This window comes from Eumetopias jubatus, unplaced genomic scaffold (genome assembly GCF_037043125.1).
Source record: "Eumetopias jubatus isolate StellerSeaLion01/CBP00866 unplaced genomic scaffold, mEumJub1_p1.0 scaffold_99, whole genome shotgun sequence".
Taxonomy (NCBI): domain Eukaryota; kingdom Metazoa; phylum Chordata; class Mammalia; order Carnivora; family Otariidae; genus Eumetopias; species Eumetopias jubatus.
The window spans coordinates 6,535-78,623 of NW_028274905.1; the positions used below are offsets into that span (position 1 = coordinate 6,535).

The following is a 72,089-nucleotide window of genomic DNA, read 5'->3' on the forward strand; positions in this document are numbered from 1 at the left end:
AGGAGGAGGGGCAGGGCCAGATGCAAGAGCAGGGACAGGGGCCGGATGCACAGTAGGAGCTGGGTCATGGGCAAGTACAGGAGCACAGGCAGGGCCAAGGGAAGGGCCCGCGGCCCTGGAAAGCAGGGGAAGGGGCATCGGCAGGAACAGGGACCCAGGCAGGGGAAGGGGCATCGGCTCTGGCAGGGGCAGGGGCAGGAGCAGGGACCCAGGCAGGGGAAAGGGCATTGGCTCTGGCAGGGGCACGGACAGGGACACAGGTAGAGGAACGGACAGGTGCAGGGGCAGGAGGTGGGTCATGGGCAGGAATGGGTGCACATGCAGGGGCAGGGAAACGGGTAGGGAAAGGGGAAGGAGCTGGGTCAGAGGCAAGCACCGGAGCAGAGGGAGGGGCAGGGCAATGGACAGTTGCAGGGGCAGAAGCCGGGACAGGGGCAAGAACAGGAATAGAGCCAGGGGCAGGGGAAGGGGCAGGATCCAGGCCAGGGGCTGGGTCAGGATCCGGAGCAGGGGCAAGAACAGGTGCACAGGCAGGTGCTGGGGAAGTGGCAGCTGCAGGGGCACGGGCAGGGGCAGGGACATGAGTGGGAGCAAGATTTGGGTCAGAGGCGAAAACAGGGACACAGGCATGGGCAGGGGAAGGGGCAGGACTTGGGTCAGGGGCCAGAACAGGAGCACAAGCAGGGGAAGGGGAAGGGGCAGGTGCAAGGGGAGGGACAGGGTCTGCAGCAATGGCACATAGAGGAACCAAGGCAGTATCTGGGTCAGGGGCAGGGACAGGGGCACTGGCAGGGGTAGGGACGGGTCAGGATCCAGGGCAGGAGCGGGGTCTGGGCAAGGAGCAGGGCCACAGTTCGGGGCAGGCACAGGGGCCCTGGCTCCGGCAGGATCAGTGGCAGGAACAGGGGCAGGCTCTCCGGGCACAGGTTCTCGAGCAGGCCCTTCCTGGTCGGTGTCAGGCTCTCCGTGGGCAGGTGCTGGGTCAACTGCCGGCTCCTGGGCTCCTGCTGAAGTCTCTGCAGGCACCACCCCTCCCTGCAGAGCTGCTGATGGAGTTGGAGCCGGCTCTAGCTCCTTAGGTCGTGGAACATCTGTGAGAGGAGGAAAGCTCACCCCCGTGCCTGCTCTCCGTGGGTATTTGCAAGACAGAGCCCAGCCCAGAGCCTCCCAGAGAAGCCGCAGCCAGGAAGGTGCCCTCCCCGGGACGTCTCCCCGACTGCAGTCCACCCGCTGGGTGCTCTGCACACAGTCTTTGCTCCTGGCCCCACACCAGCCTCTCGGGGCTCCTCCCTGTGGGGCCGGCCCCGACCCGTGCCCACACACCCACAGGCACCCCGCCCCAGGCTTCTCAGCCTCGAGCTCGGTCTCCGTGGGCTCCATTCCTGGAGCACAATCCAGTCAATGACCACCAGGGACAGTGGTCTGGGTGGTGTCGGAGGCCTTCCCCCGCAATCCCCAGCACCTGCTCCTGGGGACCCCTGTGGGGTCACGCCCCAGGTCGCGGAAACGTCACGGCTGTCCACCAGCCTCCTCCCGATTTCATCCGTGGTCTGCAAAGACAGGGACGGGTAGCCGGCCCAGAGGCATCACAGCCCTGCCCAGCCAGCCTCCCTGTCCCCCTGCCCTGTCCCCCTCCTGCTCCCAGATCAGACACACCTGTGCGTGCCCAGCCCTGCACGCGGTACAGTGACCCCCGCTCCAGGGCAATTGGGATAAACCCAGGGCAGAAGCTCGCATCCGCACACAGCCCATCCCACCCAGCCACACTTGACCTTGAACAAGACCTGCCCACTGGGTATCTGACCCCTCATCAGCCTGCTCTTGAATGGGGTTGGCCCACCCTACATGACCCCTCTTCACACACACACACACACACACACACACACACACACACACACACACACACACACACACACGGGTGGGGACCTGGGGCTGCACAGGTGGATTAGACCCTGTGGGGCTGGGTGGCCGGCTCTGGGGCTCCTGGTGTCACCTTGTGGTCTTTCCGACCAAACGGCCAGAGGCGGTGGGGAGCCCTGAAAGGACATCTTGAGACAGCATTTGCTGGGCGCGCTTTCTTCCGTCGGCAACCTCCGGATCTGGGAACACAGCACGCGAACATGTTGGTTTGACTATCTCTAAAGTAATGAGCTGGGCCGGGGGCTGTCTCTGGAATGTGGGTTCCTGGTTACCTGGGTTCCAAATTCTGATGGGCTCTGTTGTCAGGGAAGTGAGGTCACCATGGCCGGGGTCCCCTCACCCAACTTCCTCCTCAGGCAAGAGCCCCAGCCGCGAGGGCCCCTCCCCCAGCTGTTCAATGCTGACCCCCCCCATGACCCATCTATACAGTGACACCCTCCCACCCCACCCCACCCACACCCCACGCAAGGCCTGGGTGCAGCCCTTGTGTGAGGACACAGAGCTGGGTGCAGCCTGGGCTCCTGCGCGTGCCCAGGGCTGTGACCCTCGACAGACCCTGTGCAGGCCCTTCTGCACTTGGGGTTCGGCCCCTTGACATGCTTCACTTAGCCGCTGAGGCAGAAATGCAGTCCTGTGCTGAGCCCTTCCTCCCAGCCTGCTGTGTCCTCGCCTGCTGTGGCCTCGGCGTGGCCGTGAGACGAGCAGGACGTGGCCGCCCTCGGTGGGAGGGGGACAATGGCAGCAGAGCCGGCGCGAACCAGTCACGGACAGCCACCCCCCAAGGCGGGCGCAAGCTGCGGAGACCCCCGCCGCCCAGCAGGGCCGGCCTGCGCCACCTGACCCCACGCCGCCCAGACGGGAAAGCTAAGTACATTCGTGTCGGTTCATAGCACAGAGATCCTGTGGGTGGTCCTTACGTGGCAGTAGCTGACTGATGCCATTCTACTGGGTTCTCCTCAGGTGGCCCTAACCGCACCAGCGAATTGCATCGCCAACTACATACTGGTGACTCCACGAGTCCGGCTCCCACATCTCTCTGTCCTCTGAACTCCAGCCCCCCACGTGGCATCTCCGTTTGGGGGTCCTGGGCTCCAAGCTCAGGCCCCGAGCCTGCCCGGGGCTCCCTGTCCTCGGACTGAACCTCCCTCCACGGCCTGTGCTCTCCCCCCCTCACCCTTCCCTCTGCTTCCAGCACTCTGGGGTTTTTCACAAGTGGTCTCCTCTTCCGCGGAAGCCCACCCAACTTCCCTAACTACCTCTGTGCTTCAGCTCTCTTCCGAATGTCCCTTCCTCCGAGAAGCCCTCCCTGACCCCTCCTGCTCCACCCGGCGTGAGTCAGACCTGCCGTCGTTTTGCACTCTCTCCAGACACTCTTCCCCGATCTTGTGTGTTGTGTTCTGGGATCTCTCACCTGCTCAGGAAGGGCCAGACGGGCACACAGGGAGGATGGCCTGCAGAGATGGGGGCAGTTTTGGGGGACGCACCAGCCCTCGAGGAGCACCCATGGCCACCAGCAAACCCCCAGGTGCTGGGGCAGAGGAAGCGGCAGTCTCCATCCCAGCCTCAGAAGAACCAGCCCTGGCTCGTGAGCCTTCGGGTGGACGGGAGCGGCACTCCTGTGGCCGCCTCCGGCAGCCACTGGGCACCGCTGTTCAGCTCAGCACAATTCTGATGAAAACTCCATTGTTTATTCCTCGTGCAATGAGACTTTGGGGCCTTTTTTTCCAGGTCTGGGATCACTCTTGGGTGTCGTCCAGATATTTTAGCGTCTCGTCTAGGATCCCTCATTGTAGTGGACTCTTCTTAAATCCTCGTCGGAGACACGGGTGCGGAATGCCCTTTAATTCCCTCTGAGGTGTCCACGCTGAGCGAGCTCTTCAGCAGTCTTCTCGAGCCTGGGCTGGTGTGTGCAAGGCGGCCATCCGTCTTGGAGCACAGTGTCCTCAGCTTCTGCTTGCCACCACACCCTGCAGATGACCAGCGACCCTGTCCCACTGTGTCTGAGTCATGTTGGTGTCCCAGCTTCCCCCGTGAGCCAGCGCTGGAGGGCTGCATTTGTATTTCCCCTTCTCACCTCGGAGCCTGGGAAGGTGGGGTGGGGCTGAGGACACAGCGCAGATCAGCTGAGGCTGTGTGCAGGTGTCTCTACAGAATCTGAGCGCTTTAGTGATGTGCCACCCTGAGGTCAGCGGGGCCAAAGCCAGGGGAAATGTCATCATCTGCCTGGAGACGGGAAGGGGTGAGGGGCTGATGGAGGACCCTAAGAGTGAGCAAGAGGAGCATCGAGCCGAGGATACTGGGCTTCTGGGGGACACTGCTCCCTGATGGAGCGGAGGGGAGGTGACATTCTGAGCGGAAAGAACCTGGGTGAACTGAGTGGGGGGGGGGGGGGAGTAAGGAATAGGAATTCCAGGACTGAGCGAGGCAGGAGGGCAGGTGAGTCCACCCTCAGGGGTGCTTCCCTCCCTGAGTCTCAGCTTCCTCACCCGTGGAAGGAGGAGCACCCTAGCACCTACCGCAGGTGCCCTGCTGACTAGAAAGAAACCTCTGCAACGTGGCCGGCCATGTACTAGCTGGAGAGGAGGGGGCTATCGCGGGCATCCCGCCGGCCCTCAGAATGTCCCTTCCAGCCGCCCTGGCGGGGACGCAGTGTGGCGGCCCAGCCATCCTAGGGCACAGCCCTGGTGGCACCAAGGAGCGCTCAGCCAGCTTCCAGCAGGGGGCGAAGGGACCCCGGGGCCAAGGCGGTGAATGAGGTGTTCCACCTTGGGCGGGATGGCCAGGCTGCCAGGGCCTCCTGCTGCTCCGGGCGGGGCGCGCGGATCTGTCCGGGCCCGGGTTCCGTCCGGACGTTGGGCTGGCCGAGCAGGGGACCCGGCTTGGGGCGCAGGACTGGGGACCCAGGCTGGTGCTCACAGGCAGGTCCTGGAAACCCCGTCTCTCCACCCGGCGGGGTCCTCAGGCACCCAGAGATTTCCTCTCTGGACCCTACATCATTCTGGGCCCTGCTGGCAAATACTATCACGGGACACCGGAAACGGTGTCTGGCCCGACTGCCCACGCCTGGCCCCCCGCCTGTTGCTGGGCACAAGTCTGCTTGGTGAGGTAGGAACAGCTATGTGCAGTGTGCCAATTTCTGCTCCCCAATTTTCCCTTTAAAGATACAAGTTTCATTTAAGTTAATAAAATCATACTATTAGCTGAACTATAAATTCAAGACAGCAAAATGTTACATATTAGATTGCCAACCAGTAAGATCTAATGGTGCAGAATTCTCATTTTGCTGTGAGCAACGCCATGCAATCAGCTCTGGCATCTAGGAGAGTGCCGTCCACACGCGCTGGGCCAGGTCCGCCCACGAGGGCATCTGCACAGACACCCCCAGTCAGGGGGTGTTCCCACGGTCTCACTGAAGGGAAAATTCTGACATTGGGCCTTTTCTGCTGTGTCCACCTTGACCTTCTGTGTGCCTGGAGCAGCCTGGACACTACCAGGTGTCCTTAGATAGGAGGTACCTGCCTAGTACCCAAAACCACTGACCAGAGACAATGTGCTCAAAAGGCTGGAAGACTGAGTTTAAAGAGCTAAGGCAAAACTCGAAACAAGAATAAGCCCAAAGCCCTGAATCTGTACAATATTCGGGATGGTCAGACCATGTCTGACATGCTGGATTTCCTCTGCTGCATTTCGGGAGCCCGCTGTTCTAGGAACACCCAGCACCTTACCTTTATAAATGTGAAGCCCCACTCTCAATGTGTAATTGATGCCTCTCCCCTATTTCTGGGAAATAAAGGAAATGAGCAAACTTTTACTTTTATCTATTTTAATTAACTGTTTCAGTAAGATCTCTGTTCTCCTTTTTCCATTAGATAAATTAGACAACTAGTAACAACTTGAATGTTTATGTTTGTCAAATACTGTGAGAAACTGCTGTCTAGAAATGTTTTGCCGGAAAACAGTGAAGGCCCAAAGCTGCCTCAGATGGGGTCACAGAGTCAGGAGAGCACGCTGTGACCCCTGACCTCTGCCGGGGAGCGAATGCAAGGTCAGAACGCTCCCCTGCGTAGGGGTGACTGCCTGACTCTATGGCCTGCTGGGCCTGTGTTTCTGGGGGTGACCTCCACGCCGCGGGAACGAGCCCTGGGAACGGGGGGCCAGCTACACGTGGTCGGCACCATCCTTGTGCTTTATGGAGGGGCGCCAGTCTCGTGGTGTCCCCTTGACCTGCAGGGGCTGGAAACGAAGGTCAGCCATGTGGGGGTCACCCGCACCTACACGAATGACCCCCAGTGAAAACCCTGGACGCCAAGGCTCAGGTGGGCTTCCTGGGTGGGCAGCGCTCCGTGCATGGTGTCACGCATCGTTGCTTTGATGAGTGAGCGCTGTCCACAGGAGCCCCGGGGAGGGACCCCCGGCCTGGGCACCCCTTACACTGCTCCCACTCGTCCTCTTCTGGTCACCGCCAGGAAGTGAGTCTGACGGCTGCGCAGTCCTGCTGGGGAACCCAGGCCGGCAGAAGGTCTCGCGGACCCCAAACTGCAGCGCGTGTCTGACCACAAGCAGAATACGTGTGTACCGAGCACCAGCGACGCGCCCCCCCCACCCCCCCGCCAGCTGAGCCTCCCCAGGACCACCCGACCGGGTCAGGAGAGGGAACTCCCAGGTTGGGCAGAGAACTGAAAAGCCGCATGGAGATGCCAGGATTTTTCACTGCTTTTTAAAATTAAGGAAAGCCATCCAGAAAGGCAACATCTCTGGTCCTAGAAAGGATCTGCGTGTCTGAATCGGGGTGACCAGGGCCACAAGTGGAGACTGTGCGTTAGATGTGGCAGAACTGAAGGCAGGCAGGTCTTCCCACGGCAGTGAGGACGTAGGGGCCTGAGTGTTCACATGTTCTCAGGTCCCCACTCAGCACCAGACGATGGGACAGCCCCGCAGGGGTGGACACGCCCCCCGCAGGCTGCTGAGCGAAGGGTGGTCTCCGTGGCTGACTGTACTGCCTGGGGTGGGGCATCCGTGGCGGCCTCCCAGGGTGCACACGCTCCGCAGGCTGGGTGAGCCCCCGACTCCAGACCCACGCACCAGGAGTGCTCTCAAGTGGCTCTTTTCTACTCCTCCCCACCGGCCACCCCCCAGGATCCATGCTGGGTGGTTGGTTTGCAGGAACAGTAACACGTGGGGGCTGTCTTGCTCCTGAGCTGAGCGGCTGGGTCAGATATGAGTCCAGCATCCCTAGTCCAGCCTGGGGGGGCTCCTGTCCTGGCCCCCTCCCACTCTCCCCTTCATCCACCTGTTCCCTCCGCTGTGGCACTCACTACAACACACACACGTCGACGGGTCTGCTTGCGTGTCACCTTCCACACCCAAACCCGCAGTGGTTTGAGGACCTCCATGCCTGAGGCCCCCGAGCTCTACCGGGCTCACTCTCCCCCAGCTCACTGGTCGGGGCCAGCACAAACATTCCTTCAATAAGAGAGAACTAACAACCTCTTATCTGGAATGGAGGGCTGACGGGCGCCTATGACACACGCCTAAGCGTAAACGGGACAGTCCTGAGCACCTGCTCGTGAGCGGCATGCCCCCGGGTGCCCAGTGTCACTGGCCTGGGGTCTAAGCAATGTCTCTCTTCCCCTCAAGTTGCCAGTCTACCTTTCAGCCAATTCTTGCCCACAAAACGCCAGTCACTTGACAGATGCACGAAGCCTCACTATTCCTATGGTTTTATATGGTCAATATCTCTTTTTGGCGGTGCCGTTCGATCTCTTGCCAACGCTTGAATTGTGTGGGGGGAGTTCTCTCATTAGCGGGTTCTGAGAAGTCTTCATGTATCTTGGTTTCCACTCATTGATCAGGTATGTATTTCACAAACATATTCTGCAGATCTGTGGCTTGTCCTTGTCTTAATGGTGTCTCTGAACAATGTGATGTTTACCATCAAGTCCAATTCATCAACTTCTTTTACAAACTGTGCTGTTTGTGTCCCGTGAAATCACTGTCTGACTCAAGCCTATAGACTTTTTTTCGAGAAATTTTATACTTTTAGGTTTTTCATATGTCTGTGACCAATTTGAGTTAATTCTTTTAAAGATTTTATTTGAGAGAGAGTGACAGAGAGAGTGAGCACGAGCGGGAGGAGAGGGAGAAGCAGGCTCCCCTCTGAGCAGGGAGCCTGACTCGGGGTTCGATCCCAGGACCCCAGGATGATGACCTGAGCCGAAGGCAGACGCTCAACTGACTGCGCCAGCCAGGTGCCCCTTGACTTAATTTTTGTACATGGGGAGAGATACTAGTTGAGGCTTTGCGTATGACAGTCCCGTTGTTCTGGGCACCACTTCTTCAAGCATCACCCCCTCTGCACTGCACCTCCTTGGCAGGAAATCAGTCGGCACCTCGGCAACAGGTCTTCCGGTCCGTGAGCACGATGCGCCCTCACACACAGGCCCTCTTCAACTCTCCACTGTCTCGGTGCTGACAGTACACAGATCTATGCATGTTTGGTTAGATCCATCCTTAAGTATTTCATGTGCTTTTGGTGCATTTTAAATGGTACATTAAAAAAATCTCAATTTGTAATTGCTCACTGCTAGTATATAAAAATACAAGTAATTTTTGTATATGGGCGTTATGATGTGCTATCTTGGTAAATTCACTTCTTAAACATTACTATTTTTTTTTTTTAGTAGAGCCTTTGGGATTTTCTATGAAGATACTCATATCCTCCACCAAAAAAGACAGTTTTATTTCTTCTTCTCCAGCTTGTATGCCTTTTATTTCTCTTTTCTTGTGTTAGTGCCCTGGCTAGTTCTGCGTGGAAAGAGAGGACACCTCCTCTGCCTGCTCCAAACATTAGAAGGAACTTACTCATTGTTTCCTATGAAGTATCATGTTAACAGCAGGATTTTTCAAAGATGTCCTTACTAGGCTGCACAAACTCTTTTACTCCTAGTTTACTGAGAGATTTTATCAGAAACAGACGCTGGATTTTTGCCAAGTGTTTTTCCCCATGAAGCTCCTGCAATGATCATAGGGATTTCCCCCTATAGTCTGCAGGAAATTACATCGATCGATTTACAACTGTCAAACCAACCTTCCATTCCTGGGGTAAGCGTCACTTAATCGGGATGTGTTATCTTTTTCACCTCCTGTTGGGCTTTACCTGCCCCCACTCTGTGGGATTTCTGCACCTATGCTCATAGTGATTTGGTTTGTAGCTCTCCCGTGATGCCTTTGTCTGATACTGGTGTCAGTTTAGCACAGACAAGTGTTTCTTCCCTACTGTATTTGGGAAGAGTTTCTATAGAATTGGTATTATTTCCCCTTAAATGTTTGGTTGAATTCACCTGAAGCCACTTGGGCCTGGATGTGGGAAGGTATGCAATTGCAATCACATTCAATTAGATATAAGGCCCGAGACTGCTTTGGGTATTCCAGTAACTGTGAGGGAGCTGGGGGGAGGGAGAGGTGGGGTATCACCGGTACAGGCATAAATAGACAGCCCTGCTCTCCTTTGATGGGTAACGGAGGCCTAACAGGGGTGAGGGGTTTCTAGGACTCAAGACTACAGACTCCCGGCACAGTGCTTTTCACAGGAGGTTCTTCCATGCTGGTAAAACGTAGATTTGCGGAACAGTCTAATATGAACATGTGTACCTACTTAACTAATTAAGCAACGTACACCGCAACCCTCACATTTACTGAAATTAACTGTTTTTAAAACACATCAATCAGGAATAATATAAGGAACTGCTGAAGAATGTTTCATTCTGCAGATTTAGTTTCAGTAGGTTTGGAAGAAATCTAGACATTGGAGGGTTTAAAACTCCTCAGGTGTTTCTGAACGGGAGCCAGGGCTGACAATTACCTGAACAATCAATGAGGACACCTCTTTCAGAATCTGTTAGAAGACTGATGTAGGTAAAGCATTAATAACAGTGCTTTGAAGCACAGCTTTAAAATTAGCTGGTTTTTTTTCCCCATAGGACGTATTTCTACTTAAGTTCATGATTAAATATTTTTATTGTTGTAGCTTTGTGAATGGGCCATCATCTTCAATGCAGCAGGTGGTTGTTGATATATAAGAAACTATGAGTTTGTGTATTTTTATTGGGGTCTCCTGAATGATGATTCTTCGGTTGCCTAGATATACAGTCATGTCATGTCTAAGCGGTAATTTTATTTCCTTGTAATAACGATAATGATTTTTTTCTGACACACTGTCTGGATAGAACATCCGGGACAGTATGAAATGGTACTGCAGTTAGCAGACATCCTTGTTTTATTCTTCACTTGGGACGGTTGTAGAGTTTATCTGGTGTGATGGTGAGTATTGATTTAAGACTGGTATCATGAATCATGCTAGGAAAGGACCTCTCTATTTTGCATTGACTATTACTAGATGTGGAGAGGGGCCTAGTTTGTTTGTTTTGATCCAGGAATGGGTACTGAATTTTAACTTAAATGCCTTTTTTAAGGCACTCACTAATGGAAGTGAGATTATCAAGTGATTTCTGACTCCGACAGAGCCATGCTAATGTATGTCCTGTATCATTCTCATATTCCTAGGAAAAATGCTCCTGGGTCATGGTCTTTCAACATACTGTAGGTTTGTGGGTACTACAGGATTTCTGTCTCTATGGTCATAAGATTCATCTGTAAATCTCTTTCTTACTGTGTGTATATTTATGTTATCTTGATCAGATTTTAGAATTTAGAATTAAGTTGGCTTCATGAAATGATTTCGAAACCTTTGGAATATCCTTCCTTGTTCCAGAAAAGTTTTGTGTTGGGTTAATTTTGCACTTAGTTTGCACTCACTGGTTTGTATTAGTTTTGTTTTGATTTTTGCCAACAATTTCTGAATTTATTGGCTTCTCAATCATGACTTTTTGTTCTCCTTACCTTTTCTTTCTCCTACTTTCCTCTGGTTTTGTTTTATCCTTCTGAATGTTTTAGTTGATGCGACTTCACTTACTGTTCTTCTTATTGGGGAGCATTCTCGTCTGGTCTGCAAGGTGCTCCCGGGTACGTCCTCCAAGGGGAACGCAGGTCCGTCTGCCGTGCCCCCCACCATGCTGCTGGCCGTGCCCTGGGAGCTGGAGCGCGAGCGGGAGTTGTTCAGTGTTTGCACGGACGTCGCTTTGGATCTCTGGCCTCTCCTGACCAGGGCTTCTCTTTGGTTGTCTTCTCTGTACTAACAGGACATACATACAAAGCTGCTGAGGGCTGGGTAGAAACGGTCAGGTCTTTGGCTCAGAATTATCTCAGGAGCAGGGAACACACAGCCACCTGCCTTCTCCATCAGTGAGGCCCTCTAACTCAGGCAGAGGGCAGAGGTGGGGTGCACGTCTTTTCTTGCTCCCGGGGGATGCTCTCTGTGATGGTGGGCCATCTAGCACCCCTCGCCCTGTATCCGTGGCCCACAGAACACAAAATTGTCCTGGTGCTCAGGTATGGGTTCTTTAGTAAGGAAGTTTCCAGTGCTACTGCTTGATTTGATCTGTTTTGGCAGTTTTGTCAGTACTGGAATAAAACGTGGGGAAAGTGGTTTATCAAATCCTCCTTGTGTGCTGCCATGTTCCTCCGGAAGCTGCTGCCTGACGTTCTAACAGCATGTAATGCTGAGAGATCATTCTCTGAAATGTAAAGATAACTCTAAACTTAAAGGCTTAATACATTTCAAAATGACTATTTCCATGACTACTGAGCTTTTAGAAATTTCTAACAATGTAACTACTGACAATAACACAGAGGTAAAATTAGTTAAAATGTGAATATGAAAAATATATGTAAGAGGGAGCCTGGGCTAAATCTCATCCACAGGCCACTTAGTAACACACAATCTTTGTCACAGGCAACTTATGTACACATCACACTTTTCCACGCTAAGTAACCAGTATAGGAAGGTGTTCCCAAGGGTCCTTCCGTAGGAGAGAAAATATGAGGCAAGATCTTAACGTTAGTCTTTCTCTACAATTCCATTATTCAGAAGCTTCTGTGCCATTACTGAAAAGCTTGGGAGAACTTTCTTTGATCATATTAGCAATGACATACACATACCTGCCAGGTATAAGCCAGGGATGCCTGTCTCACCAGGCATTTGATAGATCATAACCTGATCACAGACTTGTCTTCATTCTTGAGTGTGGTATTACCATCATTGTTATAACTTGGCAGATTATGAACATGAAATGCAGTCTGATCACCTGGAAAACTTTCCGATCAGCAGTCACGGTCGGCTGTGCACACACTGTCCGCTGCTCCTGGGAGGGGGCATCCGTCAGCCGGGGGCCCGCCCCCACATGCACTAATGCAACACCACAGTTAGCCCCACGCCACTGAGTGTGCACAATACAGCGAGTATACAACGGGACACACCCCACGCACGACAGCTTGCTTTGGGAAACCCCAAAGCAAGGCCATTAAGGACGGTATAGACTTCCATACTTAAATAATCCACTTGCGGTTTGGCATAAATTTTAGCTGATTCTTGCAAATAAATGTCCAAGTGAGGAGCTGATATCTATACCTGAAAATAACATGTAAACACAGAATGTTCTTGCCACAGTGCGGAGAAGAATATTACCAGTAAACAGCTAGTTTTCAGAAGGAAGCGGTCATTAAAAATCATGGCCAATCAGTCTTTTTGGGCCCAAAGAGGCCAGAGGCCTTTAGGGTTTGTGTCACCGTGTGCCCTGATCCCTGGAGCTAGGGACTGTGAGCACCAAGGCTCTGCCCACGGAGCGCATATCCGCTCTGACGGCTCACAACATTCGGGGTCTCGCACGGGACACACCACAACTGAAGGAGGATGGGTCTTAATTCTGTCTAGGAATTTCCAGGGAACATCTAATGTTTACTAAGCTGCAGTTTGCTATGCTCAGGCTCTAGAGATAAAGCGACAGGCAAGTGAAACTTTCTACTCTCTCAGAGAAAATGAAATATTGATCACTTATCATAAGAAACAGGGACAGGGCATCAGTGGGCTCCACGTGGTGAATACAAGATGAGTTACTGACACTCGACTATTACCACCGCTTGCTACACCTTAAAGTATCACCGCTGTTCCCCGATGACACGTCCCAGCAAGTATTTCATGACTGTACCTCACAGAGCCTTTAAGGATTTAACATTAACTCCCCCAGAATTTCATTATTTGTATAAAACATTCCTTTGTGCACATCTGTAGGTAAGGTAAGAGATCCTTTCTGTTTTCAGGAAAATGAAAATGAAGGCCACTTATGTTGTGAAGAATTGCAACTGTGATACCAGGGACTCAGAAACAAGAACATTCTACTTAAATTACATTCTTTCTAAAGACGAAGAGAACACAAGAGCCATAAACACGTAGGGATTGTAAGAGCAGAGTGTTGATGCAGAATGGACAAAACCAGTGACATCTCTGAAATGATAATGTTGCTTATTAACCATCCATGTTGTGATAGGTCAAAGCTGAGGTCAAACAGAAAACATCAACTGAGCCATTTCCCTGAATAAAGCTCCAGGGTGCAATATTCTAAGCACTTTATTCAATAAAAAATGCTTTTAAAACGGTGCTTTGGTGATGGGGAAGCATTGCCATCATCCGTCAACCTAACTGCAGCAAAGTTCAATAAGCTAAATAATGAACCATTTAGATTATTTTCCTTGGGCCTTAGGGATTTGCAAACGTTGCATCAATAGAGCTCTTTAAAAATTATGATGAACTCTATTTTCTTCATTTTCAGATTTAGACTATGTGTTAGGGATTTTTTTTAAGGTTATTTAAAAGGGCTGCTACTTTTAATCATTGTCCAATCTCCAAAGTAGAAAGAATTTTTAAACAAGGAACAAATTCAATTATAAGATTGGCAGTTTCTATTTGATTCCGGTAATCTTGGAATTGATGAGACCCCTCTCTATTGTGCATACCTAAGATTTAAAAAGTGTTATCAATTATATAAAAACCTAAAGATGAAAAATTCCATGTATTTTCAATAAAATTTATATTTACTTTTGGCAGGTAACAAGGTAAACATGGAATATAGTATTTTTACAACTTCTAATAAGATTTTTCTTGAGAAACATCTGTGGTCTCAGTTTCCTATGCTTAAGACTGGGAAATAGTCCTTTTTCAATATATAATCACATGCAATTTTTGAGAATTTCTAGACTGTTATATAATACAGAAAAAAATGTGTTCAATCCTTTCTTTGTATGAAAAGGAACATGGCCCCTTTCCTTTAAAGGGCCGTGACCAGGGGCCCACATCTGTTTCAAAGCATATAATGGAATGCTAAGATGGCAATTTATACATCATCTGAATCTTAGCTCTTCCTCTTAGCAGTTTCTCCTAGATTTCCTATTACCAAATAAACATATGTGCTATATACACGATTCCCAAAGCCGCATGCAGTTTGGCCACAACAGATGTCTCCATATTTAGTGGTCAACACAATCTACAGAGTGTACCAGTGGTGCTAATGAAGTCCCATCCCCTGACCAGCAGACTCCAGACCAAGCACACCGAGGAGGAGAGCGGGAGAGATGGCGGAACTGGGCCTCCCCACGTGCCCCAAGCCCGCCTCCCCGTGATGAGCCGGCTGCGCTGCGCAGTTCCTCAACCACCTGCCACACCGCGGCCAGTCCCCGTGTTCACAGGCCGTGCCGGTGATCCTGAGAAGAGCTGGGTGACGCTGGCACTCCACAGTGATGGGGGTTCGCCATCACAAGGTCATCAGGCAGCAGAACGGGGAAAGACCTTTTACTGCGAGACTTGAGACTCGGCCTGGCTATGGACTCCAGGGCTCTGGCTCCTGCTTGAACATCAAGGCCTGATACTCCCAGGAAACTGGTTTCTAGATAAATACCACGGACAGCTCCCTCCTTTCTACCCTAGGCAGGGCAGTCCCAGCACCTCCCTGCAGCCTGGGCCTCAAGGGTCCCGCTGAGACCTGCACACACGCGCCGGGGGGTGGGGGGGTGGGGTGGCGGAGGGCGGTGGCTGAGACCCGGACACCCGTGTGGGGGGTGGTCCGGGTGAGACCAGCTCACCTGCGGGGAGGGGGGGGCGGTGGCTGAGACCTGCACACCGTGTGGGGGGCGGTCCGGGTGAGACCCTCACAGGGCACAAAAGAAGACAAGAGTCTGAGGAGGTTGAGAAAGAGCACTACCCCTCCCCTCAAACACCTGTGGCACCACACCACACCCAAAACGTGCCAGGTCGACCCACACAAGCTGCTATGAAGGTGATGGTTCAGGATCAAACAGGCTTTGAGATCCTTCTTTGTCTTCAGCCTCTTTCATTCTTTTCAGTTTAATTTAAAAACTAATTATAGGAATAATAAAGTTACTGTAAAAATGTCTAATAGGAATACAACAGTGTTTAAGAGTGGAAGTTCCCTTTACCCCAGCCCTGACGAGCCCACTGTCAGCTGGTTGTGAACCAACAAGAGCATCCTGGGTGGGGTGCAGGCAGAGGCATGGGGAGAAGTTGGGGTGCATGGGAATGATTTGAGCACAGCTCCCTGAACGCTTCATGTCTGGGAGGCACTCTGAGCCCCACGCAAGCTGTGTGACCCGCAGTGTGCCTGGGACACTGGGGGTGCATCAGCAGGTCTGCTCCAGCTAAATCACCCCTGAGCTGACCCTCCGCAGTGGAGGGGGCCCAGGGCCGCAGGGGTGTGGCAGGCAGCTGCGGGGGCTGGGGGGGGGGAGACAGGGAGGTGTCTCCATGTGAGCGAGCACTGAGGGGAGGCTGGAGCTAGTGAAACCGGTCTCAGCTTTCCACGTTTAAAGAAAAACTGAACTTTCATCTTTTTGGCTGTTTTTCCCCTGAGTAATGACATGTCATAATTTCTAAAGTAGCTTGTTTTGGTTACCGTGGGATAATTTCCTGACTAAATAAATAAGGCAGTGCCTATGTAACTACCTCTTCAAAAATAAATTTGGTTTTCAAATCATACAGCGGTGCATAAAGCTTAGTAAAACACCAAGCGTTTGCTGGTGCACTTCGGGTTTCTTGCTACTGTTCTTCGTCATTATGAAGTCAGAACAAGGTAAAGGGGTCCCAAGTGTCTGTCTCCACCGTGCGGCCTGTGGGGGGCACTGTGGAGGGACCACGCACACCGGCACTCCCCACCTGCTCCGCCGAGGTGCTTCCCGCACACCATAGGGAGCGCCCAGGAAGACTCACGAGACTCAGTGGTTCTCAGCTATGGGGGCCACTTAGTGCGTCCCTAGAATGGAGAAGCACTGGCTCCACACCAGGCCCAGCAATCAGCACTTCTGGAACCATGCACAGGTACAGAAAAAGGCAGATACACAAAAAAGACTGAAGAAAACAAAATTGTCAGTCCCCGTGCCACGCAGACAGGATGAAGGGTGCCGGTGTGTCCCCTGTGGCTCCCAGGAGACGGCAGACATGGACTGAGGGCGCCTCTGGGAACGAAACCCATCAGGATGGTCGCAAGCAGCTTTCGAGGAATAAACAGGCAGGACTGGCTGCTCCCAGCTGCAGGGAAGCAGGACACGAGCCCCTGCAAGCCGGCACCCACAACACACAACTACACAGTCCTCTCTGGCCCAGGTCCCAAGCCGGCTCTAGCTATGACTCACAGAACGCCTTTCCTAACACGGGAAACTCACAGATTTATCTTCTGACCTCTTAATTAATTTTATTCAGCACAACAGGGACGCTCTTGTCAGCGCTGCAGACTCTGCAGTACACGTTACACCCCAGCACCTTGGCGCTCTTGGTTTCATGCTGTGGTTCCCAGCGGCAGCCTAAGGCCCCAGCCCTTCAGCCTCCCCAACACAGATATCTCAGGGGAAAGCGGCGCGCAAGTTCCTTGCTGTGATGTCATTACAGAAGGACCTCGCTCTTCTGAAATACTCGTTTACGAGAATCACTGGGCTCCTCTCTTTAAAACATTAGATCAGGGGCGCCTGGGTGGCTCAGTTGGTTAAGTGACTGCCTTCGGCTCAGGTCATGATCCTGGAGTCCCGGGATCGAGTCCCGCATCGGGCTCCCTGCTCAGCAGGGAGTCTGCTTCTCCCTCTGACCCTCCCTCCTCTCATATGCTCTCTCTCTCTCTCATTCTCTCAAATAAATAAATAAAATCTTTAAAAAAAAAAAAACATTAGATCAGATTTTTCTTTTTTAAACTGTGATGGATGGTACTTTTTGGGAGTTATTACACGATCCAATTTCCTACAGTATTTAAAAAAAAAAAAAAGAAGGTTGTTTGCTTATATTGCTTCCATGGTTGGTTTGATTACAGAATCATCTCAAGAACCTTGACTAAAAGGGAGGGCATAAGAAAACGTTATTTAAAATATACTGGCTGAACAGGAATTGGGCAAATTAATTTAACAATGACTTTTATCAATCTAAAAATAAAAAAAATGGGGGCGTCTGGGTGGCTCAGTCGGTTAAGTGTCTGACTTTGGCTCAGATCATGATCCCAGGGTCCTGGGATCGAGCTCTCCGCTCAGCAGGGAGTCTGCTTCTCCTCTCTGCTGCTCCCCCTGCTTGTGCTCTGTCTCTCTCTGACAAAAACAAATAAATAAAATCTTTTAAAAAAAAAAGTAAAAAAATGATGTAAGGTCAGAAATGACTAATTTGCCACATTGAAGATTTTACTGTTTCTGTCTTCTGAAGATTTTTGAAATGATTTATAGCCCAATTCTCTTTTGAAATAGATATGCTATAGCTAAATTCTGCCCAAACAAACGAACAAACCTGGAAATTTAACACGTAAGCCTGACAATTCATGTGGAAGTAAGAAGATGGGATGATGAGGGAGGAACAGTCTAGGCGCCAGCAGCTTTATTAAGATCTGACTCGGTCACAAATCAGTTTACAAATCAGTAAAACTCTGATTTTTCTCATGTGTTTTCCAGTAACTCAACTCTTAGGCTTTCTGGGGTAAGTGGACACACCAGGACCAAATGCACGAATCCCAGAGAGCCATGTGGCCTTCAGGCCTGGAGCTAAGGCACCATTAGACACGATAATAAAGCTCCCCTTGCATTCATGCCCCTGGAAGAACGAATTCTTGTGCCTCTGAGGCAGGTTTGTATCTGAGATCCTCTAAGAGGCCCCAACTGACCTTGTCAGGGCTGGCGGCCTGGTAGGTGCGGTTCCCGTCGCTGAAGTCCTGGTCCGCCTCTGCGTACTCGGCCTCCGCGATCACGCCGGCTCGAGGCTCATACACGGGGGTCACGTTGTGGCACAGCGCAATGGCCTTCACAGCTTCGTGGACTCGACTGCTAACACTTTTTCTCACTTTGGGAGCTGAGGACTGGGCCTTTCTTGGTGGTGTTGAACTGGTAGCATTCCCGCTAGCTTGAGACTGCATCTGATAAAATACGAACGTCACAAAATTAAAGAGACAACGTAGTTGATACTGGAGTTACCAGCACGTGTGATTTTTATGAGTGCATCAGTGAGGGATGAGACACGCAGCTCTTAGGGAACGGGCTCGCTCACGTGACGTGTCCGTGCTAGCGCCGTAAGCACTCGCGTCTCCTGGTCGGCACGGCTACCAAACTGTTGCAGTACTTAGAGTCGGAGGGTTTTCCTTTTCTACATTCACTTGATCCATAGCATTGGCTTGCTAAGTCCGTAATAAGTCATGTTTGTTCTCCTTGTAAAGATGGGGTGAGTTAAAGAGCAAACCAGAGCCATATGCTCCTAACTGCTTTCATGTTTCGTTAAAAAGTGCTGTACCTGAAGTGGACTAAAGCTAAAAGCAGGAAAAAATACTTACGAATCTTCCTTTAATACAATAAAGGAATCCAGCCTGTCACAGCCTCTGTATTAAGAGCTAGTTTTGTGCATGACAGTAACCCCGGCATCTGACGAAAACTGATCCTCACCTCCTATTTCAGACTCTTGCGCTCCAGACGTGACTCCCCGCTCCCTCCATTTGGCTCCCCCTGCACCAGGCTGCATTCGAGGGCGCTCGCCTCCGTCAGTGGAGTGGCCATTCCCCCCCGCTCCCGGGGGGAGGTGGAGCAGGACCACAGAGGCTCCTCGGTTACCTTCATGGCCACTTGTGACGGCCCTCCTGAGAAAGCCAGGCTCTCGCTTTTGGACGGGGCATGCAGAGCCACCGAGCCGTGACTTCTCTGCCCGTGAAGTCACAGTGCTGTCTAATGAAGGGTTTGCTCGTGCAGCTCAGCAGCTGGCACTGCCTCTCCCCTGCGCTCGCCTCCCACCCGCCTGCTGCTTGCACGGCAAAGGGAGAGCGGCACGCAACACGGCTGACTCCCCTTAGGACTCTGTTTATCGATGGCTGTAGAATTTCATTTCACACAAATGCCATTAAAGATTATGCCCTCCATCACCAAATGCTTCCAGAGGGGAAATATAATCAGATTATGAAAGATTCATGTTACATTGCAGTGGACCTGGTAGACTATTATCATCTTAATAAAAAGACAGAATCTCAGTAATAAAATCAATTTTACAAAAGAGTACTATCTAACCAGCCAACCAACAGACAGCTTCGAAAAAAGATTTTTAAAAGACCTCCTCCGTGGAAATAAGTATTAAATATCTGCTATTTTTATACACTGACTCATCCTTTCTGTTTCTAAATTTTCTAGAAAACAGCTTATTTGGAGCTATTAAAATCATATTCATGCATAATGTAAATTTATTTTTTAAAAACAGATTTTACCTGGTACTGTTTCGACCTAGACCTAGATTACCAGGAGAAGGGAAGACCTATTCCTTCTCCTTTTTAGATTTTCCTTCTGTTAATAAATGTTCTAGGTTACAAAATGCTCTGTATTGCACTGAGTGACATCCAACTGAAGAAAGGGCTTGGTTTTAAGTATATGTGTGCTTGTGTAAGTGATCATTACATCCAATAAACACATATGCATTAGATACTTTTCTTTTGACAGCGTCTTGAAAAGTAAAGTATACGCCGTTCTGGTAAACATTACAGAAGAAAGAGGTTTTCACAAACTGAATGTAAGGCAGACAGTACACCTGAATTCGGTCAGAGCAGAAACTGTTCAGGGCGTGTGTGGCTCAGCCCCGTCTGTGGAAGTCAAGTCAGAAGTATGACCATCAATACACAGGGCCTACAGCCTCTGGGGGCGCCGCTGCCAGACGGCCCGTGGGAGCCTCGAGGCGGCAGTGGTCTGTGTACATGCGAGGCCCCGCTTCCCTGGGGGGCGGGTGATGGCACGTTTGCACCTGATATATGCTGGCCTGTTACAACGGGGGTGCCCGAACCTCACAATAGGCCAGCAGAGAGGCAGAAAAGCAGCCTAGGGAAGTGATGGCTGGCACTGGGTTCAAACCACAGCCTTGTGTGTGCAGCATCTTAGACACCCTGGGCTTGCAAGGTTTGGTTACCCAGAATCAGTGAATTCAAATGAGTGCAACACGAACGCTACCTGAGAACAGGCTAGGGGACCTCTGCGGCCTAAACTGACCTTTGCAGAGTGGCCTGTGTCTGCCTGCCCCACACCCTGTCATCTGTGGGAACACGTGGCCCTGTGGGCCCCATGTCAGGATCTGGCGTGTCAGGACCTTCCCGGGCCACAGACGCACTTGCAGAGCGCACGGCCTACCAAGTCTCTGGCAAACACTGTGGCTACTAGGCTGTGTATTTCCTGTTCCTGCAACTTCAGAGAGCTCCTGAAGCTCCAGGGAAAGGCCAAGACTTAGGATATACGCCCCCTGCCTCCACCCAAGGAGTCCTTATCTGATCCAGACACAGACGATGTATTTGCAGATGAAATAACATGACATTTGAGTTTCACTTCACAGTGATATGGTGAAGGAGGAGAGGGCTACGGAGGGAACCAGGTCTGCGGTGCATGGACAGCTGCTGAGGCCGAATGACAGGGACACGGGGCTCACGATCCCGTGTGTCTACTTCTGTTTATGGAAAAGGCAAGAAAATATGAGAAAGTCTTACTAATTATGAAGAAACCCAGAGGAACTGGTAAGAAACACCTGTGATGCAGTATTCTACTTAATAGTCTTAAAAATACTACCTATCCTGAGTAATCTTTTGGAATATTTCACTAAGAAAATTATTTAATATGAATAAATGGTTTAAGGTCATTATATCCTTTCTATTATTTTACAATATAGAAATGCTTATTCAAAATTGTTCAGTGGCTCAGTCGGTTAAGTGGCTGCCTTTGGCTCAGGTCATGATCCCAGGGTCCTGGGAGCGAGCCCTACATCGGGCTCCTTCCTCGGCGGGGAGCCTGCTTCTCCCTCCCCCTGCTTGTGCTCTCCCTCTATCTCTATCAAATAAATAAATAAATAAATAAATAAATAAATAAATAAAATCTTTATAAAAAATAAAAAAAATAAAATAAAATTGGTTCAAAAACTGCCTCTTGATTTATAAATTAGAACTGAGTGTTTTAGGACATTCAAAGATGTTTGCCGATTTCCAGATCAGCGGATACAGTGGGTTCAGGCTGGTTCGACAGAGCCAGGCACTTTTGCAGGCAGCTCCCGTGCGGATGCCAATGAGCTTACCTGTGAGTATGGATTCCTGAGGTGGCTCTGGATCTCCTCCATCGTGTCTGCTCCATAAGACACAGTCCCCAGGTGCAGCCTCTTAAACACCATCTCGTTCTGGGTGAGGGTTCCTGCAACAAAGACCAGGTCACAGAGGAAAGCTCATCAACGGGACCAGGACTCCCCATCCCGTACGTGGACCTCCACGGGCCGAGCTCTCATAGCGGGGCGCCCCTCGGCAGTGAGAATGCTCTGCTCTGTAATTCCAGCAGCTAGGAATGTCCTTCCCCACTGAGGACAAGTGTCCCTCCCAGATCCCTCCGGAAGAGCGCGATAACGTGAAGGGCTCTAACTACCTGAAGAAAGTGTGGCCTCTGTCTTTCAGTTCAGATGCATTGTTTGGTACAAATATAACTTCTGCCTGTTCTGAAAGAGACAGGCGTGAAACTGGAAAACAGAGTCACTACCTTTGTAATTATACTCTAGAACACTGCCTGAGAAAGACATCAACTAGTCCCAAATAAGCGTGCCTACCAGTTTTTTAAAAAAAACACCCAATTTTGAAAAATTAAGTATTTTTAATTGAACAGAAACAGATGCATTTAACCCTTAGCACCACTTGCATCATGTGGAGCAACAGAAAGGTCAGTAAGCAGGGAGGCACGTTCTCTTTAGCTGGGCTTCTGCCCGGTGAGCTGCCTGGAGGTGCTCACGTCCCTCCAGATGGCCAGGGCTCACTCCTGGGGACAGCCAGTCCATGTAGGCCAGGCACTCACGTGTGCTTGAGCATGAGGAAGTGCTTCACCCCTGGTGTGTAAGGAAGTCAGTTAAGAGAGGAGCACGCACAGGTCAATTTTATGAGATGTCTTGGGTCTGCCAAATACAGTGAAGTAACATCACGAAAGGCAGCAAGACGTTAACATTATTTCAAAAACGGTGAATTTTCATTAAAAGTGACACATAAATTCACAATGTTACACATCTTCATGACTCTGAAAACCCTAAACATTGTGTATGTGTATCACTTAATATAAAAATGCACACACAATACGCACATAGGATTTTTGCTTACTGGGTTTTCTAGAAGTAAAGCAACCTGGGGAAGTGTGAACACCTGTGAGCAGGGGCGTCAGGTACGGTAACGAAAAGTGCGGTCATGTAGGCCCCCGGGCTTTTCTGCACTTACCTCACAGCTCACAGAAGGATCACCCACTGACTGATGTAATTATCAATGTGGGTATGAACAATCCTATCCCCAGTCAGTTAGAAGCTGGGCTTTCCACACGGTTACAAGGCACCCATAAAATATTAACTAACTTCTGTTTTCTTTGGCACATGTGATGTGGAAGATATAATAAAAAGTGTTTTCACATCTATCCATGACTCCATACACATTGGTGTTCAAAACAAAATAGCTCAGAACTCCCACTACAGGACAGGAAGGCTACGTTAACATAAAGGAAAATCCGTATTTCATAACACTGTTTCAGAGACTGTTTTGAATAACCTTCTTACAAGAATGGATAGAATACATACATTAGGGTCTCATAAATTTCAAAGAGCAGCTCTTCTCAGGGATGCTGATCAGTTTTAGAAATTTTGCTTTTTCAAAATTCTATTTAGCCCGTTTAGTACCTCAATTAAATGGCACCTAAGTTTCCTGAAATCAAAATTATGTGAGAAGTACAGTTTAAAAGGGTTTCCTGGTTATGTCATCCTCATTAAGTAAAGCAGAATTAATTAAAATAGTTTAAAGAATGTAATTAAAAACAATTCAGCTTCCAAATGAAATAAGGAAGTTCTAGAAATTATTTACATCAAAGATTTGAGATGAAGACGATAGTTACCTATCATCAAAAGCTAATGAAATTGTACATTAATTCCTGTTAGAATAAGCACCAAGCTCACCTCTGTTACGTGTGCCCAAATGAGCAGTTCCCTGAAAATTTATTATTTAAAAAAAAATATCTTACTTATCAGATTGACATCATTAAAGAATTTCCTGTAGACACTTTTTCCTCTGACATACACTGAATGTGAGGCTTCTAATCTATGGTGGGCTGTGGTATGAGGCAGTTTATAAATACGATGACAATAAATAATGCTTTTCAACCTTTTTATTACTAACAATTTTACACGTATGGCAAAAATAAGAATACTACGCCTGCACAGTTCCTACCAAGAATAAACTACTATTTCTTTAGGTTTGTAAACCACTGAACGCAAGTGGCAAAAGACCCTAAGCGAAGGGTGCTCTGCCCTGCTCACTGGCTCACACCGCGGGATCCGCGGGGATGGAACGGGGATGCGCCCAGTTCACCCAGTGCGAAGACCCACCGTCTCACAGTGCTGTTGCTGGAACTGGGTGGATCACTTCCGTGTTTCTTTTTTGTGAAAACTGAAGGCTGACATACACTATCTGTTTCAGGTGTACACGGCAGCGGTTCGCTATTTTTATACAAAATGCTCCCCGTCTGAGTGCGGTCGCCATCTGTCACCGCACAGCCCTAGTACAGTATCACCAGCCACACTCCCCATGCGGTACTGTACATCCCCGGGACTCATTTGATAACCGGAGGTTTGCGGCTCTCCCCCCTCCTCCGCCCCCTCCCCTCTGGCAACCACCCATTTGTCTCCATGTCTTTGAGTCTGTTTCTCTTGTGTTTGGTTATTTGGATTCTGCAACTTTGGCTTTCTCGGACTCATTTCACTGAGCATCATACCCTCTAGGTCCATTCTTTTTGTCAAAAATGGCAAGATTTCATTTTTATGGCTGAGTAACATAGGTCTCTACCACCTCTCCCGTATCCATTCATCTACGGATGGATGCTTGGGATGTTTCCAGATCTCAGATGTTGTAAATAATGCTGCAAACATAGGGGTGGTGTGTATCTTTGTGAATTAGTGTTCATTTTGTTTGGATAAACACCCAGAAGTGCGATTGCTGGATCACATGGTGATTCCTTTTAATGTCTTGAGGAACCTCCACACCGTTTTCCAGAGGGGCTGCGCCCGCTTGCGTTCCCACCAGCCGTGCACGGCGGTTCCCCTTTCTCTGCATCCTTGCCGACACCTGTTGATTTTAGCCACTGTGACCTGTGTGAAGGAGATGTATCATCGTAGTTTTGATTTGTATTTCTCCCACGATTAGTGATGTTGTGCATCTTTTCATGTGTCTACAGGTATTCTTTGAAAAAATGTCCTTTCAGATACTCTGCCTATTTTTAAACTGGGGCGTTTTAATTGTTTGATACTAAGTTGTCTAAGTTCTTCATATGTTTTTGGATATTAACCCCTTACAGGATGGATGACTTGAAAATATCTGCTCCCATTCAATAGGTTCCTTTTTCATTTTGTTGATGGGTTTCCTTGGCTCTGAAGAGGCTTTGTAGTCTGATGAAATCCCATTTGATGGAATCCTGTCTGTTTATTTTAGCTTTTGTTGCCCTTCCCTGGAGAGACAGTTCCAAATAAATGTTGATAAGGCCGATGTCAACGAGATTACTGCCCGTGTTCTCCTCTGGAACCTCTGGTTTCTGGTCTTCAGTCCTGGGTTCATCTTGTGTGGTGCGGGACAAAGGGCCGGTTTCCTTCTTCCGCACGCTGCTGTCCAGCTCTTGTGGCACCACGTGCGAGGACACTGTCCGCTCTTGCCCTCCTCGTCCTGCCTTAGTTGCCCATTTACGGGTGCGGTTTTTTCTGTTCCCCTGGTCTGTGTGTGTGTCGTGCTGGGGCCACACTGTTAGGATTCTCTGGCTTTGCAGACATTCTAGGGTCTAAGGTGTCACCATTCCCAGATCTCATGGTGCCCAGCTCCACCCACTCTTCCTCTAGGATGGTTGTTCTACCCTGTGGACGCACAGCCTTGGCCTCCCCTTCCGCCACCTGGCCCGCACGCCCCCTGACCAGCAGCACCCGCCCCTGCCGGAGCGCCCCCTGAGCGCCTGACTGCGGGCACTGCCGCCCCCCTGCCGCCCACCCCCTCACCGTGAAACACCGGCTGAGGCTGGCGAGGGGGTCCACAGGCACGCAGGCGGAGGCGGGTGACGGAGCTGCCCCACACGCCGCCCTCATCATGCTCCGTCCTTTCTGCCAACCCTCAGACCTCCTCACACCAGCCGCACAGGTGTGGTGCGGGGGCTCTGCCGCGGCTACATGTACTCTGGGGCCCTCACCGCTCATCCCGACTTGCGAGACTCGGGAATGGCTTCTGACCTCCTGACTGGTGCCACCTTCCTAGAATAAGGACCCTTCATTCTCCTCCCTCCCTCAAACACAACCAGCAATGTCCACCGTCTACATGAAATGTCAGCTGGGCAGCGCACTTCACGGCTGCTGGGACCTGCCAGGCCCCTGAAATGCTAGACGATTACAGAATTAGAGCTCTCCAGTTTAGAAAATAGCAACTACCAGGAATCTCAATGAAATGATAGGAAAAAATAAGAAACATATGCATTTCATAAGAAACTACTCTAGTTTAAAGAAAAAACTGCTACCTCACAAGGAAATGTGTGATTCCTCCCCCTGGGTGGCATGCCTACCATAGGCCTTTCTCGTGTCCGCCAGCCTCCTGAGTAAGGGCTGCTGGCCTCTCTTCTGACTTCTCCTGCAGCAATTCTGGATTCCACAGCGGCACAGGGGGCTGCCCGCATCCCCTGCCTGGCACCCCACTGGCCGTCCCTATGTCGAGTAGCGCAGTATCAGACCAGTGCCCGGCACCGCGCAGCATATCAGCTTCACGTCACCGTCATGTGTGGATCTGCACGGCCAGCATGGCCATCAAGATGCAGAGGCGTCCCATCTGCACCAACATGGTCCTCACCTGCATCCGTGGCCACATCCACGCCCTCGCCCACCCCTAGTCTGGCACGACCCATCAGTTCTTCACCGCGCTGATTCTGTTTGTGACAATGGCCGTCCAGGCTGCCCGCCCAGCAGACATGAAAGTCCGACCCTTGGCCTTCTTAGACTCCATGCTGGCCTGGGAGCTGGGTCATCTGGACAGCCAGGAGAGGTTGGAAGTCTAGGGTCCCCACTTGGTCTTCGGAGACAGAGGGTGGGGCCTTTGCTGAGCACAAATGGACAGGGAACACTGTGCAAGCTGCTGCTGCACCATGCGCTGACTGGACACACTTACATGTGGCCATGGGATGGCCACCGCCGTGGTAACTCCTCCGTCCATCACATCATCATGGGGCCACCTGTGCTGTGCTTTCTCCAACGGCTGGAATGGAAGCATGAGTGTTCCCGTCTTGCCAGGCTGCTCCTTCGGTCACAGAGAGCAGCTCTTCTCAGCCTGTCTGTGCCCACTGGCATTTCTGCATCGCTGGCTTCTCCAGGCCCCAGTCTGGGCACGAAGCGGAACACCAGGGAACTGACTGCTGGTCCTCCTGATGGGGCGAGCCTGCCTTCCTCCCTCCCCGCTCACGGTCTTCTTGTGTGCGCTGCACGTAGCACGTCAGGTGCGTGGTGTGCTCAGCAGGACAGACAGGGAGAAGAACATCCACTCCATCGTTCTGGAATTGGAGGCCTTCATTTATATTAAAAGTTGTAAATACTTGTTGTACCCTCTCACACCCTGGGATCACCTAGTTTAGGTATATAACCTCTTCCAACTTTTCCACTGGTAGAGACAAGTATGCATTTATAAACTATTTTTTCACATGACTACACACAGGGGTATTCCACGTTATTTTTAGGGGGTATACCATAAACCCAGTATGGTACACAAGGTTCTGCTGGATCTTCCTCCCAAACACGGATACTCAGATGGTTTAAAATTTTTTGTTATCACCAAAAAATGCAGCTACAAAACCATTATTTATGTGGGGTAGATTCTTAAAGATGAGATTTCGGAGAGTACAGTTTGAATTTACATATAGGGCCATGCCAGTGACCCACACGTTATACTGACCAGGATGCCTTCCGCCCACATTGGGTGCTCAGCAAGGCCGTCGACTGGCATCAGCTCAGAATCACAGAACTGTTCAGAGGCACTTGCCCTAAATTATGTTAAGATTTGACAGTTACACATTTACTTACCTAGTGATAAATTTACATTTATACTGGTCTCCTTATGTAAATTCTACTATCCATATATACCTTTTTTTTAAAAAAGATTTACTTATTTATTTTGAGAGAGTGAGAATGAGAGAGAGAGAGAGTACAGGAGAGCGGGGAGGGTCAGAGGGAGAAGCAGTCCCCTCGCCGAGCAGGGAGCCCGATGCGGGACTCGATCCCGGGACTCCAGGATCATGACCCGAGCCGAAGGCAGTCGCTTAACCAACTGAGCCACCCAGGTGCCCCTATCCATATATACCTTGCAAATGCTCACGTTCTTAAGAAGTCTTGAGACTACACACTGTTATAATAAAACATTTTGGTTTTAAATGAATAGTTTTTCTTTGAAGATTGCATGTATTTTACATCAAGGCAGCAGAGTGGGTAGGACCTCCAAGGTGCCCATGAGATTAGGTCTCCTGCTCCACGGCCTCAGATCAACAGGGTGGGGATGCTGCGTTCAGGCTGGGCAGTGGCTCTGTGTCTGACTGTGTGCATCCCAGCAGACCCTGAGCACTGCTGCCCACTCACCACCTGGGGGATTTTAAATCCTGATACCCAAGTCACAGCCCCTTATCACCTGGACCAGAGTGCCCGGGGAGAGAGCTGGTCTCTACACAAGGCAATGGTGGTTCCACGCAATATCTGGAGTGTGGGAAAAGGAAGGATCAGCTTCAGAGAATTAAGAGGAACGTAAACCCCACACTCCTGTGCCTCGGTGTTAAGACACCACGCTTCCAGCAATCGGTCCCCCTCACGTTGATTCTTTCCCTTCACCATTGAGTATGCTGTCAACTGGATCAGGGCCAAGACACCGAAGAGACAAAGCTCAGTGATGGCTGCTTGACCTCGCTCCCTTTCAAACGCACTTCCATGATCACCTCAACTGTACCGTGTGTATGAGAACTATGTTTATTTCACGCTTGGTATCAGCGTGTCCTCCTCCCACACTCTCCACTCATCATGGAAAACGGAATTGAAACACACGATTGCCTCCATTGCCAAGGCGGTGACATGATACTGCTGTCCAACAAGCACGTCCCCATGACCCAGCGTGAGCGAGCCGTCCCAAGTCACAGCCAGCCTGTCTGGGAGAGGGTGTGGGCATGCCCAACTCACAAACCCAGACAGCATGTGAACAAAGGCGGGGGCGAACACACGCTTACCACGAGTTCACAGTCCGCACGACGTAAGGAATACAAAAGTGCATCGAAGTAAAAAGTATGACAAAGAAACCCAGACCCCTTGGCTGCATCAGTACCGCACGCAGCAGACAACCAGCCACTGGAAGAAACCTGCTACGACACTTCACCGAAGACACAGGAATGAACAGGACGTGCGCAGAGGGCACAGGTCGGACTGCGTTCTCCTGCGTCTTCTCCAGGACCCGGGGTCACACTGGCCTCTCCAGCACCAAAGATTCTCCTAAAGCAGTACTGCAGGAGACCTCCTCCTCACGCCGGAGGAGACATTGATACGTGGAGCACGGCAGCACGCATGGCCTCTGGCGTCTGTAAGCTCGGGCACCTGACACTGGGGATGCCTCTGCTCTTCATGCACGTGCTGACTCTGTCAGGTCATGAACCTCTGCTTCCCAACGGCAAGATTAGGAAGTAATTCTAAGGTTCATGGAATTAAATATAGTACTAAGTATAATGATTGAATGACACTTTAGTTTTATCAAGGCAAAATATGCCTAAGCACCTGATTTAGCTACATCTCGTCCTTCATTAAGCTAAGTGTAATATCACATATTTTAACGTCCCAAATGTTGGCAAGGATGTGGAGAAAGGGGAACCCTCCTACACTGTTGGTGAGAATGCAAAGCTGGGGCAGTCACTCTGGAAAACAGTATGGAGGTTCAAGATGTTGAAAATAGAGCTACCTTACAACCCAGCAATTGGGTATTTACCCAATTACTAAATACCCCAAATACTTTGGGGTATTTACCCCAAAGATACAGATGTAGTGAAAAGAAGGGGCACCTGACCCTCAATGTTTATAGCAGCAATGTCCACAATAGCCAAACTGTAGACAGAGCCCAAATGTCCATCGACAGACGAATGGATAAAGAAGACGTGGTCCATATACACAATGGAATATGACTCAGCCATCAGAAAGGATGAATACTGAACATTTACATCAATGTGGTTGGAACTAGAGGGCATTATACTGAGCGAAATAAGTCAATCAGAGAAAGACAGTTATCATATGATCTCACTGAAACGAGGAACTTAAGAAACAAGGCAGAGAATCATAGGGGAAGAGAGGGAAAAAAATCAAACAAGATGAAACCAGAGAGGGAGACAAACCATAAGACAAACCTCTTACCTCTAGGAAACAAGTTGAGGGTTGCTGGAGGGGAGACGGGTAAGTGGGGGATGGGGTAACTGGGTGATGGGCAGTAAGGAGGGCACGTGATGTAACGTGCACTGGGTGTAATATGAGACTGACAGATCACTGACCTGTACTTCTGAAACTAATATGTTATATGCTAACTGATTTTAATTATAAATGAATAAATAAAGAGGAAGGGGAGGTTTGGCAGAAAGATACAGGATGCTGACACCAAAGGACAGAAACGGAAACAATTACATTACTGTTTCTCAACCAGATGAAAAAGTTTTCTAGCTAGAGCCCAAGGCTGGAAAGCACTGAACAAAAAAGCAGAAGACGCTTTGTTACGTAATACCCTCCTGTCCTGAAAACTGGATCTGTTGGAAAAACTGTTTTTTTTTCTTTTTTTAATTTCCTGACTTTGCAGACTATTGTTACTTGTGGTACTTAACACGGATTTAGGAATACGCGAATATTTTTAAAAGCAGATGACAATATGTTTAGAGAAAAACCACGTGTCCCCCTGAACTGGTTTTTGGAGCCACGCACGGAGTTATTAACGGCTGGCGGTCAACGCCACGAGGCAGCCTCGGAGTGCGAGCAGGAAGCCGCGCTGCGGCGGGAAGCGCACCTGAGACACGACGGGGTTGTGTGTGGGAGGTGTGGCTGACGGTTCTTCAGACACGTACCTCATCCTGCCCTCAGGTGTGAGCCCCTCTGCACCTCTGCCTCGGTGGGCCGGAGAGAAGCAAGGGGAACCTGGGCGGGTTTGTGGAGAGGAAGGTCTACAGACTTCCATGCTCATGCGGCTTCCCTGGAGGGGCTGACGAGGAGCTGGTCCCGCCGGGAGGTCCCGAGGACAACCAGGCGCCGGCACACGGATGCTGCTCTAGTATGGGAGCTGACCTCAGGAGAACAACGCTGACTTAGAATGTCTTATGGCCAGACGCCCGACTGTGTGCAAACGCACCCGGGACACCCTCGGGACGCGTGCTGGAGCATCGCTCTCACAGTGCTGTGTGTGCGTACGTGTGCATGTGCACATGCGTGTACACAGGTGTACCGACTGCGGGGATAAAGCAGAACATGCAAGAAATTTCAACTACAAATGTGAGAACAAGAAGTGCCAGGAACTGACTTCCGGCAATGTGTTTTCTGTCCCAACCCGTCTGCGTTTCTTAAGGGAAATGTCCAACGTACCCCAAAGCGGACAGAATGGCATCATGTAAAGTGGCGAATGGAGGCCTCACATCAGCAAGGACCACCTCAGGGCCACGCTCCTGGGACCTGCCACTTCCTGCCTGAGCGTGTCAGCTATTAACAACAGAAGGGGCTGCTACAATAAATGTAACCCCCATGTTATCACAGCAACAAACAGCAGGAGCTCCTCAGCATCAAATACCAAGGCCAGGCCTGGTTCCCGTTGTGTTTCTACACTGTTTGCTTGAGTGTGGGTCCAGGTGAAGCCTCCTGAGCCCAAGGCCACAGTCTTCTCTGCTCTCTCGTTCTTCCTTGTAAATGAACTTGCTCCAGTGTGTTCCCTACGGTCTGGACTTGGGTGCTGATGGGCCTCTGGGCTCTGCAGACACTCTGTGCAGAGGCAGAGCCCCTCTGTCAGAGGCACATCCGCCCGCCTCTTCCTGTGCCAACGATCAGGTCCTATGCCCATTAACCCACCACAGCTTGAGGGTGGCATCTCTCTGAGTCACATGGTAGATGGTTTACTCAGAGCATCTTGCTCCCGAGACTACTGAAGACGAGCATTCTGGCATTCCCAAATGCAATACTCCATGTGGACAGCAAGTATTTTCCAAAACCAAAGGCACATCATGATTACTGCTCCGATCACAGACTGTTTCTAGACAGCAAATCTGGAGCTGTAGAGTGACTGCTATTTTATTTTATTTTTTATTTATTTATTTTTAAAGATTTATTTATTTGAGAGAGCAAGAATGAGAGAGAGAGAGTACATGAGGGGGGGAGGGTTAGAGGGAGAAGCAGGCTCCTCGCTGAGCAGGGAGCCCGATGCGGGACTCGATCCCAGGACTCCAGGATCATGACCTGAGCCGAAGGCAGTCGCTTAACCAACTGAGCCACCCAGGTGCCCCGAGTGACTGCTACCTTAATACACTGCTTTAGCTCACTGTCCTCAGTCAGCCTGGTGATAGCATTTTAAGTTCTGAGATGAAAACTCCAACTACGCAGTTACGTTTGCTTCCTGCTGCCGTTTGGAGAACTCTCTAGAGTAATGCACAAAGACCCCTTGAAATTATGGGAGGCCACAGAGTTCCCATAGACACATACAAGCACATGCTAAAATAGTAAATACACTGTTGCATTTAAAAATTTAGTTTAAAATAATTAAAAGATAACATATCCAGATTTAAACTATTTCTTTCTTCTTTTGGGCTTTGTTTACATTTATTTTTTATTTTTTGGGTTATGTTTATAAAGATTTTTATTTTATTTTTTTATAAAGATTATTTATTTATTTATTTATTTATTGAGAGCGAATGGTAGAGAGAGAGCACGAGAGGAAGGAAGGTCAGAGGGAGAAGCAGACTCCCCGCTGAGCAGGGAGCCCGATGTGGGACTCGATCCCGGGACTCCAGGATCATGACCTGAGCTGAAGGCAGTCGCTTAACCAACTGAGCCACCCAGGTGCCCTATAAAGCTTTCTATTAAGATAGATACCTAGAAGTTCTTTATTCTGGTGCTTCATGGAGCCAAAGAGAATGAAACAAAAGACAAGTTTAGAGTAGTTTCTGAAAACTCAGCAGTTTAAAAAAAATGATCATTTTAGGTCTTCAATGTAGGTCTGTGATCCATCTGGAGCTAGTTTTTGTGTGTGGTGTGAGGTAGGGGTCCCCCTTCATTCTTCTGTATGTGGACGTCCTGCTCTCCCTGCCTGTCAGTTGAAGGGGCTGGTCCTCCCCAGTGAGGATGGCGGCACCCGTGCTGGAATCCAGTCGACCGGCAGCGTCAGGCTTTAGTTCCTCCCGGCACACCGTCCTGGCAGCCTTATTGGAAGTCGTCTGAGTGTCCAGCTAGGGACTGATGTCCGGACTGTGGATGCCACCCCCTCGATCTCAAGGTCTGTCCTCACACCAGCACCATCCTGTCTTGATCCCTGCAGCCTGGTGGCAGGCTCTGGGATGAGGAACTGTGGAGTCCTTCCATTTGCTCTTGTCCCAAGATTGTTTACACCACTCTGGGCGCCCAACCTCCCTGCATTTCCACAGGAATTCTAGGATCAGCTTGTCAATTTCTCCAAAGAAGGCAGCTGGGATGTTGAGAGGAATCGTGTAGAATCTGTAAATCAATTTGGGGAATCCTATTGCCATCTTAACACTATAAAATACTGATTTCATTTTTTTGATGCCATCATAAACAGAATTGTGTTCTTAATTCTATTTTTGGATAGTTCGTTGCTAGCGTATAGAAATACAATTCATTTTTGTATATTCATCTTGTATCTCAAACCTTACTAAATTCATTTATTGCTTCTAACAGATTTTAGGGGATTCCTTATGATTTTCTTTTTTTAAAGATTTTATTTATTTGACAGAGAGAGACACAGTGAGAGAGGTAACACAAGCAGGGGGAGTGGGAGAGGGAGAAGCAGGCTTCCTGGGGAGCAGGGGCTTGATCCCAGGACCCCGGGACCATGACCTGAGCCAAAGGCAGACATTTAACGACTGAGTCACCCAGGCACCCCTCCTTATGATTTTCTGTTTGAAGACCATGTCACACACAACTAGCTTCACTCCCCTTTATAGCATGGATGCCTTTCTCTTCTTGCCTACCCGCCCTGGCTAGAACCTTGCTCATAGCAGCATTCTTCCAAACAGAAACAGGAAAACCTACACTAATGTCCCTCAACTGAGATGGAAATGAAATGTGGTCTATCCACATGACGGAGTATCGCCTGCAATAGAAAGCAGTCAGGTACTGAGACACGCGACAGTGCGGGTGAACCTGGAAAGAGTCTGCTGAGCAAATGAAGCCAGACACAGAAGGCCACACGGTGTGAGCTTCCACTCCTGGGAGAAGTCCAGCACAGGCAGACCGGCTGAGGCATACGGTCGACCAGGGGTCACCGAGGGCTGAGCGAGGGCAGGGAAGCAAGGGGGCTGCTGCTGTGCACCAGGTGGCCTTGTGAGGGAGCTCGGACCGCACTGACAGCACACGGTGGTTGTGCCCAACGCTGGCGCGACCTGCCCCAGTGGCCTGCCGTCCGAGTCAAATGCTGCATCTGGTACCCTCGTCCTAGTTGCTGATAAATCACGTTTTATGGAGGTTATAACAGACATATTCAAACAAATGACTATCATTTCATCAAATAAACGATGAAATTTTTGGCTCAGTTATTTTGCCATTTGGATGAATGCATCTGCATCTCGCTGGGTGAGAGACTGGGTTATGGATGCAGACGCTCCTTTATGTAGGGGCGCGTATCTTCCAACATACTAAGGTGAATCCTGGAAGGATCTTTTTAACTTTCAATGATGTTTCTATTTCACAGCAGACCCTGTAAAACGCTGAGCAGGAAAGTCAGGGCGAGTTTGAGACTTTCTACACCCTCTTGTACAGCAGGGGCGTCTAAGGTTAAGCCAGTTACTAAAAGAGTCAGTAATGCAAAACCGCTTTTCAAATCTTAAACAATTTTCATGATTTCAATCAATTGATAGGTCATACAATTTTTGTCATCTTAATTCAACTGTTAGTATGTCCCAAGTCTGAAGCTTCATGATAGGGATGGGCAGACGCCACCAGAAGGCTTCCCCGCGACCTGGCCGTTAGGAGAGCGCCAGGGACGGAAAATGTCTTTGGACAAAAGGCGTGTTTTGTGATTCCTGAAGAAGGAAAATGCTGTAGCTCCTTAATAAGGCAGAGGGCTCTGGAGGACGAGCAGCAAAGCAGGTAGAGGGGAACTCAATTTCTAAGGACAAAGTCCTGCAGGAACACGTCTCAGGGCAGCGACGGAGACGATTCACAGGCAGGCAGAGGACACGTTGCTGGAGACGCAGCTGCAAAGTGTTCTGACCCAGTGTTTGGCGGGTGGCGCGGCCACACCGCAGCTCGTGCGTGGGACAGCCAGGGCGTGGCAACCACACAGAAACAAAGGGAAGTCTGCCCGCGGCACACTGGGGACAGGCCACCCACCCAACCCCATGGACTTCCAGCGCAGGCTCCAGGCCGTGAGCAATGATCACGTGAGATCAACACAAAGCTACTCAGACTTTACCACGAAGCAATGAGGGATGGAAACACAACTTCTAATACCCTGCAGACTGTGGCCATATTCTTTGTTAATCTGTATTTGCTGTAAATGAGGCTTTCTCAGAAGACCGCGGTTCCCAGTACAATAGGCCTCTGTTCAACCACTGCCTGCATCAAGTGCCTCACCTGGGGTGAACAGCCCAGCACACACACAAGTGCGCGCTCCGGTCATGCACAGTGCCAGACCCTGCAGGTGTGTTGGCGCCAGAGGCCCCAGCTGTCGTCTGCAGGCCAGAGAGCCTGTGCCTGGCCCCAGCTTACAGGGCCCCTGGCTTACGGGACATAACCCCCAGCTCCAGGTCTCCCCGGCGAGGCACGCACGCCATGGTCCGCTGCCCCTGCCACTGTGGACACGGCGCTTCCCGCTGCAGAGGATGCGGCCTTGGGAGCTGACACGAGCCGGGTGCAAACCGCACGGCCAAGCCAGGTAACGGGTGCTATCGACACGGTGCGCATCCTAAATGACCTGTCTCAGGGCGTGGTTTGGGAATGCTCTGTCATACAGGAGCATAAAGATTCCCAACAAAGGAATTCGCGGCTCGCTCTAACAGGCTGCAGCCGGAGCGAAGTTTTAGGATTTCCGAGCCCTCCGCAGCACCGCTCTCAGGAGCAGCCGGCGTAGAGATGGGGGCTCCCCAGCGGACTCGGTGCAGACGACCTGCCCTAGCATGCCAGCGCCGTCTGCTCAGTTATCACGGCACGTCCACCATTTCTGGGCAGTGTCAACATGCTCTGCACCCTGGCAGCTAACAGATGTCTGCTCTTGTCGAATGAACTGCTTCATGTTTCACGCACTGCTGGCCACACGCGTCACTATGGCAACATCATTCATTTCAGATCTTACCGGAAACGTGCACCCCAATCAAACCTAATTACACCACACCGCTTTCTTGACCACAAGAAGGAAACTGTAATGCAATTGCGGGACACTTCGTTCTCTGTTCTGCTGGGGCAAACGAGAGGCCGCGTGATGGACGCTTCTTGTCAGAAAGCGTATTGATGAGGCACAAGCCCGATCACGATCACACCGAGGACCGCCTTATGGGCAGGTCAGCAGCGAAAGGCTCCTCACACAGCAGCTCATTCGATTAAGCAGATGATGTCTGCATACGGTCTTACACCCCAAGTTCTCTACCCTCTGCCAAACCACCACCCCCGTCAGACCCTCTGCGATGGTGGAGCCCACCATAGTGACCACTGGGCCCCGGCCAACTGCAGAGGACCTGAATCAGTCACACGACGAGACTACTACAACACAGAGCACAGTTACTTCAGTCCCTGCCGGACGACGCTTCCCAGTAACAACAGATACACAGCTGCGCCGGACCCCCCGGCAGGGCAGGTGAGCGCAAGTTCGAGCCATGCAGCCCTCCCGGCAGACAACGCATGGCTCTGCTCGGAGGCTTGGGGGTCCCCGGAGGCCGCCCGCTGCCCAGAGGTGAGGGCCCAACCCCCGTGTGCCGGCGGCCTCCATCTGTGTGAGAAGCTGGTTTCTAGACTAGTCCTACTACGTGCTGGCAGTGTGGTGACAATTACACAACTCGTCCTCGATGTCCTTCTCCTGCGATTTGGTCCGTGTGGCCTTTAGAAGCAGCCAAGGCAACACTCCCTCCTGAGTGCCCTCAGGGAGGAGGACCCGTGAAGGGCAAGTGCCCGCGGCCCCATGGCCCCAGGGCGAGGACAGGCACAGGGCTGGCACAGCGTGTGGCTCGCCTGATGTGCCGTGGGTGGCGTTCACCTTCCGATTACGGAGAAAGGGTCTGAAAAAGCTCAAGACCAAAAATTTTTAAAAACACTAAAAATGTTTAAAACTCCATGTGGCTCCAACACTAGGAAGTGGTGACAGAGGGTCCCTTCAGTGACTTCTGGAACAAAAAGGCCTTTTGGAAAATGAAATGTGTAAAATTCTCTCACTCACATATTTTATATAATGTTCTGTAATTCTTTTTAAATCTCAGAAGCCCAGATTATTTATTTTTGCTTTGTGAAAGCAGCAGAGTGAGACATGAGGAAAATGGGGTTTTACTTTATGACTCTGGGCAAAACCACTCTTCCTTATCCTGGATGGAACTCAGAATTCAAAGACAAATGGAGGAGCTATGATGAAACAAAGGAGAATGATGACCCCATCACCATTTAAAATGCATACTAAAAAGTTAGCATTTTAAGAAGAAATGATGTCACAAAATCCTTCTTCCCTTGCTGATATCACACATCCAGAGACACGGGAAGAGGAGAGAGAACCAGTCACTCTCAAGCATACTGTGTGCTGACACATGCTTCTCGTTTGCGAACCGACGTGAAATCACAGGCACCACACTTAGCTGTGTTACATGCAGATTTCAGTGGCCACGAGAGCAGGTGGGCTGCAGACAGGACAGCCCAGCCCGCACCTGCTCCCCGGATAAGCACGCCGCGCACCTCACACACAGGGCAGGAGGGGAGCACAGAATTCCGAGAGGGGAAGGCCCCAGACCTTTCTGGGTTCAACATTAAACCGTGACACCGTCATTGCTAGTTAGCATTCAACTGCAAACACTCCACAATTTATGCATTGTACTGATAACCGCTTTTGTTATGTTCAGTCTGGTTTTGTTGTCCAAGATGATGCCATGGACATCCCTGGGCTTGTCTCCTGCTGCGCGTGCGCACGTGTCTCCTTGGGGAGCAGGAGCCAGAGGGGCACCGCGGTGCGCAGGCTGTCGGGGCTCGTCCGTTCGGACAGAGCGGTGGCCACCAGGTAACGCTCCCACCAATGGTGCAGACAAGGTCCTGGGGCAGTGTGCGCCTCAGACAGGTCGGACTTTTCCACACGGGGTGTGGCACTGAGATGCCCACCCTCTCGCTTAGCTCCTGCTCAGGTCTTCAAACTTATATCCATGCAGGCTTTACACAAGTTCTGCTTGGATTTATTTCTAATTACTTTATACATTTTGCTGCTATTCTAATTGGCCTTTTTGGAATTAAGTGCCCCCACTGTTGCTGGTATGTGGAAATGTAGTTTAATTCTGACACTGAATTTGCAGGTGTGACTAAGTCCTTCTGTCATGCGGCACCCTTGCCTCAGGGCTCCGTTGGGCTTCTCTGTGAACACGCACAGATCTGTGCACTTGGGGCACAGCGTGCCTGTTTGTGCGGGACTCCGAGTGCATGCTGCTGTTCCTGGTTTCCGATTGTATTTATGCACAAGGTCCAGGCTGCTGAGTGCAGGGCTGAGCATAGCTGGGCTTTTCCTGCCGCCGGTGGGCAGCCTGACAGCCTCCCGTGCCGCCCCCCACAGACCTGTGTGCTGTAAACTCACAGATTCCCCAGGACGCTCTTCTGTGGGGTCACTTCAGGAATCTTTTTGAGTTTGGGTTTGCTTCACTCCAGCTTCTCCATCAAAATAGTCCCACCTGTCTCCCAGAAATAACTCAACCTCTGCGGAGGCACGCCTGCGTGTCTCCCACACTTTATTCTCTGGATCTTTTCCTGTCGGCTCAGTGAGGATGGGAAGGGAGAAATCTGATGGCATTTTCGCAGCCTACCTTCTTGAGTCTGAGCTCCTCGTTACTTTGGAGTTCTTCGGACTTACGAGCATCACCTGACGGGACAGCCCCCGACGTGCCATAATGACCAACCCTGACCACAACCAAATGCCGCTGGGGTGCCCGGCTGGCTCAGTCAGTGGAGTGTGTGACGCCTGATCTCAGGGTTGTGGGTTTGAGCCCCACGCTGGGGATAGAGATTACTTAAATAAAAACAAAAAAACCCACTCTAAATTAAAAAACAAAACAAAACCACGTGCCACAGGCAACTGGATTTTGACTGGAACTGCAGTAAACCTATCACTTCATCGTGAAGGCAGGCTCTACGCAATCCCGTATCTTCGCGCTGGGGACCTTGCGCTGGAGACTGCAGTCTGTCCCTTCACTGGTTTACGTCTTCCTTCACGTTTCTCTGTAAGGTCTGATCATCCTCACACACGCCCTTCACTCCCCTCACGTCGGTATGCCCACGTGTTTCACACGTGCTTGCGCTACCACGAGTGGGGCCTTCCCTCTTCCGTCCACTTGACACGCAGGGAGCTACTTTATTATTCTGACCTGTGACCTGACACTTCATTGGTTCGTACTCTTAGCAGTTGATTCCCTTGGTTCATTATTTCATCTACAAATATTTGCTCCATCTTTCAGGCAGAGAGCTTATTTCTAGTTCTTGTCTTACTGCAACGGCCAGAATGAAACATGTTAATAGGGCGGTTAGATTTCTCTCTTTCCAGACTAAGCTTTTTCTAGTATTTTATTAAAAATAATGTTGAATTTTACTTGAGACACATTTTATCATATTATACAAGTATCCTTAGTTCTAGTTCACTAAGAATTACTATGAGATATTTTTTAAGACTTATTTATTTTAAAGAGAGAGCATATGTGACTGAGGAGAGAGGCGGAGGGAGGGAGAATCTCAAGCAGATTCCCCCACTGAGCACAGAGCCCAACACGGGGCTTGATCTCACGACCCTAAGACCATGACCGGAGCTGAGATCAAGAGTCAATGGGCAAGGGACTGAGCCACCAGGTGCCCCAAGAGTTACCAGGAATTTAAACTATGAATGAAGAAATCAGGAAGGGATTTCACCTGTTGCTAGGATTTTCACTGGATTCAGTTTATGTTTTATTTATTATGTTAAGGATTGACAAGGATTCTTTGATGGAATAAGGGCAAATAAAATTTGGGGCAGGGACCTGAGGGTGGGATAGTCACTTGGAAGGCTCTTCAGGAGAACATTACTGTCAAAAGACCAAACCCACACACATCGTGTTACATTCTTCCAACAGCTCACAAGTATCATCCTGTAATAAACAGGCAAGCAGTATTTCCTCTCCAGAAGCCGCACTAATAAAACAAAGAACGCTATGGCAGCAGAGAATCAAAAATATATAAACATGTCATTTAAATCTCTAAGGATTTAACATTTTGCTAATTCTAATGATACTGTGTTTATTCAAAGGTGAAGGTTAGTTGTGTGCCAGTGTTCAGCGGAGTCTGGAAAATCCTAAATTTGAATGACTTCAATACGCCGCTACACATGCACGCACGCACACATGCATGCACACACAGACGCGCCAGGGTCACCCTGCACTGGATGCCGGTGAGCGCACACAGGCACATGCACACCATCGTCACCCTGCCCTGGACGCCGGCGAGCACGCAAAGGCAAACATGAACCAGGAGCAGTACCTGTTTTGTCCGTGAGCAAGTACACCAGGCGCCCCAGCTCCTCTGGGATGGTGCTGGTCCGCACAACCGTGCCGGGGATGCTCTCGTCCTTCATGATCTTCCATCCATATGCGGCTTTGCCCATGTCCAAGTTCACACGCAAACTGCCAAACAAAACCGGTTCATTACAATCGTTAGCAGGGTCCAAACCTACACGATATGTTCAAACTCACGTTTTCCATACAGGCGTATTATCTTTAACCTCACGGGAACTAAATAGGTAATACTGTATTTCAGACTTTAAAATAAATGAATTTGTTGACACTTAAGCCAACAAACCTTTTGAGGCCCCTTATCATGTTTGTAGGCGACAGTAAACAGGCTCCTCATCCTGGTCCTCCAGTGGGGCGTGCGGAGGCAGATGTGGGAGGAGAAGGTGGATGTGCGTTAAGTACCCCCGCTCAGACACAAAGGAGAGGGTGCGTGTGTAAGGGGTTTAGGCAGCATCCCACTCGGAACAGATATTCAAAATGCATCATGACCTTGATCCGCTCATTTTACAAGAACAAACAGGATGCTCTCCTGGGACGATGAATGCCGGACCGAACACATCCTGGGAAGACTAGGCCCCTCACAATACCAGGCTCCCGAGCAGGGACCTCCCTGAGGACTGGGGCGGTGGTGTGGCCTGAGCAGAAGCACAGCGGGGGAGAGTGGCAGGAGGTGGGATCAGACGTGGCAGGGGCCAGACCATGGTGCAGAATGTGGGTTTCACAGTCAGGGCAACGGATGAAGGGCTCCTCTGTGACCCCAGCGGCACTCAGCTCCCTGCGGGGCTTACTGACGTGCTCACTCTGCTCCCAACTTCACACACAACCAGCTTTGCTCTCGTTCACATTCAGACTCAAGACCATTCAGATATGCTTCCAATTCTAGAAAAAAATCTGTGCCTGATTGGATTTTGTCAAGAAAAGAGCAGATGTGGTATGTGATATACCTACACAATGCAGGGAAGCTGTTGACAGTCACTCATTATGACCAACACGGCAATTCATACAGATCTACCTACTAAGAAACGCACCCTTGAGAAGCAACGTGGAGGACTCAGAGTCAGTGGAGAGAGTCCAATTTGTAGGTAAGTTAAAGAAAATTAAAATAATCATAATGAGCTATTTGTCCATAAAGCTCACATCTTAAAAATCCTAAGAACTCTGAGGGTCAGAAAGAAGAGTTTTAATTGACAAGTACACAGACTTCCACAGGCAGGCAGGAAGTTTTCAAGAGTTCACAGGGTGCTGCTGGGCTTGGGGCGGAGTGGAAACCCAAGGAGCACCTTCTGGGTTCATCTGCGGTGCTCTCTTCAAATCATGAACGGTTAGGGCTTAATAAAACCACTGCTATTGTCACATAGCTGTAAGAATTTGTTATTTCACGAAATACTGAGTCACAAATAAACGTCAGTGGACTATTTTTGGCTGACGGCACACACCCTCAAGGCCAGTGAACAGAGAATGCGGATAATCTTCAAGGAAAAATAAAACACAAGTTCACTTTACAGGTGAAAACTATCATAGAAAATGTATCTTCAACTAAGACTGAAATACCACACAGGAAGCAGAAGCTTGAGTTTACACACATTGTATATTTTGGTCAAATGTTCATATAGTTTGCTTTTTAATGTTAAAAATCTCTAGAAGCTCAAACCTCAAACACTAAGTTGACAGAGTAAGTATAATTATCATCACTATACTTAGTAATGTGCTAATTTATAGAATTTTAAAATTTAGACCTCCGCACGTCTAGTAAAGTACTTTACAGTAACATGACCTATGAACAAGAAAACATTAAGCCTACCATTTTGAGAATTACAGAGATAGATCAAAAGGTAATGGATACCAGTTCTCTTAAGCTCATTTTATTGCTAACTGACCAACTGTGATTTTGTGATCAAGAGATCCATTTCAAATGAAGTGGAAAAGCTGTCTGCCATTTTAGACAGTCACGTGAACAAGAAGGCCACGGTGGCCCTCGCTGTCACACACACCGAAACGGAGCCCCTGGACTCTGCGCAGCGTCAGGAGTGTCAAGAAGGGGCGCCGCAGCCGAGCACAAGGCTGACCGGGGAGCAGGCGCCTCCTGGGGGCTCCTTCCTGACCAAACAGTCCCACCTGGCCTCACCTCACCGCCGGGAAATGTCGGAGGAGGGAACCCGAGCCCTGGAGAAACAGGAGGCCTATTTCCCTCAGTGCCACGGTGGGGCCAGGACCCCACTCAGCCCACCCGCTGCCTGCTGCATTCAGACTGTCCTGTGATAAGACGGTGCAGTGGCGCTGGGCGGCACTCGGGCTCCCGGCTGAGCCAGGCCCTGCGCCTGCAGCGCTCCCCAGGGAACGCAGCCGCCCAAAAGGGCTCACACACTCCTGCCTGACTGAGGCGTATGTGTAGATCTTAATCTGAGCAAAAGAAAAGTCATTTTAATGAGAAGTTCTATCAAAAGTAATCAAAGCTTTTTCCTGTAAATTGTCATCTGTGGGAAATGGCACAGATACCGTTTTATCTGAATCTCCCCGCAAATTTTTCATTTTGGGACATCTTTAACCTCTTTTTTGGGGTGCGGAGCCCAATGTGGGGTCTAAACCCATGACCCCAAAATCAAGACCCGAGCTGAGACAAAGAGTCGGATGCCCACTGAGGAAGCCATCCAGGCGCCCCATCCACCTCTTCCTGACACACCGTGGATGGCAAGGGATGGCACCAAGATCCTCACTGGCTGCACTCTCCCAACGCTGGGCACGTGGAGGGGAACATTCAAGTCTCTTCTAGGAATCTGGACCTCTGTCCTGGGCTTGAGACCAGTGTATTCTGTTGCCTGCAGACGATCCTACCTCAGACTCATCACAGATCCCCTCTACATGAATATATACAAGGGAGGGTAACATTCCCCCTTCCTCGTCTTCCGGTGCCAGACAAAACAAAACAGAGAAATCTACTCTTTCTCAAGGAGGAGGAAACACTCCTTGGGACCACCTGTCACCTGAGCCAGAACTGCTGAAGGACTCCAGGTTCCTTTTCCCTTTCATTTCCCTTATCTCAATAATCAACTCTGGCCCACTCAACCTCCCCAATTCTCCGAACCCTCTTTCTATGCTCCATCAGGAAGAGGCATGGCCAACTGAATTTTACAGGGTTAAGGCTAGGTACGACTTGTACTGATTTTTTAATTTCCAAATTTACCAGTTCTATGATCTTGGACAAATGACACACTTGATCTTTCTGAGCCTGTCATAGTACCTCTAAAATACCATCTACAGGGAAGGTCACTGTCGGTATCGGCACTAATGCATAAAAGCAGGTTACTGAATTATGTTACTGGAGCAGAATATCACTGTCTCAACAGTCGGGAGAAGGTTTTATAGAAAAGATGAGCCCTGAGCTAAAATGGAACGGACCCGGGCGGGCAGCATGTTGCGCACCACTAGGGGAAGGCGGGTCGTCAGCAAACCTCCTGAGCTTGGAAGGTACCGATGGCACGTAAGTGGAACAAAGGTGGGTACACACCTAAATCCACCGAGAGTCCACCTGAACCGCATCAACTACACACACAGACACAAAGAACGTACAGCCTTCAGCCCTAAGAAACAAAAAATCTGGTAAGGTATGAAAGTAGTTTAAATTGGCATATGCAAATTCTACATCACATTATTAAGTTGTTGAATGGGTGTGGGAAGATTAGAGATTGGAAATGAAATAGGAGAAATAAACGGAGCATCGAGGTTCCAGATCAAGTGAAGCAAAAAATGCCAGAGCCACAAGGAGAGTCAGAAGCTGCACACGAGGCAGCGGGATGCCCGGGAGTGTGCCAGGACCTGGGGCCCCCCGGAGGGCTCCGAGAACACACCCTTGCTCCGTGCCACACTTAGGGAGACGGGGGCACAGTAAGGACAGTCTTCAGGGAGACTCGCCTTTTCGCCTTCTGTTCAGAGTGATGTCAGCCCCAGCTCCTCAACATCCCCCACAATCAAATATTAATCATAGGCTCAGATTATCAGGGTGAATGGCAACAGGTAATTTAGCCTTCCCAACCATTCAGAGTTGTTTCAGTGTTTACGTGGGGGGACCACATGAACTACACTATGCGCCAGCTGGAGCCGAGAGAGGTGTGTGTGTGTGTGTGTGTGTGTGTGTGTGTGTGTGTGTGTGTGTGTGTGTGTGTGTGTGTGTGTGTGTACTGACAGGTAAAACACACCATACAGCAACAGCATAAAGATATTTCTGCAGGAGTGAGGCCAAATATTTTGTGTCAATACGTGAAAGAGATAAATATTCCTATTAAAGGGCCAGCACTTCCTGTAGTTCATAAATAAGAGTACTAATTAAATGCAATTTGATACACCTTAAAATGAAATGTCTCTGGTAGTCTAAGAATAAAGGAATGGCAAAGGTGTATAAGACCCCAAATTAAGCATGTAGCGGTTGTGTCAAAATATTCATAAGAAAGCTATAACCAGGCTAAAAAAGACCAGATGAACAGGTGGAAGGCAGGGATGCCTGGGTGGCTCAGTAGGTTAAGCGCCTGCCTTCAGCTCAGGTCATGATCCCAGGGTCCTGGGATCGAGTCCTACATTGGGCTCCCTGCTCAGCGGGGAGCCTGCTGCTCCCTCTCCCACTGCCCCTCCCCCTGCTTATGCTCGCTCTGTCAAATAATTTAAATAAAACCTTAAAAACAAAAGCGGGGGGGGGGAAGCTACATCAACATAATACAAGCCATACATGAGAAGCCCACAGTGAGCACCATACCAGATGGTGAAAGACTGAAACCTTTTTTTTGGTCAGGATGCCCACTTTGACTATGTCTATTCAGCTTAGAACATAGTACTGGAAGTTCTAGCTACAGCAATTATGAAAGAAAAAGAAATAAAAGCCACGTTATTGGGAAGGAATAAGTAAAATTACTTGTTTGCAGATATGATCTTGTATGTAAAAAACACTGAAGATTCCACAAGAAGATTGACCTAACAAATGAATTCAGCAAAGCAGCAGGCCACACAGTCAACATACAAATATCAGCTGCATTTCAGGGGCGCCTAGGTGGGGTAGTTAAGCATCAGTTAAGTGTCCAACTCTTGGTTTCAGCTCAGGTCATGATCTCAGGACAGTGTTAAATGACGCTGGCTTTTTAGAGCTAGTGGCGGCAGTAAAGGACACTAGGACTATTGGCAGAGTTTGCAGCCCCGCCGCAATGGCGCTTAGGCGCCAGCAGTTGTACCCTCTATTGCTTTGTGTCATCAGCTCAAATGTCAACACAATGAGAAAGGAAATAATGGCTCAGTACCCTTATGAAAACAGTTTTGACCTCACCAACCCCCTCAAAGGGCTTCCAAGCATCTCGAAGGCCCACAGAACAGAGCTCTCAGGGGCATCCCATAGTGCTCCAGAGCTACATGGATAACACATTCCTGAGCTGGAGTCCCAGGCAGGCCTTCAGGGGCAAAGCAATGCATCTACCACACCTGGCCCTGAGCCTGACCATTCTGGGGCTTCATCACCAAGAGCCCCAGGCCTACTCATCAGAGAGTCCTGCCCTTTCAGGGCAAAATTCAATCCTCTGTTCAGCAGGGACTGTGACTCCCTCACAGCTGGACATTCCAACTGATGTTCTGTCTAGAGGGTGCTGCAGGAACAGTGCAGAGCAGGGGCCTGTCTGAGGGGGTATGCCCACCTGAATCCGATCTGACACTGGGCAGACAGGCCCCACCGAGCACCTCAGCCCCAGCATCAGAGAGGAGGTGGGGGGAATTCTGAGGCACCACAGTGCCTGCCCACTGACCGGACCCCACATCCCACTCCTCCCACACACTTACTTCTGAGCCTAAAGGAAGGGAGGCCTGAGAGCCAGGCTAGCCTCACAAAATCCAGTAAAGCATAGAGCCTCGCCTCAACCATGCTCTGTTGTCAACATGGGAGAATCTCTTGGGACCCTGCACAGAGCACCAGGCAGTAGGGACACTCTACCAACTCTAGGGCATCACTGTTGGCCTAGGAGAAGCTGGCCCAGAAATACATGTCCAGAGGAGGAGAAATAAATGATGGGTGCCATGTGGGACGTGTCTAAGAGCAAGAGGCCCCTGGGGATCCACCTGTGTCAGGGGAAAGGGGGAGTGCCATATGGGGGCTGGAGCCCAGGTTTGGGAGCTTCAGGAGGTAGGGAAGGGAGGTGGCCAAAACAAGGTCACAGATGCTCACATGGACGCTCATTCCTAGGCCCTGAGATGAAAAGCAGCTTTACACACCTTCTCTCAATATCAGCCTCCATGCTAACCCACATGGATTAACACCCACATTTGAAAAGACCATTACCGAAACTTTCAGATTCCTAAGTGGACCTAGAGAAGTGTGGCTACCTCAAGATTAACAATTTTTTAATTAGCAAAACAATCTGCTTCAGTATTATCTGTGTAATTAATGAGGTAATAAAGTCTAGAAAATGCAGCAACAGTTTAATCAAAAGGAGTTATGAAAGACATTGGTAAGAAACATAGTTCTGTTATAAAATCTCCTATTTTTTTAATATCCTATGTTTAAAATTCCATGAAAACTCAAACAACTGTCTGGGACACTAAATACTATTGACCCTTTCCTTGAACATGGATTTGAATTGCGCAGGTCCACTTACACATAATTTTTCTCTATAAATACAATATAGTACTGTAAATGTATTTTCTCTTCTTTATGATCTTTTTCCTTATGATTTTCTTAATCTTATAATTTTTTTCCTCTACATTACCTTACTGTAAGAATGCAGTATATAATACATATAACACACAAAATATGTGTTAATCAACTGCTATGTTGGGAGTGCCTGGGTGGCTCAGTCAGTTAAGTATCTGCCTTTGGCTCAGGTCATGATCCCAGTGTCCTGGGATCGAGTCCCATATTGGGCTCCTTGTTCAGCAGGGAGCCTGCTTCTCCTTCTGCCTCTGCCCCTCTCCCTGCTTGTGTGCTCTCTCTCTGACAAATAAATAAATAAAATCTTTTTAAAAAAATCGACTGCAATGTTATTGGTCAGGCTTCCAGCCACCAGTGAGCTATTAGGAGTTAAGTTTTGGGGGAGTCAAAAGTTATACAGAGATTTTCAACTGCTAGGGAGGTCAGTCAGCGCCCCTAACTCCCATGCTGTTCAGAGTTAATTGTATTATGGATGATTATTACCTGTGTCATACTACAGATAACTATAAACTGCACTCTCTATGAAGTATGGCACCTTTGGACTGTTTCTTAATCACTTAAGGATAATTATGAAGAGCTCAGAACTCTCTGGAAAAACCCAACTCAGTAAAAATCACACAGCAACATGCTCACTGACCCTCTTCTCTCTGCAATGCTGTAAATTTTCAAGGTTGGCTTAGGTACGTTATATTAGGAGCACTTGGCCTCAAAGGATGAACTTAGTGTGCTACATAAATTATTAATCCCATCAAAGTACTTCAGAATGAAATAATAATGCCTTATCCACCCAGAGAGTTTTACTATTAAATGTGCCTGCATGTCAATCATCTCATTTCACTTCCACAGTGGCCCCAAGAAAAATAAATATAGGCCAGGTCCTCACATCCCCCTTCTTTCAAAGCAAAAACAGACTCAGAGCAAGAGGAGGGCCCCAGGGTGCCAGCTACCACATGGCAAAGAGCGGTGCCCTTGTGAGTCTTCCACATCATTGCAACTTGGATTCAAAATCATTCCTTCATCAATTTTATTTACCTTATTTATATACCACCTTATTCCCCCCAAAATTGAAATGTCCTATTTTTCCATCTTGTAAGAAATCAGAAAAGTCTTGATTTTCCAACGTGAATACAGTTAAACATGGGAAAGATGGACCACCACACTATGCCCTTGTGAGGATGTCGGCCTAGAAAGCTGCCAAAAGTGTACAGCTTTATTTCCAAGCGGTCAAGAAACAGAGAAATAGAAAAGGGGTCAAATAATTCCCAAACTAAGAGTTTAGATCAGAAATCTTCCTCTTTTAAATTCTCTATCATTAAATACATATTTCAACAGAAATGAATTAAGACCAAAATGGGTTCTCTTAAGAGGGGTGATACCATAATAAAAACCATTGTCAGGCAGCTGGTAACAAAGAAGCCCTGTTTCATGGATTGCAGAGCATTTCCTATGATCACCTGAAAGCAGATCGCAGCTCAGGGAGAAGAAAAAAGAGGGTGCCAGCAGTTGGAGTGACTGTTACCCACTTTACGGGTAACATAATGTCATAATGTCACATTGGAGAAAGAGATGACCATAGGCAAAAACTGGCCAACTTGAGAGAGACAGGAAAGCATCTAGAGACAGTCCAAAAACATGGGGTCACTTAGTGGGAAAAGCCACCCTTTCTGCACCCCAAGTGTAAGATAAAACGTGGAAAATGTCCTGAAAATCAAAGGCCCACAAAGACTCCTCAATTAAGAGAGGACTCAGCTGTATACACAGATCAGATTACAGGGCTTCTTTCCCACCCACAGCCATGCCTTCAAGACAACCCTAAGTAGAAAGAGACACAGGTACAAGAAAACAAACATATGAAATAGGCTGGAGGATCAAGACTTGAACAGAACTCTGGATCTAGTTATTAACACATGGAACTCTCAGAAGCACAGAAGAGAATTTGGGGGGAATTGTACTGCCAAAGAAAATTGAGCCTAAAATAAAGTCAATGACTGTCAAACCTCAGGTCTCCAAACTTCCACAAGCAGAAAGCAAGCTATGATTACTGTGCAGCCCCCAACCCCCAAGTTAGACATTCTCCCCAAGGCCCCAGCAGATGTGTCCGTGGAGGACAAATACAAGGACACAACAGCCAGAAGTTCTTCCTGCCACACTCCCAGAGCGGAAGTGAGTGAATCTGACACAGAACATAGTGGGACCAAGATGGATCATGACAAGACCTTGCCATCATCACATTAGAACACAGACGAAGCATGAACGTTGTCCAAGCCGAAAAACACCAGGCATGGCCCTCTCTTGGCTAGTGTGAGTGACAGCTGCTTTCTTACCAATCACAATTATCCTCATTCTAGCCCAACCTCCCTAGATAAGAGTCACTGAGATACTCATAAAATGCTCCCACTTACTGACCTTTCTTGGCCCTTCCCTCAAATCACTCAATCAAAACCCAAAGTCCGTAACAGGTTCTTTCTAGCACTGTCTAACCTCAAAGCCCCATGGTTCCCCGTGGTGTGTGGTCCCAACCTGCCCCATCATAGGCTCAAGGTGAGTTCCTGGTGGCCTTTGATTACCAGTCACTGACAAGCACTTTCTTTCTTCCTTTCTTTCTTTCTTTCCTTTCTTCCTTTCTTCCTTTCTTTCTTTTTAAGATTTTATTTATTTGAGATAGCGAGAGAGAGAGAGAAAGAGAGAGAGAGAGAGCACAAGCTGCAGGGAGGAGCAGAGGGAGAGGGAGAAGCAGACTCCCGCTGAGCAGGGAGCCCGACGCAGGGCTCACTCCTAGGACCCTGAGATCACAACCTGAGCCAAAAGCAGATGCTTAACTGACTAAAGCCACCCAGGTGTCCCATGACAGACACTTTCATAATACTTGCTCACGGGGTGTCACTCTTGCTCTGGACTAAGGACTAATTTATCTTCTATTCCCTCCCTGTCAAAATGGAAGGTTGTTTTAATTGCACTTGTTCCAGCTCAGCTCCACTACTGTACAGGGTTAGCAGCAGGTAATATGTGTGTTAGTTCAGTCACCAAACCTCATGAGTCACATCTGGACTTGACTGTCTCCCTGGGAGAGTGTATCATGGTTACAAAAGTAGGATGTGCATGGGTATTTTCGTGGCCAAGGAGAAGACTGAGACAAAAATGACTGTCCACCAAACAGCTGCCAGCCATTGACTACACTTGCCAATTTCACACTTGCATTTAGGTGGGGCCATGTGACCAGATCTCACCAGTGGAATATACACAGTTATGATACATATCATGTCCAGGCTAACATGGGTAAGAACTGTGTGTCTCCTCCACGCTGTACTCCCCATCTGCCAGCTGGACAAAGGAAGTTCAGGCCCTAGAGGATGCTACCAACCTAGCGGATGGCAGAACCAGAACTATATGGAGCCAGAGCCGAATCATCATGCAGAGGAAAGCTGATCACTGATGAGGAACATCCACAATGGGCTGCTACTTTAAAGAGAAATAAATTTTCTGTGCAAAGTCCCAACATTTGGGAGATGCTGAAATTACCCTTAATAATCCAGAAATTGGGGGCTAGAGGCACAGAGTAAAAGCATGAATTGGACTCTCAGAAACCAGCCCTCAACTTGTGTTAGAACCACAAAGATCTAAACCCTAATGGTAAGATGTCCTGAAAAGCAAACCAGCCCTCCCAAGAACCACAGACTGATCTAAGGTTGGCCTTAGAATTAAGATGGCTCCTTTAAGACTGAAGAACCCTAGAGGTAACAAGTTAAAAGCTCCCCAAAAATGATACAATCATCCTAGGTCTCAAATTATCCCTCAAAATAACTCTGCAAATACAATGTCTAGCACACGCAAAGAAGTAAGACACCACAAGTAAGGAATAAAAGAAGTCACAGAAAAAATAAAAAAAGAAAAAACAGATCCACAAAGACATGAGAAGTTAGAATTACCTAATATAGACTATTAAAAAAACTACACCTGCAATAACACAAAAACAAACAACCCCTTTAAAAATGGGCAAAAGACGTTAATAGATGTTTCTCTCAAGAAAATATATCAATGGACAATAAGTACATACAGAGATGCTCAACATTACTAATCATAAAGGAAATGCTAATCCAAACGATAATGAATATCACTTCATACCCATTAGGATGGCTGGTATCAAAGAAACAGAAATTAGCAAGTGCTGACCAAGGGTGTAGAGAAAGTTGGTTCCTTTGTGCACTGTTGATGGGTAAGTAAAATGGTGCCACTACCGTAGACAACACCATGGTGGTTCCTCAAAAAATTAAACATAGGATTACCATATCATCCAGCAATTCTGCTTCTGGTTATAACTCAAAAGATTTAAAAACAGGGTCTCAAAGAGATATTTGTACACCCATATTTATAACAGCATTATTTCAAAATGGCTAAAGCATGGAAGCAACCCAAGTGTCCACTGACAGATGAATGAATAAGAAAATTGTGGTATACACATAAATGGAATATTATTCAGAATTAAAAAGGGAAGAAATTCTAACACATGTTATGACATGTATGAACCTTGATGACATTATACTAAATGAAATAAGCCAGTCACAAAAAGACAAATATTATATGATTTCACTTATATGAAGTACTCAGTCAAAATCATAGGGACAGAAAGTAGAATGGTGGGTGCCAAGGGGGAGGAGAGAATGGGGAGTTAGTCTTTAATAGGAATAGAATTTGAGTTTTACAAGAAGAAAAGAGATAGATGGTGGTGATGGATGAACATTATGAATATATGTAATACCATTGCCACTAAACTGTACATTCAAAAATGGTTAAGATGTTAAATTTTGTTATGCATATTTTACTACAATTAAAAAATTGGAAAAAACAACAAATAAGCAAAAAAAATGACACTTACTATGGCCAAAAACATAAATGAGAGCTAAGAAGCTATAAAAAGTAACACAGTTTTAAATTTGTTAAGGAAAATCTAGAACTAAAAAGTAAAAAATTCCCGAATGGGTTTTTTAGCAGAGTAGGTGCTACTGAAGGGAGAACTGATGAACTGGAAACTAGGTCAGAAGAAAATACTCAAACTAAAGCATGGAGAGATCAAAATCTGGGAAACACAAAAGAGAGGGCATGAGAATACATCATGAAAAATCTAATAAACATTTCATTAGAGTCCTAGCAGGAAAGAATAGAGAAGATGAGCGGAAATAATTATCTGAAGAGAATGACAGTGAATTTTCTAGACTTATGAAAGACCTCATACCACAGATACAAGAAGCCAACATACCATAGGCAGGAATATATGGAACTCAGTGAAACTACAGAAACCTAAGGTCTGTAAGAAAATCCTAAAGAAGCAATAGGAAATGCACAGATTACCTCCAGAGGCACAGCAGTTATAATGACTACTGACATCTGAACAGAAAAAACAAAAGCTAGACACTCCAACAGGCTGAAAGAAAATAACGCCAACAGGAAATTCAATATACAGGAATTAGTCTTTCAAGAATAAAGGTGAGAGGGTGATGTCAGTGACAACAGCAAAGTAAGGACCTCCAAAAATCCCCTCTTCCATAAAAGCAATGAAAAAAAATAGCAAAAATTGTCAGATTCAACTTTGTCAGAAATCTGGGAATTTAACCAAAGGCTTACAGCAATCTGGGGAGCATTTGTTAAAGGAAAACGGTTGAATCTCCATAAGAACAGCACATTTATAGTGTTTTAACTTTCCCTATTCTCATTTTCCCCCAATGCCACCTCAGTTCTATAGCTGTCTTAAAACCCAACAGCTTGCAATGATAGTGAAAACCAGCAGTCTGGCAGTCACAGAAAGGGCCGGAACAGGATTAGAACTCTTTCAAAAGCCTTATTCCTGGAGAACTGTCATTACTTGACATGGCTATTAAGTTCCACTTGCAAGGACGTCTTTATTTGACCTGAATCAGAGTAAGACCAGTGTGAAAAGCATTTTCCTCAGAGGTGTATGTTAAAACAATTAGAATCAATTGTTTCATTTTATAACTACCTGAGACAGTAGACAACAGGTGCGGCAAATAATACATAAACCCAGAGCATAATAGAAAAAGGTGGAAAATGAGATGTCTATAGGGAATTTGAAGAACTCCAACATATTCCTGGAAATCTAGAAGGTCACATGTATACGTAGAGCTGTGCACATACTCAAGGTTATATGAATGCCCAGGAAAGACCTGAGACAACTATAAGCACACACACTGGGCTGACTTTGAGGCTCTGTACAAGTGGGAAGTAAAAGACTCAGGCAGAGCTGTAAAGTGCCTGATTAAATGTTGAAGCATACCCCAATATACACACAGAGCTCCTTGGGAAAGTCCAGGAGACTTACTGATTCCTGGCATTTAAGGAAATCTCTGTCCAATCCTTAGCTGATCACAAATGAGTGGAAATACATGTCACAGAATACAGACTTTGCAGAGTTAGTTCAGGAAAGTCACTAAACAAAACAACAAAAACTACTACAACAAGCAGAGGCACCAAAAATCCCAGGGGAGAAAGGAGAATCAAATTTTCAGAGTTGCCACATGTATTATTTAAAATGTTTAGTTTTTGACAAGTCATTATGAGACACACAAGACAGAGAGAGACAGACAGAGACAGAGAGACAGAGAAAGAGACAGGCAATATGGCCCATAAACAGGGAAAAAGCAATCAATTGAAACTGCCCCTAAGGAAGCACTGACATTGGACTTACAAGAGAAAGACTATATATAACCTATTTTAAATATGTTCAAAGAATTAAAGGAAACCACATCTGAAAGATTAAGTATGACAATGGTGTCTCATCAAGTAGAGACTACTAATAAAGAGACAGGATATAAAAAGGAGCTAAATAAAAATTCCAAACTAAAAAGTATAGTAACTGAAATGACAAATTCACTGGAAATATTAAACAGCATATTTGAGCAGTCAAGAACAAACTGGAGAACTTGAAGATAGGTCAACTGAAATTTTCCAGTCTAAGGAACAGAAAGTAAAAAGTAAGAAGAAAAATGAACAGAGCAGGTATTGAGCCCAATATCTCTCCCCTATAATACAGCCCATTGTATAAAGTGAATAAAGTCTTCCTTACAAAAAGGAGAAAAGAACAGAGCCTCAGAGACCTGTGGGACACCATCAAGCATACTAAATTTGTATAACAAAAGTTTCAGAAGGAGAAAAAAGAGAGAAAGGGGTATAAATTTCAGAAGGAGAAAAGAGAGAGAAGGAGATATATTTGAAGAGATAACAGCTAAAAAAAACTTCCCAGATTTTGGGGGGAAAAAAAATTACACATCAAGAAACTCAATGAACTCTAAGAATAAACTCCAAGATGACCATACCTAGACACATCATAATCAAGCTATTCAAACACAGAGACAAAGAGAGAATCTTGACAGCAGCAAGAAAAGCAGCTCATCATCTGAAAGAAATCCTCAATAAAAGTAATAGCTGATTTCTCATCAGAAACTGTGGTAACTAGAAGGTTGTGGGATGACATATTCAAAATTATAAAAGACAAAGACTGTCAAACAAGAATTCTACATCCAGCAAAATTACCCTTCAAGAGCAAAGGAGAAATTAAGACATCTTCAGACAACAAAAACTGACAGAATAAGCTTCTAGAAAATCTGCCCTACAGGAAATACTAAATGGACTCCAGGCTAACATGACAGGATCCTAGACAGTACCTCAAATCCAGGTGAAGAAATAAAGAACACCAGTAAAGGTAAATACAGAAGTAAGTAGAAAAGACAGCATAAATATAATATTTGTAAGTTTTCTCCTATCTTAAACAAAAGAAAACTACACAGGGCAATAATTATAAATCTGTGTTGATGTGCACAGAATGTATAAAGATATACTTTGTATGACAACACAAATATAGCACAAAGTGGGGGAGGAATGGAGATATACAGAAGCAAAGTTTTGATGTACCACTGATATTAAATCAGTATGAATCCAAACTAAACTGTTACAAGTTGCTAATACTAAGAAGCCCCATGTAACCCCAAAGAAAATAACTAACAAAAAATAGCAAAATAAATAACAAATTAAAATTGCACACTAAAAAATATCTATTTAATACAAAAAGTAGTAATGAAGGACAGAAAACAAAGAGACATGACATATAGAAAAAAATAGCAAAATGGCAGGAATAAATCCTATCAGAATTGCATTAAATGTAAATGGATTAAACATTCCAACTTAAAGGCAGAAATTGTGTTGATGGGTTTTTTTAAGTTTTTATTTGAATTCCAGTTAGTCAACATATAGTATAATATTAGTTTCAGGTGTACAATGTAGTGATTCAACACTTCCTTACAATACCCGGAATTCATCACAAGTACCCTCCTTAATCCCCATCACCTATTTCTCCCATACCCCCACCCCTCTCCCCTCCGGTCACCATCAGTTTATTCTCTATAGTTAAGAGTCCATTTCTTGGTTTGCTCATTTGTTTTGTTTATTAAATTCCACATATGAGTGAAATCATAGAGTATTTGTCTTTCCTGACTGAGTTATTTCATTAGCATAATACTCTCTAGCTCCATCCATATTGTTGCAAATGCCAGATGTCATTCTTTTTTTTTTAATTTCTTTTTTTTTTAGATTTTATTTATTTATTTGACAGAGAGAGAGCACAAGCAGGGGGAGTGGCAGAGGGAGAAGCAGGCTCCCCACTGAGCAGGGAGCCCAATGCGGGGCTCTATCCCAGGACCCTGAGACCATGACCTGAGCCAAAGGCAGAAGCTTAAACGACTGAGCCACCCAGGTGCCCCAATGTCATTCTTTTTTATGGCTGAGTAATATTCCATTGTATATATATATATATCACATCTTCTTTATTTATTCATCAGTCAATGGTCACTTGAGATGTTTCCCATACTTTGGCTATTATGCTGCTTAAAACAAAAACAAAAACATGATCCAGTTATACATAGGCAGTATACAAGAGACACTCTTAAATTCAAAGACACAAACAAGTTAAAAGTGAAAGGATGAAAACATGTATACCATCTAAACAATAACCAAAAGAGAGATGGGGTGACTATACTAACATCAGACAAAATGGTCTTTAAGACAAAAATTGTGACTAGAGACAAAGGACATTTTATAATGACAAAAGGGTTGATTTATCAAGAAGTATAACAATTATATATACATATATGTATCTAAAAACTGAGCCCCAGAATGTATGCAACAAAAAATTAATAGAAACTGAAGGAGAATTATACAATTCACAATAATGGTTGGAGATTTCAATATCCCATGTTCAATACAGGATGGAACAACAAGACAGAAGATTAGCAAGGAAAGAGAAGATTTTAACAGCACTATAAAACAATTAGATCTAACAGATAGCTATAAGGCACTCCATTAAAAAACCAGAAGATACATTATTTTAAACTACACATGGAACATCATTTAGGACAGATCAGATGTTTAATCACATCAAAATTTAAAAGAATTGAAATCTATATAAGTATGTTGTCTGACAGCAAGGAAAAGAAATTAGAAGCCAATAGTAGAAACTTAAGAAATTCACGAATTTGTGGAAATTAAAGAACATACTTCTAAATAAGCAAGGAATCAAAGAAGAAATCACAAGGGAAATGGGAAATACATTGAGTTGACTGAAAATTAAAACAACATATTCAAAACTTATGAGAGGCAGTAAAAGCAATGATTAGGAATGTATAGCCATGAACACCTATGTTAAAAAGGAAGATCTCAAATCAATAACTTAACCTTCCACCTTAAGGAATTAGAGCAAACTAAACCCAAAGCAAACAGAAGAAAGGAAAAAACAAAGATTAGAACAAAAAGAAATGAAATAGAAAATACAAAGCAATGGAGAAAAAATAATGAAACCAAAAGATGATTCTTCAAAAAGATCAATGAAACTGACAAATCTTTATCTGAATTAAGGAAAAGAAAGAGAAGACTTAAATTAGTAAAAATCAGAAATGAAACTACCAACCTTACAGAAATAAAAATGGATTACAGAGAAATATTATGAATAATTATTTGCTATCAAATTAGATAACCCAGGTAAAGTGGACAAATTCCTGAAAAGACACAAACTATCAAAACTGACTCAACAAGAAACAGAAAATCTGAATAGACCTAAACAAGTAAAGACGTTGAGTTAGTAATTGGGAACTTCCCATAAAGAAAAGTGCAGGACCAGATGGTTCCAATAGTGAATTCTACCAAACATTTAAGAAGAATTAACACCAATCCCTCACAGACTCTTCCAAAAAATAGAAAAGAACATTTCTCAATGCATTCTATAAGGTCATTATTACCCTGATATCAAAACCACAGAAATCACAAGAGAAAAAAAAAAACAAACAAAAAACATAGACCAATATGCCTTAAGAATACAAATGCCTTCTTTGGAAAAATGTCTATTCATGTCTTCTGCCCATTTTTTAGATTATTTAATTTTGGGGTGTTGAGTTTTATAAGTTCTTCACATATTTTGGATACTAACCCTTTATCAGATATATCATTTGCAAATATCTTCTCCCATTCCACAGGTTGCTTTTCAGTTTTATTGATTCCTTCACTGTGCAGAAACTTTTTATTTTGTTGTAGTCCCAGTAGTTTATTTTTGCTTTTGTTTCCCTTGCCTTAAGAGACATACCTAGAAAGAAGTTGCTACAGCTGATGTAAGAGACATTACTGCTTGTGCTTTTTTTCCAGGATTTTTATGGTTTCAGGTCTCACGTTTAGATCTTTAACCCATCTTGAATTTATTTTTGTGTTTAGTGCAAGAAAGTGGTCCAGTTTCATTCTTTTGCCTGTTGTTGTCCAGTTTTCCCAACACCACTTGTTTAAGAAACTTTTTCCCATTGGATATTCTTTCCTGCTTTGTCAAAGATTAATTGACCATATAATCGTGGGTTCGTTTCTGGGTTTTCTATTCTGTTCCACTGATCTATGTACATGTCTATTTTTGTGTCAGTCCCATACTGTTTTGATTAGTACAGCTTTGTAATATAAGTTGAAGTATGAAATTGTGATGCCTCCAGCTTTGCTTTGCTTTTTCAAGATTGCTTTGGCTATTCAAGGTCTTCTGTGGTTGGGGTTTTTGTTTTGTTTTGTTTTACATTTTATTTTATTTTTTTATTTGTTGATAAAAACTAATTTGGTATTTATCAGACTCATAATAAGAATAAATTTTCAAAAATTCACCTAGTAAAATTCCTTAACAAGCTTTCCCATAAAGAATTAAAATCATCTGTGGTGATGACTCACCATAGGCCTTTATTTTTTTTTTCTTGATGTAGTGATCCATGACTCATTATTTGCATATAACACCCAGTGCTCACTGCAATACGTGCCCTCATTAATACCCATCACCGGGCTACCCTATCCCCCCACCCCCCTCCCCTCTGAAACCCTCAGTTTGTTCCTCAGAGTCCATAGTCTCTCATGGTTCGTCTCCCCCTCCGATTCCCCCCCTTCATTTTTCCCTTCCTTCTCCCAATGTCCTCCATGCTGTTCCTTACGTTCCACAAATAAGTGAAACCATATGATAATTGACTTTCTCTGCTTATTTCACTTGGCATAATCTCCTCCAGTCCCATCCATGTGGATGTACAAGTTGGGTATTCATCCTTTCTGATGGCTGAGTAATATTCCATTGTATATATGGACCACATCTTCCTTATCCATTCATCTGTTGAAGGGCATCTCGGCTCTTTCCACAGTTTGGCTATTGTGGACGTTGCTGCTATGAACACTGGGGTGCAGGTGTCCCTTCTTTTCACTACCTCTGTATCTTTGGGGTAAATACCCAGTAATACAATTGCTGGGTCATAGGGTAGCTCTATTTTTAACTTTTTGAGGAACCTCCATACTGTTTTCCAAAGTGGCTGTACAAACTTGCATTCCCACCAACAGTGTAAGAGGGTTCCCCTTTCTCCACAACCTCTCCAACATTTGTTGTTTCCTGCCTTGTTAATTTTTGCCATTTTAACTGGTATAAGGTTCTATCTCAATGTGGTTTTGATTTGAATTTCCCTGACAGCTAATGATGTTGAACATTTTTTCATGTGTCTGTTAGCCATTCGCATGTCTTCTTTGGAGAAGTGTCTGTTCTTCTGTGGGTTCTATACAAATTTTAGGATTGTTTGTTCTAGCTCTGTAAAAATGCTGTTGGTATTTTTATAGGGATTGCATTAAATGTGTAAACTGCTTTGGGTAAAGAAGACATACAGACGGCCAACAGACACATCAAAAAATGATCAACATCACTCATCATAAGGGAAATGCAAATCAAAACTACAATGAGATATCACCTCACACCTGTCAGAATGCATAAAATCAACAACACAAGAAACAGGTGTTGGCAAGATGTGGCGAAAGGGGAACCCTGTTACACTGTTGATGAGAATGAAAATGTGCAGCCACTGTGGAAAACACAGTATGATGGAAGTTCCTCAAAAAGTTAAAAATAGAACTACCTTATGATCCAGCAATAGCACTACTAGGTATTTACCCAAAGAATAAAAAAAAAATACTAATTCAAAGGGGTAGATGCACACCAATGTTTACAGCAGCATTATCTACAATAGACAAATTATGGAAACTGCTCACGTGGCCACTGACTGATGATGCATAAAGAAGATGTGATATATATACAATGCAATATTACTCAGCCATAAAAAAGAATGAAATCTTGCCATTTGCAATGACACAGATGGAGCTAAAGAGTATAATACTAAGCAAAATAAGTCAGAGAAAAACAAATACCATATGACTTCACTCATGTGGAATTTAAGAAACAAAACAAGCAAAGGGACAAAAAAAGAGAGAGAGAGGCAAACCAAGAAACAAGACTCTTAACTATAGAGAACAAACTGATAGTGACCAGAGGGGAGGTGGGTGGGTGATGGAGATTAGGAGTGCACTTGTGGTGGTGACTACCAGGTGAGGTATGGAAGTATTGAATTGCCACACAGTACACCTGAAACTGATATTATACTGTATGTAAGGTAACCAGAATTTAAATAAAAACTTCTTTAAAAATTTTAAATGTAAAAATCCTCAACAAAATACTAACAAACTGAATCCAGCAATATATAAAAAGGATTATCTACCATGACCAACTGGAATTTATCCAGGAAATGCAAGGTTGGTTCAACATACAAATATCAATTGGTATAATGCACAAAATTAAGAAAATGAAGGACAAAAAAAGTATGATCATCTTAGATGCAGAAAAAGCATCTGACAACAATACCACTCTTTTATGACAAAAACACTTAACAGAATAAAAATAGAAGGAAACCTCCCAAACTAACAAGGGACATCTCAAAAGCCCACAGCTGACAACATACTGAATGGTGAAATACTGAAAGCTCTCCCCCTAAGATCAGGAACAAGATTAAGATGTTCACCCTCCGCAGGACAATGAAACACTGTACTATAACCAAGGCAATTATAAAAGAAACAGAAATAGAAGGCATCCAGATTAGAAAGGAAGAAGTAAAATTATCTATATATGCATATTATATAATCTCATATATAGAAACTCCTCAGGAATCCACTAAAAAACTATTATAGCTAATAAATTCCATACTTATGTGTCGGGAGCCATGAGCAACAAAGGGGTTAATCGGGTAGAGCAAAGGCTCCCTGATCCCTTTGAACTATGGCCACCTGACTGCCCCCATACAAAAACATGTTGTACTGGCTAGCTTGAGTTGTATATAGGCCAAGAAAACCACAGTGTTATTGATAAGCCCTGAAAAATAGCGCACCAGGCCCTTTGAAGGCATGGGAAGAAACTATGTCCTTGAGGAACCTGGCCTTGGACCAAAAACTTGGGACGGAGCCAGGAGAGGGCAGGGAGAAAACTGTGGAACTTGTTTATGTCCTACTGTTATGTAACCTGAACTTATATAAAGTGTGTAAGTAAGAATAAAGTTGCTGCTCGCGGCATCCCCGTGGGCAACCCTCCTGTTCCCATACTTTTATGTTTCATTCTCTTACCCTCACCCCTGTTCGACCTTGCACGCGGGCCGTGGCACTTATGGACTGGAAGACTTATATTGTTAAGATGGCAATACTCTCAAATTTTTCTACACATTCAATGCAATCCCTATAAAAATTCTAGCTGCCTTTCATGCAGAAATTGACAAGCTAATCCTAAAAATCATATGGAAATGCAAGGAACCAGGAACAGCTAAAACAACAGAAGAACAAAGTTGGAGGACTCACACTTCCCAATTTCAAAACTTACAATTCAACAATAAGACAAACAATCCAATAAAAAAATGGTCAAAAGATTTGAACAGACATTTCTCCAAAGAAGACATGCAAACAGCCAGTAAGCACACAAAAAGGTTACCAACAGCATCCGTTATTAAGGAAATGCTAATCAATACCACAATGAGATACCACTTCACGCCCACTAGGATGGCTATAATCAAAAAACTGGAAAATGACAAGTGTTAGTGAAGGTGTGAAGAAATTGGGACCCTCATACATTGCTGGTGAGAATATAAAAAGGTGCAACATCTTTGGAAAACAGCTTGGCAATTACTCAAAAAGTTAAACATACAATTACTATATGACCCAGCAATTCCACTCCTAAGTATATACACAAAGGAACTGAAAATATGTATGTATACAAAAACTTACACGTGACTTTTCATAGCACATTATTCCTAACAGCCAAAAAAGTAGAAACAACCCAAATGTCTACCTGTACGGTACTGATGAATGGAGAACTAAAATGGGATATATCCATACAATGTGATACCATTCAGCCATAAAAATGAAGTACTGATACACAATAGAACATGGATGAACCTTGAAAATAGTATACTAAGTAAAAGAAACCAGACATGAAAGGCCACATATTTATGATTCCATTTATATGACATGTTCCTAATAGGCAAATCCTTAGAGACAGAAAGTAGATTAATGGTTGCCAGGGACTGGGACAGGGAAGAATGGGGAGTTACTGTTAATAGGTATGAGGTTTCTTTTTAAGGTGATGAAAATGTTCTGGAATTATGTAGCACTAGTGGTTGCACAACCTTGTAAATATACCAAAATCCAATGAATCAGAAACTTTATATTTTTTTAAGATTTTATTTATTTATTTGACAGAGAGAGAGAGGGAGAGCACACAAGCAGGAGGAGCAGCAGAGGGAGAGGGAGAAGCAGGCTCCCCGCAGAGCAGGGGGAGCCAGATGTGGGACTTGATCCCAGGAACCCGGGATCATGACCCAAGCTGAAGGCAGTTGTTTAACCAACTGAGCCACCCAGGCACCCGAATCAGAAACTTTAAAAGGGTGAATTTTATAGCATGCAAATTATATCCCCCCCACAAAAAAATAAATTAAAAAAATTTTTTAAATAAAAGTGAAATCAAAATAGTTTTAGAAAGAAAAAAACAGGGAGCGTATCTACTACCAGCTGACCTGCAATAAAGAAATTTCTAAAGAAGGCTCACTCTTCAGGCAGAAGGGAAGCAACCCCAGAATGAAGGTCAGAAATGTCAGAGAACAATGAAAAGCAAAAAATGGACAAAGTTGTGAATAAATGTAAATGAACACTGATGGTACATTAAATAACAACACTGTTAATATTAGTATTTCATAGAGTTTAAAAAGAGCTTACAGAATTAAGACACATGATAATAAGCACATATAAATCTGGAGAGGGTGAATGGAGTTCAAGTGCTCTATGACACTATAATCTCTGCACGGTCCAGAAGGCAGGTATAACTGCATTATCTGGATAAGTTAATAACACATTATTTAATTTACATAGTAACCACGAAAAGAAACAAAAATAAAATATAACCTCCAAAAAAGTGAAGAGAGTATAAGTTGAATGGTTTTTAAAAATCATAATACTGTTTTAAAATAAGATAGAAAAATAAACACAGAACATGTGGGACAAGAGAAATAAATAATAAGAGTATAGACTTAAATAGATTACTAATTATATTCAACATAAATGAGTTGAATGTTCTAGTTAAAAGACAAAAATTATCAGACTGGATGAAAAACAATCTAACTGTTTGATTATTTTGCAAGATACATACTTAAAGCTTAAGAAAACAGTTTTGAAAGTAAAATGATAAAAAAACAAAGATATTATGCAAATATGAGCCTAAAGCAATCTGTTATGGCCATTTTCGTATTGGCATATGATACCATAGGCAAAGATTCATTACTAGAGATAAAGAAAACCACTGTTAATAATTAAAGTCTCAGTTCTTCAGGAAGACCTAACAATTTTATATTTGCATGCCCCTAATAGCAGGGACTCAAAGTATATAGATAAAAATTGACAGAACTTCAAAGAGAAATAAGACAAATCCATAATCATAATGAAACTGGGTAATTATCTTAGTAATGGATATAACCACCAGACAAAAAAAATACTAAGGAAACAGAAAATGTGAATAGTATGTTATAAGTTAGCTGAATGGAATGTAGAGAACATTGAACCTAATTCTTTTCAAGCACACAGGAATGTGTGAGAAAACTTATAGTCCATATTCTGGGCCATGAGGCACATCAGCAAATTTCAAAGAATTAAAATCATAAAGAGCAAGATTTGGGGGCAATGAAATTGTGCTGGAAAAGAATAAGAAAATACGCGTATGTTTGGAAAATTTTAAATATTCTTCTAAACGACCTATAAATTTAAAAAATCATACTGGAAATTAGAAAATATAACTGCCTTCGTCTCCTTGGGCTGCTGTACCAAAACACTATAGACTGAGGGGCTTAAACAATGGACATTTATTTCTCACAGTTCTGGGGGCTGGGAAGTCTGAGATCAGACAGAATGCCAGCATGGGAGAGCTCTGGTCAGGGGCCTCTTCCTGGCTTGTGGATAGTTGTCTTCCTGCTGTACCCTCACATGGCAAGAAAGAGAAAACGAGCAAGTTCTCTGGTCTCTTCTAATAAAGTACTAATCCCATCACACTCATGACCTCAACTAAACTTAATTATCTCCCAAAAGCTCCATCTCCAATACCATCATATTGGAGGCCAGGGCTCAACATATGTATTTGAGAGGGGCACAATTTGGTGTATAGTATATACTAAACAATAAGGAAAATACCTCAAATCAAATTCCGTATGATACAACTGAATCATTATTTTATAAGGAAATGTATCACCTTAAATACACATATTAGTAGGGGGAAAAAGCTGCAAATTAATAAACCAAGTAGTCATCTCAAATTGGAGAGAAAACAGCTACGGAAAAGGAAAATTACGGGCCAATTTCACTCGGAGACATGAATGCATGAATCTCAGGCAAAACATTAGTCACTGAAATTTAATCAATATATTCTAAGAATAAGCTAATATGAACACGTTATGTTTATACAGTGGTCATCTGTGAGTGACAGAATGAAATACTTTTATTTTGCTTTTGATACTAATCTTTATTTTGCAAATTTTCTAAATAAATACTCATTTATGAATCAGGAAAAATATTTTCAATATTTTTAAATTAATAATTTTCTGCTGATCTCTCATACTTATGAAGCCAACTAGTTCATAAATGGCAAGAAGAAAAGAGCAAGAGGTAGCTCAGAAAAGCCATTTAATTTGAGTAATCACAAGGCTACAAGACCTAATGTGTCTCAGTGTCTCTGGTTGAGAACAAAGAAAGGATGGATAGGAGTAGAAACGGATCTACAAAGGTAGGGATGTGATAAGAGAAATTCGTAGGCTTTTTGCCCAGGCACTAAGGGAGCAATCTCATACACGAATGTGTCTATAAACAGAATCCATACTGCACTTTAATGAATAATTTAAAAGCACTTTGCAAATAGGGTTAAGAAAACAGGAACCTAAAATGCTCAAAAATCAATAGTTCTGTCCTATCCCAACCTGGTGAGTTACACAAACAGATGTTTGAGCTTTATATCATTTCTTAGAAACATTGGAAGCTGGGGGGCACCTGGGTGGCTCAGTCAGTTAAGTGTCCGACTCTTGGTTTTGGCTCAGGTCGTGATCTCAGGGTTGTCAGACTGAGTCCTGCATTGGGCTCCGTGAGTCTGCTTGAGATTCTCTCCCTCTCCCCCTTCTCTCCGCCCCGCTGGCGCTCTCTCTCTAAAATAGAATAAATAAATAAAATCTTAAAAAAAAAAGAAACATTGGAAGCTGGATGGTTAAGTATCAAAAGGTTTAAAAACATCTACAAGTTCTGACCTAATAATTCTGCCTTTAGAAACTTCTCCTTCATAAATTATCAGTGATACAAACAATGATTTTGGTATAGGTTATTGATTATTGATCAAAGCATTATTTATGATGACAAATATTTTAAAGCAGCATAAATGTCCAACTATATTCAATCAACTGGGACATCCACTGGAATAGTATGCAGCCATTTAAAATCATGTTTTATAAGACTATGATATGACACAAGAAATTCTCACTATCTAGTACAAAGAAAGAAAGCTGTTCATAAAACACTATGGAATGAATCCCAACTTAGGATATTCATATCATACCACACATAAAGGTAGAAAGACACAATGGCTATTGTCGTGTAGTAAGATTACGAATGTTTGTTTTGTCCTTTATACTTCCTGCTTGCTTCAATTTTTCTACACAAAACATTTGTATCACTTTCAAAAATAGAAAAAAGTTTCAAAAAATAATTTTTAAAAATTGCTTATCTCAACTAGATTCAAGTACCCTTCATCAATCCAAATCTACTTCTAGTAAGGGTAAAGGGGAGGTCAATAAAGAACTGATACATTAGTTTTCTACAGCAGTATAACAAACTGAGCAACTTAAAATTTACATTTATTACCTCGCAGTTTCTGTGAGTTAAGAGTCTGAGCAGGTTCACCTAGGTTCCCCGCCCAGGGTCTCACAAGGCTGCAATCATGGTGTTGACCAGGCTATGTTCTCATTAGAAGGCTCAAGTGGGGGGAAGAATTCCCTTCCAAGCTCACTTGGGTTATTGGTAGAGGTTGTTTCCTTTGCTGTAGGACTGAGCTCCCCTGCTTCTTACTGGCTATCCCTAAAGGCCACCCTCAACTTCTAGAGGCCACCTGAAGTTCTTGCCATGTGGGCTTCCCCAGCATAGCTGCCACCAAACAGAATCTCTAAATGAGTTTCTAGCAAAATGGAATTTTATATAATGTAAAATAATCAAGGAAGTGACATTCCATTACTTTTCCATATTCTATTGGTTAGAAGCAAGTCCTACTTCAATAGGAAAAGATTATACAAAGGCATGAATCATGGGGATCATGGTGAGGCCATCGTCATACAGTCATACAGTCTGTCCACTATATCTAGTCTCCCAGGGCAGAGCCCAGGCAAAGGAGGGAAACATGTGCTTGCATCTGAAGGCTCTTCTCATCAACTGACTACCCATAAACAAAACTGAACCCTGCTCTCTCTCCACAGCTGGAGCAGAATGGTACTGTAAGAAGTGAAGGGAGAGTTCATCATGAGTCAGAGTTAACACAGAGAATCTAAGCAGGGAGGTGGGAACTGTGCCAGCCCTGAAGGATAGTTAAGACTTAGATCCCTGGAAAGAATAAGAAAGGGAGGCTAGACTAAGGAGAGCTAGAGAGACAGAATTTCCAAGGCGGGCTTCTGGAGAGAGTAAGTAGGATGGTTTGTTCACAACAAATATAAACCAACATATTGGTAGTTTCACATTCTAGTCAGTCCCCTGATGACCAACATACCTGCAGACCTTGCACACTTGTAAAACTTCAAACAAGACCTAGAGAGGAACGCGGTTTGAGTTTTGGCTAACTGTGCAGTACTGACATCAATTAACCTCCAGAGTTTGGTAAATGTTACTAATATTTGTCCTGAGCTTCTGGGACATGGAAGACTCAACCTCCCTGCTCCATTTGAAACTAAGTATGGCCGAAAAGACTCCTCCTGGCCAACAAAATGTGAGAAGAACGGTACTGCAACCCTTCTAAAGCGGTAACTGCTGGTGTAAGACTCTCCATGTTCTAAAAGGATCCAGATCCAGAATATTTAAGAATCAATTTTGCCAAACTTCCAAGGAACAAAAATCCTTCCCTTTCAGAAACTATTACAGGGAAGATGAAGCATCACCATGATACCAAATCTGAATAAGGGCAACACAAGAAAAGATTAATATTGGTCAATACTTCTTACGAAAATATATGCCAAAACTGTAAATGAAATATTACTATATTGGATCCAATAATAATTTTTTAAAATAGTCTGTCATGACAAGGTAATGTTTATCCCAAGAAATCAATGATGGCTTAAAAGTAAAAGATTAAAATATTTCATCTCAGTCACAATTTATTTTTTTCTTTTTCTTTTATTTTATTTAAAGATTTTATTTATTTATTTGACAGAGAGAGAGAGAGAGAGAGAGAGAGAGAGAGAGAGAGAGAGCACCAGCAGGGGGAGCAGCAGGCAGAGGGAGAGGGAGAAGCAGGCTCCCCGCTGAGTAGGGAGCCCCATGCGGGGTGATCCCAGGACCCCGGGATCATGACCTAAGCCAAAGGCAGACGTTTAACTGACTGAGCCACCCAGACGCCCCATCAGTCACAATTTAAAAAAGAAAAAAACATAAAATCATCTAAGTAGGTAAAGAAAATCATTTGTTAACTTTCAAAATCTATTAATGGTGTTTTTAAAATCTTTTATCAAACTATTAGCAGAGGAGACCATCCTTAACCTAATAAAAGGAATCTACCAAAAAACAGGAGCAAACTTCATATTTAAGGCTCTAAAAGTATTGCCTTTAAAGTGTAAAACAGTATTAGCATAGCCCTATCATTCTACGCAACTTTGTCTAGTGTCCAAACAATGGAAATAAGACAAGAGATAAATAAAAGACTTAAAGGCTAGGAAGGAAGAAATGAAATTATCATTATTTACATGGAGAAATCAGAAACAGATCCACATGTTTGTAAAATTTTGCGTTTCAAAGGAAGCACTGCAGATCATTGGGGTAAGGATGCTATTCAATAAATAGTACTGATACAATTGGTTATGCATTTGGAAAAGTTCTAAAATTATATCTCTACCTCACACCTCACACAAAAATAAGTTCCAAGTAGAATATAAAAAGCAAACATTCAATTTTTTATAAAGATGAGAATACCCTATGACCTTGGGGTAGCAAAGAATTTCTTAAATAAGACTCAATAACCACAAACCATAAGGAAAAGATTAATAAATCTGACTACATTAAAATTAAACATCTGTTCATCAAAACAGCATTTTTAAAAGGATAAAAAAATAAGCATAAATAGAATCCAGAATATATAAAGGACTTCTAAAAAGCAGTAAAAAGGACAACCCAGGTAACAAATGGACAAACAATACACAAATACAATTTATAGAAGAGGAAGCCTAAGTGGCCCCTAAATGGATAAAAAATCCTCACACTTACTAGTAATCAAGAAAATGTAAATTAAACAGTGAGATATTTCACACAAGTTGACTAACAACAATTAAAACATCTGAAGATGCAAGGGATTAGAGAGGCTGTGAAGAAATAAACCTTTGGAAAATACTCTGACGACAGGCCTGAGACTGGAATTGGCCCACCCTATGACCCCTACAATCCCACTTGTACATGTAGACCTGAGTGCCCAGCACAGAGAAAAGGTGGGTCAGCAGGAAGCGGCAGTAAGCAAGGGTAGAGATTAGACAGACTGCTAGGAGAAAGACTTCAGATGGGAGTTAGGCCAGGAAAGAGTATTAAATGCCAGTCTGCCCAGGAGATGAAAGTAAGCATCAGAACCAAGCTCACCTGGGGCAACTTCTTCCCAACAGCAGCTACATCATTTTGTGTTCTACTGCCTATATCTGATCATGTAATTTCCTCTTTAAACTCCGCCAGCTAAAACTTTCTAGAACAGTTCCAACTTGTGTCAGGTTCCTATGGCTGCTCTAACAAACGTCCACAAACTTAGTGGCTTAACATAACAGAAATTAATTATCTTTCAGTTCTGGAGGTCAGAAGTCAGACACAAGGTCTTACTGGGCTAGAATCAAGGTGTAGGCAGGGCTGTGTTCCCTTCAAGAGGCTCTGGGTGAGTATCCATTTTCCCACGTTTTCCTGCTTCTACAGCTTGCCCACACTCCTTGTCTTGTAACCCCTTCCATCTTCTAAGCCAGCAATGACGGGTCCTCTTCCTCATTTCACATCACTCTGACACTAGCTCTTCTGCCTCCCTCTTCCATATTTAAGGACCCTCTGATTAGTTTGGGCCCACCCAGGGAAATCCCGAATAATCATCTCCTTGTTTTAAAATCAGCTGAGTAGCAACTTTCATTCCATCTATTACCTTAAATTCTCCTTGCCATGTAACATAACATATCCATAGGTTCTGGTGATTAGAATGTGGAGAGCTTTGGGAGACCATTATTCTGCCTGCCACGCCACCTCCAGTCAACTCTCCCCCACACCTCTGAGTTCCAACACTTTCACAATGCCATCCAACCTTCACCACCACACATTCTGTTCTCCAGTTACATCAACCTTCTGGTCTTTTTGTAATCAATTTTAGACCCATCCATGCCCAATTACAATTCACCCTTCAGGTCTCAGCCCAAGGCCACCTCCCTTCTGAAGCCTTCCCTGATTCCCAGCCTAAATGAATTACCCCACTTCAACACACCAACCCAACTTTCTGTGTATCCAAATTGCAGCACTCAGTGTGGCCCCCTGTAACCATCAATTTACATGTCCTTTTGTCAGTCCAAAGTAGAGCCCTTCCATGATAAATACTACGTCTCCTTCCCCTGTGGGTTTTCAAATCACAGCACAGGGCCAGGCAAAGAGTGGGCACTCAGAGAGTATTTCTGAAGTTTAGAGGAGGCAGAAAGAAGCCGCCCTGGGTTTCCCTCAACAAAACAGGTTACTCTTTCACAGAGTAATGTGAGTTAAGTGCACAGCTGATGGGGCCAAAGAACTAGTTCAGATGCTCATAGCAAAAACACCTTAACAATTCACTGCATAGTTTGATGCACAATTTACAATCATGTGGAAGAATCTCTGTACCCATTATTTCTTATTGCTAAACTGTGGGGCAATTCTAAAGGAACTGACAAAAATTAACCTCAAGAGAATAAAGAATTTATCTAAAATGATTTACAAAGATTTCCTCAAAATTATAGAAAAGAGAGTAGATGTTGCTCCAACACAGCAGAAATGCCTGACAACTGACAACTGCCCAACAGCCCTACCACATACGCAGAGGGTTCCAGTCCCTTTCTGCGAAGGCTGAAAAGCACCACATGAGTGTGAGGGGTGCTACAACTGACCTTGTTTAGGGAAAAACAAATTGCCTCTATGTACAAATATATGTATACATTACAATAAAGAGCACATTTTTAAGAGGGTGGTTGTTTAAGGAAACAGGATCCCATTTAATTTCAATGATTTGTTACTTGATGTCCATACTACAGCAAGAAAATTCCCACATGCTGAGACTAAGTGAAGGAAAGGAAATGTTGAGTCGACACAATTATCCACTTGAAAAAAAGAGACAACAACATGGCTTGAGTTTTTAAAAGAAATGCTTCCATTCAGACTCAATAGAACTTCCCTGCTCAACTGTTCAACTTTTCTTTAAATGTGTAAATTTTGAGAATGATTTTATTTTTTTAATTTGAATGCGATTAGTCAACACATAGTACATCATTAGTTTCAGATACAGTGTTCAACAATTCATCAGTTGCGTATAACACCTAGTGCTCATCACCTCACGTGAACATACTCCAAAAAACCCTCTCACACTGGAAAGGAAATTTAAGACAAAGAAACTGAAAAAGAGGACCTGTGTTCAGCACCATGGACAGCGGGCACACAACCTTGCGGCAGTCCCAGCTACCAGGCCTGAGAGCTCAGACATAGCCAGGCCGCCCCCAAATCTACAGTATTCATTGCAATGTTTAAGTTGGGACTGATTCGAATACATTAGAGGGTATTTTTCTTTGTTCTGGCCAACAAGGACCAGGCTTCACCAAAGGGATGTACAATTCCCATCTACCAAGATCTGCTTCAGTGATCTCTGTTACAGTAAAGCCCTGAGGTTTCTGTGAAAATAGGAATGACTTTGCCACTGACACATGGCAACCAGTCCAGGAGCTGGCTACACCTCCAGGAATGAAACTGTTCAAACTGAAACACAACATCCAGCCTTGAACGGCTACATTGTTTCAAGGACCTCACGACACAGCCTGCTCTCAGCCTCTCTGCAACAACAGGGAAAAAGATAACTTCCTTTTAAACGTCCGGCCAAATGAACCCATGTGTTGAAATTTTCACCTAATTACCTTAAAAATATAATCACAAAGTTGTATATCTTCTCCAATGCTGAGTATTAATAAGGGTATCTGGAAAAGTGATATTCTGAAGTCCAGTATCACCACTAATCAGCACTACCTACAGCAACACCAGTCACAAAGCCCTGAATTCTACACCGGATGCCCAATCTTTCCAGTGAGAGGGACACAACTTTCCTCCTTTTACCATCAAAGCTTTTTCAAAACCTTAAAATACTGAGTATCAGCTAAGAATATAATGAAGTCATGTAAGTTCCAAAACACCGGCAATGAACTTGCACTGTACAGACAACAGCATCTACGTACCAGTGAAGAATAACAGTGCTCGCAACAGCAGTGCTCTGGAGCATCGGCGCGGCAGGGAGCGCACGCGCCTCTGAAGACCCCGGGACCGCGGGGGGATCTCCGAGTCTGAAAACGCCAGCCGCAACTTCTCCAGCTGCTGGGATGGGAGGCTGGGCGAGGTCTTCCCCCTTCCCGTCCGCCGCCCCTCCGGGGGGCCGCTGGGCTGCGCACAGTCTCTCCGCCCCGCAGCGGTGTCTCTGAGACGCCTGAAGACGAGGCGCCGTCCTGCGCACGGCGGGGCCGGGCATCGGTTCCCGTCGGGGGGACGCACACCTGCGGCCAACATCTAAGCCAAGGCCAAAGCGCGGACCAGGGGCCCCACTCCCCGCGGACGCAGCCGAGGTCCGGCGGGAGCGGCGAGGACCCCCGGACGCAGCCGAGGTCCGGAGGGAGCGGCGAGGGCCCGCGGACGCAGCCGAGGTCCGGAGTGAGCGGCG

General features: G+C 45.9%; 1 protein-coding gene across 1 annotated transcript; it reads right to left on the reverse strand.

The window, feature by feature from the left end:
- Window positions 1-17,888: 17,888 nt before the first annotated feature.
- LOC148161658 (putative phospholipid-transporting ATPase IIB) lies at window positions 17,889-40,434 on the reverse strand. Its single transcript, XM_088020669.1, has 3 exons — window positions 40,304-40,434; window positions 21,419-21,531; window positions 17,889-18,257 (listed from the first exon to the last, which is right to left on the reverse strand). Exons 1-3 carry the CDS (start codon window positions 40,425-40,427, stop codon window positions 17,931-17,933), a joined length of 564 nt encoding a protein of 187 aa, XP_087876795.1. The 5' UTR covers window positions 40,428-40,434; the 3' UTR covers window positions 17,889-17,930.
- Window positions 40,435-72,089: the final 31,655 nt, after the last annotated feature.

Bases quoted from the DNA above. Each gene is read 5' to 3' on its own strand.
- LOC148161658 (XM_088020669.1), bottom strand. From the start codon at position 40,427: ATGGGCAAAGCCGCATATGGATGGAAGATCATGAAGGACGAGAGCATC. The intron at 21,532-40,303 runs GTACTGCTCCTG...TCTTTGTTGCAG, and splicing joins CTTGCTCACGGACAAAACAG to GAACCCTCACCCAGAACGAG. The intron at 18,258-21,418 runs GTAAGCTCATTG...GTATTTTATCAG, and splicing joins TCAGGAATCCATACTCACAG to ATGCAGTCTCAAGCTAGCGG.